The 72089-nt window shown below is 38.2% G+C and overlaps 2 protein-coding genes across 2 annotated transcripts; both read left to right on the top strand.

Annotated features, from left to right (window-relative positions):
- Positions 1–25085: 25085 nt before the first annotated feature.
- Positions 25086–26624, top strand: LOC142052845 (uncharacterized). The gene is given in 3 exon segments (XM_075083599.1): positions 25086–25642; positions 25644–25789; positions 25792–26624. Coding segments are annotated over 3 exon segments (1536 nt in total).
- A 2677-nt stretch (positions 26625–29301) lies between these two features.
- LOC142052801 (endogenous retrovirus group 3 member 1 Env polyprotein-like) lies at positions 29302–30885 on the top strand. Its single transcript, XM_075083458.1, has one exon. The coding sequence runs from the start codon at positions 29302–29304 to the stop codon at positions 30883–30885; it is 1584 nt and encodes a 527-aa protein (XP_074939559.1).
- The last annotated feature ends 41204 nt before the right edge of the window (positions 30886–72089 follow it).

Raw genomic sequence — 72089 nt, 5'->3', positions numbered from 1 at the left:
CTGACTCTAGAGGTTGAGAAACCAAGGCATTTGAACCAGAAATCTCTTGTATTATAGTACCAGTGCCATTTCACTCTGAAGACATGATGTATATTTCTGCTTGTTTCAAGAACTTTGCAATGAGCTCTCCCTTTCTTTAACCTTCTGCAGTTCCACTGACTGTGATATATTACTTTTTATTGCCACCAGTGAGAAAAGTATCATGAACTTTTTTATCACAACCCTAACAGTAAACAAAAGCAAGTTATTAAATGATGGGTCTGATTGTATTTTTTTTCTAGTCCACTCAGGAGAATGCAATGAGATATTTTTGCATGAAAATTTGGTGTGTACGTGTGTACTGATAGTGTAATTTATGGCCTGTCTGAATTCAGCAAAACTTGGCATGCAGAGCACCTTCTTATTTATGTAGAGTTTAAAAGGATGCTGTAAGAAAAAACAGTGTAACAAGGTGATCTCAAGTAAGGGATTAGGCTAATCTCCAAGTGCAAACAAGTAGCTGAAACAGCGTTGGAATAGAGTGAGTGACTATGATGATCTACACAGGTGGGAAGTGGAATAAGATAGGTGGAACTTCAGGTGAGAGATCTTAACAGTTGTTGCCATGGGAAGGTTCTGTGACAATGGGAATGTTTCCTCCCACTCCGTTTCCAGCTCTCCTGCTCTTACCTTCTCTCTGACCATCATAACCAGACAATTCACAAGGGTCTTGGAGAGTTTTGAGCCATTGTGTTCATGGTTAAGCTAGGCGTCAGGGTTTTCAAAAGAGTAGGAGATACAAAAATACCTTGTAATGTACTTGTATTCCTAAATTATCTGTGTAGAATTTATTCAATGTAAAATAAAGGAATAATAAAGCTAATAAAGGAACTACCCATATAGTGTGTAGATACCCTCCTGAAACAACATGAAATATTAAAGGACTGTGACTTGATCATCTCTTTTTACCCTAAGAGCTGTAATCACCTATGAAGTTAACAAAAGGGAATCATGGTTCCTGTGTTTCCTCATGGTTCAAGAAAGATGGGTCAACTCTAATTTTCCAATCATTACATACTCAGCTACATACTTGGATTCAGTGTGGCTGGAGTGTCTTTCACCTGTAAAAATTTTCTTAGCATTTGGAAAACCACTTTTGTGGCTTGAAGCAAACCTTTTACACCTTAAAATAATATGATATATAAACCGTTAGTGTTTTCTCTGTCACAGTCCAAGTAATTTCAATATAAGAAAAAAGTCTTGCAGAGAGTATACCAAATGTTTATAACCTTCTCCCATTAAAATGCTTCTTTCATTAGTGTTTCATTAAGAGCATTAAACTATTCTATAGGGTGGCAAAATACATGTCTCTAGCCATTTTTCCTGGAGATGTCACAGCTGAGCTTTCTCAAGATTCAGTTATTTACTTTTATTTTCCTCCTTCTTTACTCTACTGGTAAAGTATATCCTGTATTAGATTTTCCTAGACCATTAACATTTTAGGGAATTTTACAAGGCATTATTTATAACATTACTTTTTAAAAAAATAAAAACAATGAAAAAGCAAAGATTTTACATGTGGATATAGTTTAATTCTTTGGCGGACACAGCTTTGACTGCTGGAGTTAGGTACAGCATGCTAAAAATAACTATGAATCAACTCCAGCAATCAAGGCTGTGTCCATTAAAAAATTAAAGCATGTATGCACTTATAAAGTAAAAAAAAATAATAGCAGAATAAACATGGTTTTCTTTTTTTCCCCATTTCAGGTAACTGAAGCATTTAAAATGTGTAATCCTAAATATTTCCTAACAAACACAGATAATTATTTTCTGCATAAAATTAACTTAAGGGAAATCTCAAAATCTCCTTAAAAACCTTATTTATAAATCAAATGAAAAAACAGTACTATTTACTGGGATATTGTTGCATCTTCATGTCTCAATGTGATAACATTTCCTTTTACACCATTTCTTGTCTCCAGTTCCAGTCTACTTTCATACCAAGGAATAGAAATGAATAGGGTTAGGAATAGTTTCATATTAAAGCAGAAATTAAGCTTCTACCACTTATCACTCTTCATATCTCCCTTCACCTAATATGCAGTCTAGTCACTATTAATTCCTATATTAAACATGGAAAAAATACTGACATAAATGCACACTGTTAATATAAACATCTATGTACAGAAATGTATACTAATTTAGTTTTATTAAAGATACATTATTGTCATCTGACTTGAAAACCAGCATTATTCTAATGAGTATTTAACAGTCGAAGACAGAAATTGTAAAACCACTAGCACAAAACATTAACGATTTGTGATATTATTGAAAGTAATCTATTCTATTCTACTTTTAATTTTTATAAGAGTTCTTATAAATATATAACAGAGCCTTGAACTTGACCCATGATTCTGCAATCAGAATAAATCAGAAATATTCTGTCTGGGCATAATCAAAATATATCTTTGAAAACACATATCAGTCAAGAAATTATGACAGTGACTTTTTTCTAGATTTCCTGTTTAACAGAAATCAAAAATAGATAATAGAATTTGAAGTCACATTAAAGTCACAAGTGTTCATAAACAAACTTTGTAAGTGCCCACACCAGTAAATTAAAACATGTCTACTCCTTACCACTGACAGAAACGAGCAACAAGCATCCTGGATCTACAGCTTCTCAGTAGGCTCTGTGCTACCTCCTTCCTGGGAAATACTGACCCTGAGAGCAGTGGCCTGATTTCCCAGGTCTGAGGCAGTGCAAGCTTGCTCCATCCAGTAGCAAGCTATGGCTGTTTTCAGACATTGTATTCCACCTTGAAAATATTTTGGGACAATTTATGAACATAAACACAACTTCAGCATTCTGGTCTGCATAGATAGATCTTAAATGGGTGTATGAATTTACTCTACAAGAAAACTTTCAGGAGATCCCAGATACCTAGTTAGGACTAATGAAATAAATTCTACAGATTTCTTTAAATATTGTCTACCTTTGCCTTTTTTATTGCTTTATAATTGTCACTACTGGTACTTGGAAAAATTTTGCTAAAATGTGAAGACTGAATTTATCTAACTATCCTGTGCTGACTAGAGAAATGTAATAATTGTAGGTCTTGATCTCCATAGGAATGGTGATATTAACATGTGTAAATTTAACTTAAAGTTAAAGGGGCAGCATGTTTGTGTTTTTTATGCTTAGTCTGTTTACACCACAGTGGTTGGATCATTTTGTCACACTTGAGTTACAGACACTGGATAAGAGTGAGTGAAATCGTTCTGCAAAAAAATCATATAACATATACAGAGTGATAAGTTTTGTTATAGTGTCCTATGTATTATTACTCTGAGCATTAGCAGCATTCACTTAACCACTACTGACCAAATTAGCTCAACTCTGGAGGGATTCCTTAAACTAAATAGAGGATTTCGGTATGTGGATTGAAATAATAATAAAGGCAGCGTATAGAGCAAAGCCAAACCCTCAATTGCAATGTTATACAGTTATTTTTGAAAAAGGCCAGTAGGATTTCATGGTAAGAATTATAGTCATCTTGATTTATTTGGCTTACTTTACCATAAGAATCTCTAGACAGTAGACCTCAGTTTTCAGAGTATAGGGCAGTTAAGAATAACAGCTTGAAGATTTTGTGCTTCTTTCTGTCTGCTAAAGAGAATGCTGAGCCTAGTTTCTATGCCAACATATGATTGAACTGCATACTGTGCAGCGGCTGATTTATTAACGGATATTTTTCTGAGAGAGGGGTCATGTAAATTTGTGTCTCAATATATTGTAGGATAAGGATTTATCTAGTACATCTGCAATGTTAAGTTTTAGAATTAAATGTTAAATTTTCAATGATAGGAACTCTTGTATATTTCAAAGGTTTTCAACCAAATACAAATTTGCATACTTTACAAAGTATGTAACTGATTTATGTATGTCTGTAATTTACTTTGGTATGTAATTGATATATGCAAAGTTTGATGGAGCAGCTAATCCTGGAAACCATTTCCAGGTATATGAATAAGAAGAAAATCATCAGGAATAGTCAACATGAATTCACCAAGGGGAAGTCATGCTTGACCAACTTGATAAATTTCTATGATTAAATGACTGGCTTGATAGATGAGGGGTGAGCAGTGGATATTGTCTACCCAGAGTTCAGTAAGGCCTTTGGCACTGTCTCTGATACTATCCTCATTGAGAAGCTGCTGAAGCATGGACCAGCTGAGCAGACAGTGAGGTGGACTGAAAACTGACTGAATGGCCAGGCCCAGAGGGTGGTGGTCAGTGGCACAAAGTCTGGCTGGAGGTGAGTGACTAGTGGGGTACCCCAGCCATCAGTACTGGGTTCAGTCATGTTGAACATCTTCATTAATGATCTGGACGATGGGGAAGAGTGTACCCTCAGCAAGTTTGCAGAAGACGCAAAAAGGAGGAATGGCTGATAAGCCAGAGGATCATGCTACCATCCAATGGGACCTTGAGAGGCTGAAGAAATGGGCTGACAGTTCAACAAGGGGATGTGCCAAATCCTGCACCTAAGGAGAAACAATCCCATGCATGAGTATATCCTGGGGACTGGAAAGCAGCTTGGCAGAAAAAGTGTCCTGATGTACACCAAGTTGTACATGAGTCAGCAATGTGCCATTGCTGCAAAGAAGGCTAATGGTATCCTGGGCTGTAATAGGCAACTCAAGGGAAGTGATTCCTCCCCTCTACACAGCACTGGTAAAGCCACACCTGGAGCTCCCCAGGGCAAGAGAGACATGGAGCTACTGGAGACAGTCCAGCAAAGGGCCACAAAGATGACTAAGGGTCTAGAGTATATGTCCTATGAGGAAAGGCTGAAAGCTGGAAATGTTTAGCCTGGAGAAAGATGACTCAAGGGAAATCTTGTCAATGTGTATAAATACCTGAAGGGAGGGTGCAAAGAAGATAGAGCCAGCCTCTTTTCAGTGGTGACTAGTGACAGGACCAGAGGCATTGCTGTGCTGGTTTTGGTTGAGAAGGGGTTAATTCTCCTCACTGTGGGGGTCGGCTACCTTTCCAGCTTCCCGCGCTCTGCTGCGTGGCGGGGGGGGGCTGGGAGGGGCAGGGCCATGGTGGGGGCGGCTGACCCGACTGGCCAATGGCAGGTTCATTCCATACCATGTGACACCATGACCAATATATTGAGGGGGGGCAGTGGCAGCGCGGGGGCGGCGCGGTGTCGGGTTGGCGGGCGGCGAGCGGCTGCGGCGTGTGCGGTTTGTTCCGGCGGTTTGTTCCCCCTCTCCCCTCCCTTCCCCCCTCCCCCGGGGCTTTGCGCCTCTTGTTGTTCTCCTTTACATTGCATTTCTACTGTTGTTTCTTTTAATTTTAATTATTAAACTGTTCTTATCCCAACCCACGAGCGTTACCCTTCTGATTCTCTCCCCCATCTACCGGTGGGGGAGCGAGCGAGCGACTGTGTGGGGCTGAGCTGCCGCTAAACCACGGCAATGGCACACAACCTGAAACTTAGTAGGGTCCATCTGAACATCAGGAAACACTTTTTTACTATGAGTGACCAAGCACTGGCACAGATGTTGTGGAGTCTCCATCCTTGGAGATATTGAAAAGCCATCCGGACATGGTTTTGGGCAGCTGGCTCTAGAAGGCCCTACCCGAGCAAGTGGTTTGGACCAGATGATCTCCAGAGGTCCCTTCTAACCTCAACCGTCCTGTGATTCTATGACTTTCATACTGTAGGCCCAATTAGTGAAGTATGCATTTTTACAGAAAATTTATGGTATCTCTTCAGTCTCAAAAAGAGGAAGATGTAGATAAAAATCACTATTGTTCATTATCAAAATTAACATGTTAACTATTGTTATGCTATAAACCTCTTCACGGCAAATTTAGGATGTTTACTTAAATTAATTACAAGCATCTACAGTTTAAAACTGAGCAGTGGCTTGCTAGAATGGAGACTAGTGATTTCTGTGGAGTACTGAAGTGTGCAGGCTTTTTGAAAATTTTAGTAACTTACTTCTTTCAGTGTCATACCATTCTGAAGGTAAGAATTATTTTTTTTAAGACATACATGCTGTAGAACAGTGTTGTGGTTCAGCCTCAGCTGGCAACTAACCACCATGCAGCCTCTCGCTCACTCCCCCCACCCATGTGGGATGGGGGAGAGAATCGGAAGAGCAAAAGCAAAAGACAAAAAACTTGTGGGTTGAGATAAGAACAGTTTAATAATTAAAATAAAATAATTATTATAATAATGATTATAATAATAATAATGATGATAATATAATAAAAAGGAAAAGGGGAAAAAGCTAGAACACAAAAAATACAACCGCTCACCACCCACCGACTGACGCTGCCGGCCCCTGAGCCACGATTGCTGCCTCCCTCCCCCAGCCAGCTCCTCCCAGGTAACATACTGGGCATGATGTTACATGATATGGAATATCCCTTTGGCCAGTTTGAATCCACTCTCTTCGCTGTGTCCCCTCCCCTCCCGGCTTCTTGTGCACCTGGCAGAGCATGGGAAGCTAGAAAAGTCCTTGACTGGTACAAGCACTACCCAGCAACAACTAAAACACCAGTGTGTTATCAACATTATTTTCATGCTAAGTCCAAAACACAGCCCTATGCCAGCTACGGTGAAGAAAATTAACTCTATCCCAGCTAAAACCATGGCAAACAGTGAACAAATAGGGACAATTTTAAAACATTCATCTTATGAGGAGTCTGATTATACTCAATGATCTAGAACTGTTCCTTTTTATAAGCACACTGTTAAGCCAAATATTGTAAATATTAGTTTAAAGCTTTCTTCTTCCTGACATGGACTAAGACTTACAGCTGGGATGCATCATACCTGACATCTATAATATCCAAGCAGTTCTGCCTAAATGTAGCTATCTAAAATTAGTTTAGGTTTTATGAATGTCTGGCTTGGCCTTTATAACTTAGCCTCCACAACTTTGCCTCTTAGAAATGAGTGAAGATTTTATCTGCCAGATGTAAGTATTCTTGAGTAGCCTAAAGCAGGGCAAATAGCAAAATGTGCCTCTGTTGAAACATCTGAATCCAGCCCTTGTGATTTGATTCATATGCCCATACAAAGTCATCCAGTGCCATTTCTGTAACGTCTCTGACTATGGTCCATGCTCCTTTGTCCCCAGCTACTGCTCTGGATGACCACATCTATCATCTTCTGTCTTTCCTGACAGATATCCTGGATACTCTATGCATCTCAGATGGCAATAGGCACTTAAGCATGAGCAAATTATTTTAGTTCCAGCAGTAAAAATTCTTGGATCTTAGTTCAGTTACTTAAACATAAACACTGAGGTACCATCTGAGATAACCTACACAAGGCCATAGCCTTCCATTGACAGCTGTAGCCCAAAGGATGCCTTAGGGTATCCAGTGGAATATAAAATGGAATGGGATATGTGTGGATAGGTAAATATACTGAGTCCTATATGGTTAAACATAGGCTTCTGTCTACTATGTATCTAAACTACCATTGCAGTTAATGGAGATCTTATCAGTACAGTTAAAGAGAACTAGAGAGCTGGTTCAGTTCACCTTAGTAGAAGAGGCATATTTAGTTTGCAGAGCAGCACTCAAAACTCTGTTCACTATATTTATTCCACTTACTAGGAGTATGAATGTTTTGGTAACTGATCAAAAGTCTAAACTCAAACACTGGTGAGATGATGTATCCAATGTCTTTATATATATTGCATTATTTTATGCTCAATTTGTTAATACAGTTGGGCAGTGCTCAGTCTACATTGATGGTTTAAATAATTTATAAAATCAAATAATAATTTATATGAAGATAAAATATTTCTGACTTGTGACTTCCTGCTAGCTTACCATTACTTGAATAATGAATTATTAATAACAAAAGAGAAAATGAGTATTGGAAAATTGCTGGAATATGATGTAATTGAAGCAGAAGAATGAGTAAAATTTTACCTCATATAGGCCAGCATTTTACAAATATTTTCAGATATTTCACTTATGGTCCAATTCTGAAAAAAAAAGCTCAAGCTGCTATTTTAATTTGTGATAATTATGAACAAAATTTGAAAACACACCATTGATTTTAGCATGCAAAAATTTATATCTAATGAGAAAACACATGTAAGGTTTTACTAATATTTTTCAAAAAGTTTTTAAGGACAGGAAATACTTTAAATTATTTAAAGTTACTTCGTGAAAATACTATATCACAAATAAGAATAAGTAGTGCTTAAAAGAAACCTCTTTATGTGATTTTAGAACACATTTAATTTTCTCAAACACTGCAGGAATATAGTAGTTGCAGCCTTAAAATGAATAAAGTTACATATTTTATACACACACACCCCCAACCCAGAACAGAATATTTAATTGGTTATTTATGGTTATGTTTTACATAACCAGCAAAACAAATATCAATTATTAGAAATAATTTTAACACATCATATTTTTTCTCACATCATATTATAAAGGATACATTTTACTAATCCAAACCTGAAACTTTTCATAAAATCATAAAATCTCAAATTTGTTAGACTGAAGTGGTCATGTGGAGAATGTCTGTCCATCTACCTGCTCTAAGAAGGGCCAACATAGATCAGGCTGCTCATAGCTGCGCCCAGCTGAGTTGTGAGCATCTTCAAGGATGGAGGTTTCACAACTTCTCCAGCAGCCTCTCATACTGCTTGACCACCCTCATAGTAAAAATATGTAAAAAGATCTAACTGGAACTTCCCATATTGCAACGTGGGTGTCCATAGCCTCTTGTCCTATCACTGTGCACCTTCATGAGAAATCTCACCTGTAAGATGAGCCTGTCTCCCCTACACTCTACCACTGGGTAGCTGCAGCACAATTAGATCTCTCCTTAGCTTAGACCCAACTCTCAGCATCTCCTTGCACATCACGTAACCCAGGACCTGAGCATCCTGGTGGCCCTTGGCTGGATTTGCTCCAGCAGGCTACAGAATCACAGAATGGCAGGGGTTGGCAGGGACCTCACGAGATCATCTTGTCCAACCCCCCTGCCTCAGCAGCTACACCAAGAGTAGGGGGCACAGGACCGCTTCCAGGAGGGTTTTCAATGTCTCCAGGGAAGGAGACTCCACAACCTCCCTGGGCAGCCTGTTCCACTGCTCTGGCACCCTCACAGGAAAGAAGTTTCTTCTCACATTTAAGTGGAACTTCACATGTTCCAATTTGTGCCTATTGCTTCTTGTCCTGTTGTTTGGCTCTAATGAAAAGAGTCCATCCCATCCGCTTGACTCCCACCCTTGAGATATCTGTAAGAATTGATGAGATCCCTCCTCAGTCTTCTCCAGGTGAAACAAACCCAAGTCTCTCAGCCTTTCCTCCTAAGGGAGATGCTCCAGTCCCCTGATCATCTTCATAGCTCTCTGCTGGACTTGCTCAAGCAGTTCCCTGTCCTTCTTAAACTGGGGGGCCCAAAACTGAACACAGTAGTCCAAATGTAGTCTCACCAGGGCAGAGTAGAGGGGGAGGATAACCTCTCTCGATCTGCTGGCCACACTTCTTTTAATGCACCCCAGGATACGGATGGCCTTGTTGGCCACAAGGGCACATTGCTGGCTCAGGGTCAGCCAGCTGCCCACCAGCACTCCCAGGTCCTTCTCAACAGAGCTGCTTTCCGGTAGGTCAGCCCCCAGCCTGTACTGGTGCATGGCGTTGTTCCTCCCCAAGGGCAGGACCTTACACTTGCTCCTGTTGAATTTCATGAGGTTCCCCTTTGGCCCAGCTCTCCAGCCTGTCCAGGTCTTGTTTGATGGCAGCACAGCCTTCTGGTGTATCAGTTACTCCTCCCAGCTTGGCATCATCAGCAAACTTGCTGAGGTTACACTCTGTCCCTTTGTCCAGGTCATTGACGAATATGTTGAACAGGACTGGATCCAGCACTCAATCCCTGGGGAACACCAGTAGTGACAGGCCTCCAGCCAGACTCTGCCCCATTGATCATGACCCTCTGAGTTCTGTTGTTGAGCCAGTTCTCAATCCACCTTATCATCGTCCACTCATCCACCCTACACTTCCTTAGCCTGTCTGTGAGGATGTTATGGGTGATGGTGTCAAGTGCCTTGCTGAAGTTGAGAAAAACAACAACCACTGCTCTCCGTTCATTTACCCAGCCAGTCACACCATCAGGGAAGACTATCAGGTTGGTCAAGCATGATCTCCCCTTGGTGAATCCATGTTGACTACCTCTGATAACCTTCTTTTCCTCTATATACCTGGAGATGACCTCCAGGATGAACTGCCCCATCACCTTTCTGGGGATGGAGGTGACTTTTTGTCTCTTCTCTGGGGGCTGGCAATCCCAAGGGACAGTCTTAGCAGTAAAGACCGACACAAAGAAGGCATTCAGTAACTCCTCATTCTCTGCATCCTGTGTCACCAGGGCCCCTACTTCTATCATCAGTGGACCCACTGCTGCACCAATCTTGAGCTTGAAGGAAATAGTCCTTAAATATTGACCAGCTTTCTTGGACTCCCCTGCCTTCTAGAGCCCTAGTCCATGGGATTCCTCCAAGCAGGTCTATGAAGAGGCCAAAGGTGGCTCTCTTGAAGTCCAAGGCTGTAACACAACTTGTTGCCCTGCTTCTACCACAGAGGACCCTGAACTCCATCTCATGGTCGCTGCAGGCAAGGCTATCCCCAACTCTCACATCCTCAACCAGCCCTTCCTTTTTTGTTAGTATAAGGTTGAGCAGCACATCTTGTCTCAGTGGCTCTTCCACCACATGCATCAAAAAATTATTCTTGATGCTCTGCAGGAACCTTCTGGATCATGCATACCTTGCCATGTTTCTTTTCCAGCAAATATCAGGGTGGTTTAAGTCCCCCATGAGGACCAGGATCTGCGACTGTGAGGCTACTTCCAGCTGTCTGTAGAAGGCTTCATCAGCTACCTGTTCTTGATCAGGTAGCCTGTAGCAAACACCCACAACAGTGTTGCCCATATTTGCCTGTCCTTTAGTTAAAAAGATCAGTATTCTTTTTGTACTGGGGAGCTCAAAATTAGTCTCCCAAGTACCAAATGGAGGGGAGCAATCACTTCCCTGGATGTGCTGGCATTATGCTGGCTGGTACAGCCCGGGATACCCAGGCTGACATTCTCCCCTATAAATTCACACTGCAGATTCATGTCTACCTTGTCCACCGGAATCCCAGGTCCTTTTCTACAAAGAACAACACAGGTAATTATCAGCCAGCTTGACTTCATAGCACTAATTACCACTCTTTATACTCTGCAATCTATCCAATTTTTCATCATCACTACAGTCCTTTCCAAACCTTATATCACTAATTGATTTTAAGGATAGTGTGGGATAAAATCTTATTATGATTTTGCACCATTAACAAAAATACTATTAACTTCAGCAGGACTATCTGTATTATTAGGTACTGTTCATTATAAGCAACAAATAGAACTTAAATCTTCCAGTTTTATTGGAGCTCTATGCAGGGTTATACAGATATTCACAAAGGTGTGTGAGTAGTAAGACTGAGAGGAAAAGGGCAAAAGTTGCATTCACATCTTTATGATTGTCTACCACAGTGCTCTTCACAGCAATTTTGATGACTGAAGTCATGGCAGGTTCATCTTACTTCAACCTGAAGTTGCTGAGAATCATGATAACAACATAAGTGTCCTTCCAGCAGTGAGACTGAGCTATGTATATTACGCTTATATACCTCATTGCACTGCATCTGTGCTAGGGCTACAGCAAGAAGTAAAAATATTCCCTGCTGTCTTTATGCATTTGTAAGGTCTGGATAATGCTGTCTTCTGAATACCTTTGCACTACTTGAATAATATAAATCACTGTAGCAACCATTAGGGGAATCCCTCAAGGACACATTATAATGCTTTTTCTTTGGCTGAATCTTTCCTGTCATTATTCCAGGGAAAGAGAAGGAAATGGATCCCCTGACAACTGAATAGTATCAGATGGTAATACATAGAACAGCAGTCTCAGCATACACTGTAGATAAGCTCACTGCTCAAGCAATCTGAGGATTACAATGTGGTTTTGTATCCCCATCCCTATACTGAGTGCTCTTAAGCTATGGAAAAGTATGTGGAAATTTGCCATGTATGAGAAGAATAAATGAGCCCTAAATACAGCCTTTTTTCCCTTTGATGAATATGTAGCTCCGTTTGATGAATATGTAGCTCCCTTTGATGCTGATGGCAATTACTTGCATACATGAAGAAGAGACTATTCCCATACCTAGGAAGATTTTAGCTAAGCGTTGTGAATAACCATTATGGATGCAGAAGAGACTAGAAATCTGAATCTAAGAACAGAATAACATTGAGTTGCCAACAAATTTATATGTGACTTTATAGTTAAAGGGATTTCTTCTTCAAGGTTTAGTTCCCCTTCCCTTCCCCTTCCCTTCCCCTTCCCTTCCCCTTCCCTTCCCTTCCCTTCCCTTCCCTTCCCTTCCCTTCCCTTCCCTTCCCTTCCCTTACCTTACCTTACCTTCCCTTACCTTCCCTTACCTTACCTTACCTTACCTTACCTTACCTTACCTTACCTTACCTTACCTTACATGATATTCTGTTGTGTTAATAAATGCAGGACAGGATGGAAATTACAATGGAAACATATCTTTTTACTGCACACAAAACAAAAGAAGCCAGCAATCACAGTTCATTAAATACTGATGTAGGTGATATTTTCAGACCTAGTATATCACTTTGCTACTAATGACAGAGTGAAAAAATCTTCTGTAGAAAGAAGTTTCCGTTATCATAAGTTTCCACTTAAAGGTCTGCTTTGCTGACAATGAAGAAAATATATGGGAAAGCTAGGAGGACTGTAAGTTAGAAATACAGCATTAATTTTGTTACTATATTGACATATACATATTTTTTAAAGTGAATTTATACATGCAAGTAGGAAACTGTATATTTTTAAAATATGTTCCTGATTTATTTGGTTAATATAGTCATTGTACTTTATCAAAGTTATATATTTATAGGCCCATAAAATGTGCATAATTTTTATTTTACTAAGGAAACTGTGAAACAAATATTATGGCACTAGGAAAATTTAGTGCGCTTTGCACACATCCAGCATTACATAAGCAGTAAGATTGTGTAAACTCAGAAGAGCGTACCTTTTCCCCTTACTAACACTATGAAATTACTATACTTAGGATGCAAGACTGCAGTCACTCACCTGTCTGTCCAATCCTATTCCCAAAATATTGACACAGTAAGAGGAGCTAAAGTAATTGTCAAGTTATGAGAATCAGCATTTGAATTGCTATAAAACTGTTCTCCTCTTACTCAGGAATTTATCATGGAATTTGTTATAAACTTTGAAATATGAAGACTTGTCTTGACAAGTTAGATGTGATTGTCTTTTGCACTACACAACATTCATTTAACAGTGTTCTTGTGGAAGGCAGGAACATCACCCCAAGAATTGTGGTGAATGGAGTTAAATCCAGTTGACAGCCAGTCACAAGTGGTGTTCCCCACCTCTCAGTACTGGGGCCAATTCTATGTAATATCTTTATCAGTAATCTGGAAAAGGGGCTTGAAGGCACACTCAGTAAGTTTGCAGATGACACCAAGCTGGGTGGGAGTGTCTATCTGCTCAAGGGTAGGAAGGCTCTGCAGAGGGATCTGGACAGGCTGGATCAATGGAGTGAGGCCAATTGTATGAGATTCAATAAGGCCAAGTGCTGGGTTCTGCACCTTGGTCACAAAAAAACCATACAATGCTACAGGCTTGGGGAAGAGTGGCTGGAGAGCTGCCTGGTGGAAAAGAACCTTGGGGTTTCAGTCAATAGCCAGCTGAACATGAGCCAGCAGTGTGCCCAGGTGGCCAAGAAGGCCAATAGCATCCTGACTTGTATCAGGACTAGTGTGGCCAGCAGGAGTAGGGAAATGATCGTGCCCCTGTACTTGGCACTGGTGAGGCAGCACCTGGAATATTGTGTTCAGTTTTGCACCCCTCACTACAAGAAAGTCATTGAAGTGCTTAAGCGTGTCTAGAGAAGGGCAACGAAGCTGGTGAAGGGTCTTACGAAGAGTGACTGAGGGAACTGAGGTTGTTTAGCCTGGAGTAGAGGAAGCTGAGAGGAGACCTTGTCGCTCCCTACAGCTACCTGAAAGAAGGTTGCAGTGCGGTGGGGATAGGTCTCTTCTCCCAAGTAACAAGTGATAGGGCAGGAGAAAATGTTCTCAAGTTGCACCTGGGGAGGATTAGATTGGATATTAGGAAATATTTCTTCACTGAAACGGTTGTCAAGCATTGGAACAGGCTGCCCAGTGAAGTGGTGAAGGCCCCATCCCTGGAGGTATTTAAAAGATGTTTGAATATGGTGCTTAGGGACATGGTTTAGCAATGGACTTTGCAGTGTTAGGTGAACGGTTGGACTTTTCCAACCTAAATGGTGCTATGATTTTAACTGTGTGTCAGTTGCTTCAGTCACAAGAAATAATTGAATATGGACAAGTGGTGTAGCTAGAACTTTGTTACACAAAAGGAAGAATAACAGGAGGAAGAAAATATTATTTGAAGGGAGAAAGGCAGGAAGGCAGGAAGGCAGGAAAGGAGGGAGAGAAGGAATGAGGGAGGGAGGGAGGGGGCAAGAGGAGGAGGGGGGAAATAAAGGCCTTTACAATTGCTTGAAGCTATAAGATTATAGGTTGTTGGTGTAGGTTGTGGATCCTTGGTGACAAGTGATACTTTACAGAACAAGATCCTTGGGATTCCCACTAATACTATGTTAAAACTTTATCATACAACAGTGTTAAGTCAACGAACATTGAGTTTAGAAAGACATTCATTTTTCAAATAACTCATAATAAACCAAAAGGAATCATCACATTTAAATACAATTATGGTTCAGAATTTCTGCATTTATTTCAAAACTTACTGTTAGGATCTGAAATGTGTTCACATCACAATTATAGATACCTAAATTAATAATCTCATTCAGATAGCTTGCTGTGCTAAGCTTCTGCTGTAATCAGTGAAGAAAGAGATCAGTCTTCTGAACTGATCTCTCAGTGACTAATTTAGGCTATTGTTACTTTGAGGTCTAAACTGCATATTGAAAACACTCATCCATTTCTGTTTAAGGTACAAATTTCATGAACTCATAGCTTGACTTAACTTTCAAACACACAGGCATAGAGTGCTTCTCAAATCATATTAAGAGTTCCTGAATTTGTAGTACGTCCCAGGATCCAGACTCCAGAGTGGAAACATATTTCCCAATATTTGAGGAGTCATCCTTATCTAGGGAGACTGCTTTATGGTTAACTATAAAGTGACTAAGAATAGCGGTCAATGCTTGGCTATCATTAAATGGCATCATTCTTTTACTTTCATTGGAGGTTTCTCAGCTGAGCATGTGATAGTAAGAAGCTAATAAGAACACTGAAATATAATGTGGTAATTCAGTGACTTTGGTATTGTAGTAATAAAATAAACAACACAGATGATTCTTCAGGTAGAGGAGAAAGAAAATTTTCCTTCATGCCATTTTACTAGAAACATGTTTCTATAAAATCAGTTTTTAATCTGCTTTACTGCATACCTATATGATACTTAAGTGACTTGGTTTTGAAAAATAATTCATATTAATCCCATGGAATCTAAGAGGTTTTATCGCAACATCGGAAGTGTTTCTTCAAAACAAACTGTAATCCAATTTTATCACAAATAACACTAAAATCTGAATAAAAAAATCATTAATTATTCCAAAATTCAATTCCAGTTAAGATATCTCCTAATTATTTTACTAAAACCACCCATATACTTCCTCCTGGGGAAAAAAAAACCCCAACAAACCAACAAAAAAAACCCACACCCAAACCGAACAAACCTGTCTATTTTGTTGCAATAAAAGAAGTCCTTGCAAGACTCCCATTTGACACGGACAAAGACTGCTGCAGAACACAATATTGTGATAGAGATATTAATTCTTGTTGGAGCAAGCAATCATTTCTCCGTGGTGCAGCATAACACCCTGCATGTTTTTACGATTCAGTCCCTGTAACACTATATCCCTGTTAGCATGATTAATCAGCTCAAACAGAATACAGCTTGGATTTAACTATCCCGCTGCTTGCTGCAGAGCTGAATCAGTCAGGGCCAGTTAAGGAAGTCTGCACTTCCCTCTGTTGCACAGCATGGGCATGACCTGTAACTCTCTGTTTTGATGATATAATATTATTTCCAAGCCACTGTCTAATTACCTTTCACACACACCATTTATTTTTTCGCAGCGGAGGGCATTGCAATGTAAGAATTGGTCAGGAACCTTGCAGTGTCATAGTTTTTCAGTAAGAAATGCCTGCTTGTTAAAGAACAAAAAAGCCCCTCGTATTATTTCGAGGACATATCCTTTAATATTTTTTCTTCAAGTAAACTGCTGAAAAAGAAAGCTAAAAGTTCTCAACATATAATTTTGGAAACCATTGAATGAAAGGTTACTGCTTCCTGCCTAGGTATAACGCATTTCCTATTGCTCCAGGTCACCAACTGAAATCTCAATATTTTTGATGATAATAGTTTTTAATCTCAACAACCTTTCCAAACAAGCAACAGAAGTAGGTAGACGGACCTTTGCGGTCTTTTTCATTGCATACCCCTGGATGATCATCCATTTCATCTTCAAATAGGCATACAAGATAAGGCACGTGTATCAGCCTCTGTAGGTGCTGAGACTGACCAGGTCAGACTTACACATCAGCTGACTAAATAACAGGGCTTTATTCAGACTAGACATCTGGGGGTAATGTCAGATGATGTGGTATATACTGCTGAGTCCCCTTGTGCCATTTTAGATATGTGTGTGGGAGATTCACAATTCCTGCGGAGGTCTGCCAGGTCTGTAAATCTGATGACCTAGGGCTCTTGACATAAAAACAGAAATCCACAAATAACTTGATCCCCAATGTCTAAGCATGAGCTGAGCAGCTTTCTGTGTTCTGTTTATGGCCTTGCTCAGGACTGCAATTCAGATGCTTAAATATCTACATCAAATGGCATCCAGGATGCTTTGGGTTATTCAGGGCCGACATATGACACAAGACCTATGGAAAACCTGTGGTCTTTTGGAATAAGTTGTGTGTCAGGCAAGATATTCTTGATCCTGTCAAATGTCATTACCCCTCTTACAAACAGGCATCTGAATAAAGCCTGTAACAGGATTTTAGACAACTGGTTTACATGTAACTTTCCCATATTTTGTTTTTTGTGGACTTGGAGCTGAAAGTCACCCTCAATTTCTAGAAAGTGAGAAAAATTTCTAGAAAGTGAGAATACATAAATGCTATCCGTGCCATGCTCTAACTCCATCTTCATTTAATTTCTGCTGACTGGAATACTTCTTCCAGGCTTTTCAGCTAATATGGGCATCAAATCAGAGTGAGTTTCTGTAAATAGGGTCAATTATTAATATAAGTCATATTAAATACTAAAATTCAGATAAATATTTCAACTGTTTTCCTTTATTATTCCAATTACTGTCTTTATTTTAATCTTTATTTTAATATTTTATTTTAATTCTAATTTATTTTAATATTTCAATTTAGAGCCAACATGGTTTCAGCTGTAAAGTTCTACTTCTGAAATAATCTAAAACATTGTAATCTTTATGCAAGACCTGGTTTAGCACAAGCAAAGAAAATTAATTTTAATGTTTGTAAATATCTGAATGACTTTCACACCTAATGTTAATATTGAAAAGAGGAAGCCCAAACAAAATACTATTTGAAAATTTGACTCCAACACAGGACCATTTGAGGATTTCTGAAGTTCTAGGACTAGGGGAGATTACGAGTGGATTTGTCCTGGTTTCAGCTGGGGTAGAGTTAAATTTCTTCATAGTAGCTAGTATGGGGCTATGTTTTGGATTTGTGCTGGAAACAGTGGTGATAATGCAGAGATGTTTTAGCTGTTGCTAAGTAGCGCTTACACTGGTCAAAGGTTTTTTCAGTTCCCTGTGCTCTGCCGGGAGCACAAGAAGCCGGGAGGGGGCACAGCCGGGACAGCTGACCCCAACTGGCGAAAGGGATATCCCACACCATATGACGTCATGCTCAGTATATAAAGCTGGGTGAAGAAGGAGGAAGGGGGGTTCGTTTGGAGTGATGGCGTTTGTCTTCCCAAGTAACCGTTACGTGTGATGGAGCCCTGTTTTCCTGGACATGGCTGAGCACCTGCCTGCCCATGGGAAGTGGTGAATGAATTCCTTGTTTTGCTTTGCTTCCGCACGCAGCTTTTCCTTTACCTATTAAACTGTCTTTATCTCAACCCAAGAGCTGCCTCATTTTTACTCTTCTGATTCTCTCCCCCATCCCACCATGGGGTAGTGAGAGAGTGGCTGCGTGGTGCTTGGTTGCTGACTTGGGCTAAACCATGACAGGTTATCTAAATTCTGTGAAGATTTTCATCTATTCTGTTACAAAGATACACACTGATGTAAGTTTCTGTGACAGGGGACCTGGAGATATTTGAATATTTATGTGTCACCTACATGCACTTGTTCAATTTAAATTGAATAATTTTATTACAACATTGTTAACATATTAGCTTGTTCTGTGTCCCCATACACTGCGCTCTAATCCACTCTGACAAAACAAATGGGACATCAAAATAACCACCAAAGGTGGAATGTAATGCTTCTAGGAAATGACAGGAGTGATTATTCATCAGAGTTTTGAGAAACTTCACTTCTGCTGCTTTCCCTCTACTTCCAGCTACAGCAGCTGGTGATCATACCTGTGTAAGCCTGAACACACTATCATCTTCACTCTTTTCTTCAGCCTTTAGGTCACTTTGGCTTGTAAGGTCTAACAAGTTCCAGGGGCAGTACAGAATGGCTGGTAGAAGTCATTACAAATAACTTTTCAAGTTTACAAGGTAAATGTTAACATGTCTTTTTTTATTCTTTTTAAAAGAAATATAACAAACTTTCCTTCCCATCTTTTCAGGATGCCTACTTCCTTTTCTTTTTTAGAGCAAATCAATAGTGGATTTTTTTTTATTTTCTTAGAATTTTTTATGGTGAATATGGATCTTATTACACATTTATTTATTTTCCTAGTTTTGGATTACTGTTACTGTCTTTTTTAATCTGGTAGGTTTCTATTCTTACTCTCTTTCAGACTATAGTAATGTGCTAGTTGATGTATATGTTCAGTATTACTACTATGAAGAAGACTTTAAAAGAAATTAATTTTATACTTCCTTATTGTATTGGGTATAGGTTTCAAGGTGCTGGCAGCAGGGATGTTGCAAGAGTGGTCTCTGTGAGAAGAGGCCATGGGCTGTCCCATGCTGGACACAGCTAGTTCCAGCCAACTCCAACAGACCTACCATAGGGCACAGCTGAGCCCCTCAGCCAAGATGATGCTGCTTCTGTAGATACAAAAAAGTCAGACAGGCAGAGGAGGACGGGAAAAAAATTACTGTGGAACAACACACGGAACACCAAGGTCAGTGAACATAGATGGGGAGGAGGTGCTCTCGGCACAGGAGCAGGTATTTCCCTGCAGCTGGTGGAGGACCATGCCAGAGCAGATATCCACACTGAAGCCCATGGAGGACCCCACGCCAGAGCAGACAGATATTTACTGAAGGAACTGCAGACTGTGGAGACCCTATGCTGGCTGGAGCAGGTTTATTCTGAAGGAATGCGGCCCATGGAGACAACCTGCTATGGAGCAGGAGAAAAATGTAAGAAGGATGGAGTGGCAGAGACAAAGTGCTATGACCTGACTACAGCCCCCTATTCCTCCCATCCTGTGAGGGGTAGAGATCTGGGAATGAAAGAATGAAGTTGACCCTGGGAAAAGGGGAGGAGGAGAGACCTTTTTTAATCTTTTTGTCTTTTTTTCTCAACATCCTACTCTATTTTTAATTGGCAATATATTAGATTAGTTTTCTCCAAAGTTTCTCCAATCTGAGTGTTTTGCCCACGATCATAATTCATGGGTGATCTACCTGTCTTTATCCTGACCCATGAGCTTTTTCATCTTATTTTCTTGCTTTGTCTTGTTGAGGAGGGGGTGTGAGAGAGTGGCTAGGTGGGAATTTGGGCTTTAGCCAAGGTCAACTCTTCACATTTATACATATGATGACAAATATCATCATTATAAACTGTGAGTTTCAGTATCTCTCATTGGATACAGATAGCTTTGTACATATTTTGTGCTATTAGTCATTTACAGAGAGAATACAATAACTGTGGAAGGACTATGGTATCTGATGTGTTCCACCAATTATTGTTATTAATGGCCCTTAGAGAAAAACAGCAGGAGTATTATTTGTTTATTTATTTGTGGTTTTAATTTTTGTTAGTTTCCAGAACTGAATTTGCACAAGCATAGCCACATTAAAAGCAAACTGTGAAATGGGGAAAAAAGTAAATAAATAATTATGCAAATAATATGCTTACAATTTCCAAACTTCAGGCAGACTCTTTAGTGGAGTCTTGGAAAACTGACCTCTCAGAAGTAAGGACTTGGGGAATCCTGCCCTGATTGACATAGCAAGTCAGTCAGGAATGCCCCGAAGAACAGAAATAGTCTCTGAAGTTTTAGTAGTACAACACTCATGAAATCCTAATCATATTCTGGAGGCAAAGAACAAACTCTGACCCTGTTTATCTTACTAAAGGATATTATAGATCTATTTGTTAAGACCTGGAGATCTCAACAAGAAGAAGAATGATATCACCAAATAATTTGGGCACTGTTGAGACATCCTTAGACAGTTAATTTGATCCTGAAGAATATAAGAATAACAATAAGCCAGGAATAAAATTCTAAACAAAACCAGAATTTCTTTTTTACATCAGCCTTTAAGCATAAAAATACATTTTTATCCCAAATATTTATAATGCTTGTGCTAGTGAAAATTTTGGTTTGAACAGTATAATTCAAACAAATGAAACATTTTCATGAGCTGAAAGAGCTATTTTCCTTGCCAAAAGAATATGTGACTGACCTAACATTCCCTTCATCACAAAAGGATGCTAAAATCTGGAGTTACAAGATGTGACTGTGCTCAGTGTGACAGATTGTGAAACACATCCATGTTGAGCACAATATTCTGAAAATGTGATTTCTTTGTAGCTACACTTCACCATAGGATTCCCTTAAATATTAGTCCTCTAGTACTGCACAAAATTCACGATCAGCTCAGCTGCAGGCTGGTTCTGATTAGACAGCACCAAGCAGTTGTCACCTCTCTTTTCTCAGTCGTTGTCCTTTGAACATAAAAGTGGAACATAATTTTATGATAAATTGGGAGACTGCTGAAATCTAGGAAAGTAAATTTTCATTTAAAGGGGAAAAAAAGAATGACAATACACATGAAGCAGCTTTATTATGTATTATGTACATATATGTATGTATTATGAATTAAACCAAAGTAAACACTAAAAAGGAGAAGAAACAGTTAATGTTTCGATCTGACAATTGCACTTCTCCTGGCAGCAAAATAAAAGTCTCACTTCATTAAAAAGCACATGGTAATACTCCCTCATGTACTTTTAATAGGCCTCGCGCTATCACAGCTAATCTCATGTATGTAAAAAGATTTGAAATAAAACCTCAAAATCTTATTGACTTCTTATGACCCAGAACCCCTTCCGGAAACCCAGCCTTTTACCTCCAAATTCCTGGTCTCCTTACTATTTATTTTTCATTCAATGAAATTAAATTCATTTCAATGTAACTTCATTGCAGTTAATTATTAAGTCCTTAAGTCCTCGACTGTATTTTTTGAAATTATATTTATTTATCCTACCTTGTAAACATAAAATATGATCTGAATAAAATATAAAAAGGAATGGAATAAAGAAAAATAAGTATTTGTATCAAATTTGTATTTCAGTCGGAAATACAGAAATAAAAACTATTCAGAAATAGTTTAAGCATGATAAAATTACTCAAGATCCCAGAGAGGCACAAAACCAGACATAAGTTTGGCCCATGTTTTCTTTAGGATATTTTGGTTCTGTTAATTATTTTTGTTTGTTCATTTACTTTAGATGGTATTAAACAAAACACCCAGATAATTTATGCTAAAAATCTTTGTTTTCTGCAAATAGGACTGGAGTACAACATGTAATGTTCTGCCTAAGGTTAGAATGCATTTTTTCCCTGGATTTAGCTTTATATAAAAGAAATACAATAAGAATTTAAAGCATCAAAACACTTGTGTGCACAACTAGCATACTATATAGTTTAAGAGAGAGTTATGAAAACCCAACGATAAAAGACAAAAAATAATCATGTACATATCTCAGTACTGAAACAGAAGTTGCCATGGCAGTTTGTTACCTCATCATAAAACAGATAAGGGCAGTGTTAGAAGATACATGTACTTTCTCCTTTCTTTTTTTCTTTTCATTTGAGGAGGAATTCCCTCCTCTGCTATACTCTAAAAAAAATAAAAATATTAAAAAAAGAAGAAAAGAAGTTTCATTTTGCCCTTTTATAAACACCAATATTCTTCAGTTTGCTGTGGCACTTTTTGAAAATTCAATTAATTTCAAAAAATGAAATCTTTCCTTCTGACTGAAAATAACAGTTCACAAAACTTCTGCTTTTGGTTAATTTACTATGCTTTTTATATATTTTTCTAGGTATAATCTAGAAGTAATTTATTACATTTAGAAAATTTTACGGAAACAGAGAAATCTATTATCATCAGTGTAGACAGTCTCAGTAACACTGAGGATCCTTTCCAGGGACCTCCTGACTGACACATGCCAGGCCCAAAAAGTCTCCTCAGATGCCTTATTAGTGTGGTGAGCACTAATGGTCAGTCTAAAGCTCCTTAAATCTTAGCTCTCTTTTGTTTATGTTAGCCAATAATTAAATACTTTATATTTAATAAATATATTTGTGTATGTCCTCCTTGCAGAGTCTCTTTGCATCCTTCTAGAGAGATGATCAAAAAACCAAACCCAAATCAGATCCTTGAACAATGCAACTAAGATCTCTGGCTGTCTGTCATACATGCCTGTTATATGTTTTCTATACATCCTCTTGTAGCCATAAGTAACATGAAGAGCATCTCCAGATGAGAGTTAAAAGTCAGGGCTTCAAGAGATATTCTCTGAAATGCCCTGCATTTCATGTTCACTATATATATAGTAATCTCATAATATGCTTTTATATGCCTTAAGGTAGAGCAAATACAAAGTTGTCTTCAACTGTGTTTGCTTTTTCTCTATCTACTATGATAGATCAGGAAGTATCGAACAAGAAAATTTTTTCTTGATATAAATATATTACAATTTAGATGTATCTCCCCTTTAAAACAGAGTAATTGAGTGATCTCATGGTTTTTGTTTTAAAATATCTGCATGTAATATCTACCTGTACAGGCTTAGCTTTTCCTTTCCTATGTTCTTTTTAACACATGTGCAGTGCTCTTTAACACTAGCATGTGAATTTAAGGTCAGTTAATCCCAAATTCATTATCACTATGATGTTATTTATTTTCATCAAGTTTAACTATGAGAAACTAATAAACTATATGTCTTGTTCTTCTCTGAATGCTTGAACAAAGTGTCACGTTTTTTTCTATGGTTTTGTATTAAATTCTTTTCTGGTCTATAAAGATGTATTGATATTGAAACATCACATCAACCTCTATTTGCATGGGGATTAGCATTCAGTAAAAGACATGTTTAAGGAGACTAAGTACTAAGTCAATACTTTATGTTTACTGTCCAGCTAGGACATGGCTGTACCTGACTACACTCAGAAGAGATTCTGCGTAGTAACAGTCAATACTTCCTTAGAGAAGTGACAAAAAAGAAAAGCTTGATTAAGCATCAAATATATGAATAACACAAAGCCTCTGGGGAGAAGTTTCAGCCTGTGTGGTGGTCCCACAGGCCTTAAAAAAATATCTCACCCCCTGTGCAGAAGTTCATTTAGAGAAAGAAATATCTAGACAAGAACTGTTTTGCAGCAACTGATACTACACAAGCACCCCAACAGCTTATTAGCTTATTGAACCAAGTGGATCAGAACTAAAGTATGTGTACTTTTAAGAGTTGTCTTCTTTTGTTGCTAGACAACTGTCTCAGCATGGTCATCTCTACATAATCTTCATATTATAATTTTGACATTAACAATTGTTCAACATATGATCTCAGGCTATCTGGGATCATATAACCAGGAGAACTGCCCTTCCCCTCCAAGGGTTAGAGCCCCAACAAAAAATTGCAGAGGCAGTGGAATGTTCCCAGCTGAACTGCATCGGCTAATCTTAGGAGGAAACGGGTGACGTCAGTTTAGAGAGTTGCTTCCTTACAATAATATTATCAGAATATTTTTGATATGCAGAACAAAGGGGAAAGGAATGACTGAATTGAATTTCTTCTAAATTTTATAACCATGTACTTTCCTAATTCAGTTGCTTAGAAAACATCTCTTTTTTGTTCAATAGCTCATAATTATTTAATTTCTTTGTATAGTTTGCCCCCAAATGGTACATTAGTGCCTCTGTAAATTAACAATTCCCTGAGTGTAGCTTTAGTGGAAAAGTATTCTTCCTTGTAAAGGAAGGACTTTCTGATGATGAATCATAAAATTTACTGTATTAGATCAGTGGGCTGGTCTAGCTTTTTTCTATTAGTGCTTCTATTATTGAAGGTCAAAGTTTATTTAGGAAGATATATAAAAGTTCTAATATCATTATAGATTTATTATAGACTATAGTACAGACCATTCTACCACATGGTCTATCCCCATCTCCAACCCTCTCCAAATATGACTTCCCTGTGAGATGGTGTAAGGGACAGGATTCTCAGAGAACAGAAAGTGCACAACTAAGGTGTGGCCTCCTGAGGGTGAAAAGGGGAGAAGTGTATAACATCAAGGTGTGACCCTCTCAGGACCATACAGCCCCTTTGTGTTATGTAAAATAGCCTCTTAGAAAGCTATAGCTCCTTTGTGCTAAGCACAATTAAGGTGTGACCTCCTGAGGGCGAAAAGGGTAAAAGGGGAGAGTGGCATTAAGGTGTGACCCTCTCAGGACTGTACAGCCCCTTTGTGTTAGGTAAAATGGCCACTCAGAAGGCAGTTGACGCTCACGATTATGTCTCCTCACCAGCCGAAGGGATAGACAAGCTATATGATCTTTTGGAGGCACACCAATCTCGCCTCTCACCTCAGGGACAAGATTGGGCGAAAAAACATTGGTTTCAACCGCAGAGTGTAGTAGACAGGATAAGGGTACTGCAGAAGGAAGCTAGGGTTAGATCTGGGAAAGGAAAAGCAGTAATTTGCGTAGCACTTGGAGCGAGTCTGGCAGCAGGGGTGGAAGATAGGAAGCAGAGGCCTTGTCAAGCCGATGTCACAATAGACTCACTGCATATGGTCATAAAGTCACTGCAGGAACAATTGGAAGAAAACAAGCGATTATTGCAGGAGGAGAGAAATCAAAATATTATACTGAAGGAAGAATTGAGGGATCAACTTTTGAGGGAAGTAGATACACTGGCGGAGGTAGAGGTGAAACTTTCAGAGAAAGGGATATGGCAAATTTATCCTCAGGGAGGCTTGCAGGAGGCAAGGGAAACTGTAGAAAGCCTCCCTCACATGTATCCACTGGTTAAAACAGTACTTGTATGAGGACAATAACAACGACCATCCTCAAGTTCTCACCAAAGAAGTCCCATTTACAGCAACTGAACTAGCAAAGTTGAAAAAAGACTTTGCAAGAACTCCAAAGGAATCAGAGACAGAATATGTGTGGAGAGTGTCCCTGTCGGGGGGGATGGAATTTTGTTGTCGGAGAAAGAAGCAGAAGGATATTGGGGTCCGGGTGTGTTCTTAACTACAGGTAATCGCTGAGGCCCATGGTCATTAACCCAGAGGGCTGTGTATTGGGCCGGAGGGCTGAACCCTTTGGAGAGGGGAGATCCCCTTGCCATAACAGGTATGGTGGATCTGTTAGTGGAAAATATGCAGAAAGCGGCCTGTCTCCAAATGATGTATGATCGGGAGCTCAAACCCAACCAGAGTTCCCCGATGACGATGCCTGTAGATCCAGAGAGGATGACTCCCCTGATCCGGGGACTCCCTGACTCCCTGAAACCCATTGGGATCCAATTACAGGGGAAAATTCAAAATACTTCTGAAGGAGAAAGAACTACAGCCACTCTGGAAGGGATAATAACCCCTAACCATGGGCGGTTGGGAAGGAAAGTGTGGATGTGGGGGGAGGTAGCGCAGGAATTAATTAATTTTGGGAGAAAATATGGCCCTGTTGGTGGATCATTCCAAAAAACCAAAACAAGGGTTGTACAGTCTGCAGAGCAAGTTAAAAGTCAGCCGCTGTCAATTGGTAAGGGCCAGGATTTGAGGCCACTCCACAACAATCATCCAGGGAGAGAGAGACCCCTAAGTCAACAGGGGTTATGGCATCTAGGGCTTCAGAAGGGCATTCCTCGAGACCTGATGGATGAACTCCCGACCCAAAAATTGGAAAAACTTGTACAGAAATGGTCAGGGAAGAAAGCCACTCTCGGATTAGTTCCTGATGCTCCACCCCTGATAGATCTTGAGGGGGAACTGACTAGGGAAAAGGCGGAAAACTAGACCCTCTGTTCCCCGAAGGTGAGGAGGCGAGCGGAGGATGGATGTTTGTGAGACAACTCACTGTGAATGTAAGAGGGGATTTATTAATCACAGTAGCTGTAGGACTGAGGAAAAGACCGGTAATTTTTCTAATTTATACAGGGCACAAATCACCGCACTGATGCAGACCGAAGCAGAACGGTGCGGGATCTCTATCACATCTAGAAATCTAATTATCTTAAATGCACTGGGAAAAACACAGTCAATGCCTATGACTTCAGTGACGCTATGGTTACCAGGAGAGGAAGCCCCCATCAATACCATGGTAACCATAGGACCTTTTCAGACAAACCTTTTAGGCATAGATGTGTTGAAGGGAAAGCAGTGGTGTGACACCCAGGGGAACTCATGGTCTTTTGTAATCCCCCAGATCAGGCAATTAAATGAAAAATCTTGGGCAGAGGTGTGCCTATTGCAAATGGCACCTGCCCTTCCCCCCTCCAAGATTACCAATGTGAAACCCTATCCGTTGCCACTAGGAGCCAGGGAAGGGATAGCCCCAGTAATTGAGGATCTCAAACAGCGGGGAATTTTAGTGTTTACCCACTCCCCGTACAATTCACCAGTGTGGCCAGTACGCAACCCTAATGGAAAATGGCGACTGACCATTGACTATCAGCGACTGAATGCAAACACTGGCCCCCTGACTGCGGCTGTACCCAACATAGCCGAATTAATTGCAACCATTCAAGAACAGGTCCACCCTATCTTAGCAACCATTGACATGAAGGACATGTTTTTTATGGTTCCACTCCAGGAGTGTGATTGAGATCAATTTGCTTTTACCTGGGAAGGACACCAGTATACTTTTACCCGTTTGCCTCAGGGATATAAAGAGACACCTACCTTGGCCCACCATGCCCTAGCACAGGAATTGGCAGTAATCCCATCAGAAAGAGAGGTCAAAGTCTATCAGTATATTGATGACATACTAATAGGAGGACATACCATAGCTCTGGTGCAGACTATGCATGACAGAATTATTAATCATCTGGGAGGAATGGGCTTTCAAATACCCAAAGAAAAAATACAAGCCCCTGCCAGTGAAGTTAAGTTTCTGGGCATCTGGTGGAAAGGAGGGTCAGTCTGTATTCCTTGGGACACCCTCTCAGCGTTAGATCAGGTAAAAATTCTGGAAAGTAAAAAGGAGCTGCAACACACCTTGGGATTATTGGTCTTTTGGAGAAAACATATCCCTAACTTTGCAATAATTGCACGTCCCTTATATGACTTGTTGTGAAAGAGGGCGATTTGGAAATGGAGTCCAGCTCACAATGAGGCATTGCAGCTTTTGGTGTTTGAAGCAAGCACCCATCAAACTTTGGGCCCTATCCACCCCACCGACCCAGTTCAATTTGAATGGGGGTTCGCACACTCGGGATTGTCAATTCATTTTTGGCAGAAAGGACCAGAAGGTCCCATTCAACCGATTGGGTTTTATTCTAGGAGCTTTAAGGATGCTGAAAAGCAGTACTCCAGTTGGGAAAAGGGTTTGTTTGTAGTGAGCTTAGCTCTTAGAGAAGCGGAGCGAACCATACACCAACAGCCTATAGTTTTAAGGGGACCATTTAAGGTAATTAAGCCTGTGTTAGCAGGGACCCCTCCCCCTGATGGGGTGGCCCAAAGGGATACTGTGAGGAAATGGTATGCTAAAATCGAACATTATCGTTGTGTTTTTACAGTCACTGAAGGTACCCCAAAGGTGTTAAACATACAGGAAGAAGTGGCAAACCTTCTGGAGGAGGATACCCCTCCTCCTTCTGTAGTTAAGATTGCCCCGCCATTTTCCGAGGAGCTGTGAAACGTATGGTTCACAGACGCCTCCACCAAACGAGAGGGCAAACAGTGGAAGTATCAGGCTGTAGCTATTAATGTGGATACTAAGAGGGAAATAATTACTGAAGGTGAGGGCAGTGCCCAAGTGGGAGAGTTAGTGGCAGTATGGAGTGTGTTTAATAGCGTGGGAAAAACAGGGACTCCGGTGTATATCTACGCTGACTCATTTGCAGTATTCAAAGGGTGCACAGAATGGCTCCTTTTTTGGGAACAGAACAACTGGGAGGTCAATCGGGTGCCAGTGTGGCAAAAGGAGAGGTGGCAAGAAATCTTAAATGTTGCCAAACATGGGGATTTTGCAATAACTAATGGGCTCTTAAAACGATTTCTGAAACCTCATAAGCCGCATTGGGAGGAGTGTCTCTGGGATGCAGTTACCCGGGTCAGTGATCACTGGGGAATAAATGGATGCCCCCGATGAAATGCCTTTTGTTCTAAACCCCCAGTTTTAATTCCAAAGTCTCAAGCTCTTGGTGTTCAAGGGAACCAATCTTCTCTCCTTGACAGACAGTGTTGGTAGAAATGCCAATCATTGGGGCCGTCCCCCTCATACTTGCTGAATCCCTTAATAAATATGCCTGGAAGGCTGAAGATGCCTGGAGGAAAGAGTACAAAATTAACACTCATTTTAACCATGTAGATGAAGCCCAAACTGGGCAAGTTGACATTTTGTTTCATTTCACAGGAGACCTCCGCGGGAACACAACTGAATATGGGAAGATTAACATTTGATTGTGACTATTTGTATTTTTGTAATTGTTTTTATAACATTTGTAAGCTGAGGCTGGATTTGTAGAGCAAGATGTTAATTTTGTTGTTTTGGTGTATTGTATGGGTCGCGATCCCTGGAACAATCAGTTATCCCCTCAGAGACTTTAGGGATGAAGGCAATGATATAAAGAATTCTTTTATGCAACTGGCTGAACAAATAGCAAGTGTTTATAACCTCACAGAATGCTGGATATGTGGAGGACCGTTTGGTCTATCAAGTTGGCCCTGGGTAGCCATACCTTTGCTACCAAAATTGTTGGTGAGTAAATATAGCGAAACAAAAGGGAATAAAACATGGCAGAGCTCACATGATTCGCCATGGCACATAAAATATCCAGAGAAAGGTAAATACTGTTTGGCTAAAACACAAAAGGATGGCATCTTTGTGGGTAACAGCACAAGTGAATGGACATATCAGAACATAAGCATAACCATTTCAGTGGGAGAGGGGCCACATGAAAAGGATGAACTCGTATATATCTATGCCTGGGTGAATGAAGAGGGATACCAGAACACTTTTTCCAGATTCTGGTCTCTCATGTCTAATACCAGCCAAGGCAACACTGTAGGCCATGATTGTAGTTGGGACCAGGAAGCAGGAGCTTACAACTGTAAATATTGTAATAGAATAGATTGGCCCCGTTGGAGGACAACGTGGGAAGAACTTTGTTCAGACATACCATGTTGTGAAAACTCCACAAAGGAATCGCTATATTGTGGTGTTGAAAGTGACCCATTTGGTTTAGAACCTACCCTTTATTTTGACCCTTCACCCCATGTGGAACATTGGAAAGGACCCTTTGCTAATGGATCAGTGGCCCTTGAGGGACACTATCGGATATGTGGAAACCATGCATATAAAGCACTACCAGCAAACTGGTCTGGAATATGTTGCATTGGGGTGATCCATCCCTTGTTTTTCTTACTCTCAGAAACAGACGGAGACCATTTAGGCATTCAAATATATGATGATTTGAAACGGGAAAAACAATCCAAAGTTATTGATACCTCCCTCACTGATGGGAGTGGCCAGTCCTGGGGTAAAGGCGTGTGGACCCCCCAACGTATCTTACAATATTATGGACCTGCAACTTGGAACCCCAATGAATGGATTAGTGGTGCTCGAGAACCCATTTATAACCTAAATCGCATTATCCGGCTGCAAGCCATATTAGAAATTATCACCAATCAAACAGCTGAGGCCCTCGACCTATTGGCAGATCAAGCAACCCAAATGCAAATTGCAATTTATCAACATCGCATGGTTCTTGACTACCTACTAGCCGAAGAAGGCGGAGTCTGTGGGAAATTGAATGATTCTAATTGCTATTTAAAAATCTATGACAATGGCAAAGTCATTAAACAAATTACTGCCGGAATACGGAAATTAGCCTATGTTCCCACCCAAACCTCGAAAGGCTGGAATGGTGATATGTTCTCCTGGCTTCCAGGAGGTCCTTGGATCAAACAAATCTTATTTTACTCATTGTGTGGTCTAGCAATGTTACTGTTTTTGCCATGTGTCACCCCATGTTTCATTCAGTTAATCCAACGTGTTGTCACAAATATGCAGTTTGTACCCATTGTATCACCTGATGGAGTTAAACACATTTGAGCTGTACGTCAATTGGTGTCATCCACAGTCCAATTTGTATAAACTGTTTGTACCCCCAGCCTATTTTATTTGGAAACTGAATTCTTACTGATGTTAGGCATTGGCCTTGTTTAGAGTTGATACTGTTATAATATTTTGGCTTGCATAGCTAGCATCTTTGTTACTGCTCTCTCTCTCTCTCTCTCTCTCTCTTTCTCTTTTCTGTCTTTCTCTCATTTTCTATTCTTTCTCTCATTACCATCTTTCTATATCTGCCACCAATGTTGAGCCATGGGGTGTTGTAAGGGACTAGAAACTTGTCTCAACATTGTCGGCAGAATGGCTTGACTACCAAGGCTTCACCACGATGGCAACTGAGGAAGTTCTACCCAACAGGAACATATATATCTATATCTTGTTGTCTCAGAGCACATAGGCCCAGTCCTCTGCACATGCGCCTGGCCCCAGGGTCATCTTACAACATATGGGAGGGGGCTTGGACCCCCTGGAACCCTCTGGAACCATCAAGCACCCTCTAGTGACAATACTGTGCATGCGCCCCACTGCCGAGTGGGAGGTGTGCCCATGCAAACCGGCTCATTGACTATGCAACGGGACAATGCTATAAAAGGTGGAACCAGTGGAGACCAGTTGAAACGTTCCCCCACCAGACTGAAGATACATCGGACTGACGGGACGCCGCAGATCCGTGGTGGTAGCTATTGTAACTTTTTGTCTATCTTTTCCCTTTTTTTTCCTCTTTCTTTCTTTTTCTCTTGCGTACTTGTTGGTGGCCAAATAAAGTGACTTGGCACTTGACTCCGTTTTGAGTCTTAATTCTGTTCCCAAGAATACAACAAACCTGGTCATGATAACACATCCAGTTGAACATCACTCAGAAGTTAAGCCCAGCCGCCCCTCGCCACACAGAATTATCTGAGGTTGGTTAGAAAGCAAGGGGGCTCAACTTCTGCCAAATTGTGCAACCCAACAGTGGATTGTGACAGATGGGGCAGTCTCTGTCTCCTTTACATTATGCATATTCTTCTGCTGCTTTTTATATAAATTCCCTTTAGTTGATACAATGATTTAAAGGAATGATAAATCAGGCATAATACCTGATTTTTTGCTATTTCTTCCTGAAAGCATCTGTAAATACTCTGTAAATCACCTGGCTGCAAAATTCTCAAGATATTCCAGAGGTACAAATATTTTGATTACAATATATAACACATATATGAGTATGGACATTACATTAATTACAAATTGCAAGGCTACATTTACATAGTAAGGACATCATGAATTATGACTTAATATAAGTAAAAATGTCAGCCAATGGTCTGTTACTGCTAACAATTTTATTTAAAATGCAAAAAGAATTTAGGCAAAATATATCTTTAGCCCCCATTTTATGCCTCTCTGCATCACATCCTCATGTCTTGCTGAACCTTATAAATGACCCACATGCCTAACAATTTTCCCAAGATTTACCAAAAGCTTGTTGATCATCTTTTGCCTCTCTACTTCTAACTTAATATTCTCACAACTATTTTCTATTTGTCAGACTATTTATAGCAGGTAAAATCACAAAGGTTATCCAATTCAGGAGCTTTCTCTCCACAGACAAGTCCATGAAGTCTCATAGTACATCATTTACAAATTATACCATTACACTGGTGTATAAATTCACTGCAGATAATGCTTTCAAAACCTTTCTGGAGTGTCAGTGAAAGGCATAATGTACATCCAAACACTTATGTATCATTAATATTCTCTGAAAAATAATCCCATGTGTGGAACAGGAAATAGGAAGGAAGGATTCACTTTAGTTGACAGGTCCCCAGAACTAGCAGTCTGAAATGGTAGAAAACCTGAAAGTTGGCAAAACTGATGTGGATGCTATCAGCTTGTTTCATGGCCAAAGCTCTGCTGATTGTCAGCAGAATTCTATAGCTACCTCATGTGTGTTGCACACACTTTTCTGCATGAGTGTTATCCATTCAAGGATGGAAAACAAATTATCTGTTCCTTCCTTAAGACACACTCAGATACTAAGTGTGGCATAGCCTGGTTTTCACGTCATTGGTTTTCTGGTGCTTCAGATGCTGGCGCTCCAAGCACTTAACTACAAGGTTATTTTCTGTTTCATAAGTGTTTTAGCTTTTTTAGGTTGTGGTTGAATGGATATTGACCTCTGAAAGTAAAAAAAGAGAGCCAAAGAATGTTTTTACAGGATATATCAGGTGACCTTTATCTGTTAAGACTAGAAGAGAAAACCATTATTCAAAATACTGTCAGGGATTTTTTCTATTCAAAAACTAATTAAAAATTACTGTTATTAATATCTGAGTTAACTACTATTCCCAGGCCAAATTTCTTGCAGATGCACGTGCAATGCATTGTAATAGACAGGAAAAAAATAGATATTTTTAACCTTCAGTGACCTCTCAGGAATAAAATCAAAGGATGGTAAACAAAAGAGAAGGGCAGAAAAAATATGGTTAATCTCATAATGATGAAAAAGTGACATTGGAACTCCCTTCTATTTTAAATATTGCCTTTCTAAGGAACAGGAACATTTGGTGGGAAATCATGAGACAATAATAATATAAAATGGGAATTTGAACAAAATATTATAATTAATATATATATGCAAGACATTATTTTTAATGTCATAAAGAAATTTAGAAAACAGTAGACTTTGTACCAGTTTAAAATAGAAATCTAAATAATCTGATTGAGAATGTCAGACCTAAAGACAAATAGCAGTGCTCAAGAAGAAAGACAACCAGTTGAAGAGAATTTTAGTTAGTTAAATTTACAATACAAGAAGAAAATCCATACAGTTCCTTTTAAACAAAATAGAAATTTTCAGGGGACCAATATATTCAATTTGGTGTTAACATAAAAATAAGCAACATATAATGGCACATATTAAGGAATTAAAGTATTTATTAGCTTATTCTCCAGAGATGGTAAGTTACTGAAACATAAAACAGTTGAACCAAAGACTTTTATCCCATTCGTTTGAATCAAGACATTATCTCTTCAAGTGAATAAATGAAGGAATGAAAAATTCTCTTTCTGTATGTCATTTGCAGACCAGAGGCTGAGAGATCAGTACCTATTAAAAAACACTACTGTTAACAAAAGTACTCTTATAAACACTAAAAAAACCAAACAAAAACCAAACCAAAACCCCCCCACAAACACCTGCTTTTCAGTATGATTGTCCATGTCTGCCCACTCGTTGTGAAGATCAAAGTCTAAATGTTTTGCTTTCAGAATTTACTGCCTAGACATTTTGTAGTTTTTCTTGAGGCCCATCCTTAACACTACTGTTAGGGCCATGATAGAGCTGGATTAAACTCAGGGCTATTTTAATAGAAAAAGTAAATCGTTGCTCAATTGAAACTGTATTGGAAGTCAAAAAGCAAGATTATTGAATAAATTTTTGCTGTGTTAGAAGCAGATCCTTATCTGTAAAGCAGATCCTTATCTGAGGGATAAGGAGAATCTCCAGAGTTTATTAGATGTGGGACGAAACATAGTGACAAAGAATGAGGAAAAGGCTGAGGTACTTGAGAATACCCTTTTTGCCTCAGTCTTTAATAGTAAGACCAGTTGTTCTCTGGGTAACCAGCACCCTGAGCTAGAGCACATGGACAGGGAACAGAATGGAGCCCCCATAATGCAAGGTGAAATGGTTATAGAATCATAGAATCATTATGGTTGGAAAGTACCTCTAGGATCATCAAGTCCAACCATCAACGCAATACCTCCATGCCTCTTAAACCATGTCCTGAAGTGCCATGTCTACACTTTTTTTGAACACCTGCAGGGATGGGCACTCCACCACCCCTCTGGGCAGCCTGTTCTGATGCCTGACCACTCTTTCAGTAAAGATATTTTTCCTAATATCCAATCTAAACCTCCCCTCATGCAACTTGAAGCCATTTCCTCTTGTTCTATCGCTAGCAACTTGGGAGAAGAGACCAACACCCACCTCAATACAACCTCCTTTCAGGTAGCTGTAGAGAGTGATAAGGTCTCCCCTCAGCCTCCTCTGCTCCAGGCTAAACAACCTCAGTTCCCTCAATCTCTCCTCATAAGACTTGTTCTCCAGACCCTTCACCAGCTTCATTGCTCTTCTTTGGACACGCTCCAGCACCTCAATGTCCTTGTAGTGAGGGGTCCAAAACTGAACACAGTACTCGAGATGCGGCCTCACCAGTGCCGAGTACAGGGGCACGATCACCTCCCTGCTCCTGCTGGCCACACTAGTCCTGATACAAGCCTGGAGGCTGTTGGCCTTCTTGGCCACCTGGGCACACTGCTGGCTCATGTTCAGCCACCTGTCAACCAACACACTCAGGGCCTTCTCAGCTGGGCAGCTCTCCAGCCTCTCTTCCCCAAGCCTGTAGCGTTGCATGGGGTTGTTGTGCCACAAGTGCAGGACCCGGCACTTGGCCTTGTTGAACCTCATACAATTGGCCTCACTCCAGCAATCCAGCTGCAGTAAACAGTTCTGGCAGATACAAGGAGTGCTTTCATCTTGTTAATGTCCTAATGAAATATACCAGACATCTGGTGTCAGTTCTTTGACCAGCATCTCATGGTGGAAGATTTTGTTCCTTTTACATTTGTGAATTAAGGCCATTAAAACTTGCTTTTATGTGTTCATGTTCTAAAGGAAGTTTTAGTTAAATTCCAGATACACTGACAAATAATTTTTAAAATCTATCATGTTAGCAGCAGACTACAAGGTAAGGTTGTGGAGGAAGAGGGGTGAGAAAACCACTACTCATGAAAACACAACATTGACCACTTGATCTCAAATAAGAGAGAACAAATATTTGGAGATTAAGTTAAATAAAATATAATCTTTCTTTATCAAAGACAGATCAGGACAAGACAACAGAAATATTTTTATTAGATAGCTACTTTCCTACAAAGAAGAACCATGGAAAATTTTAGAACTTATATGAACTCTTGTGGGTTGACTCCAGCCAGCGGCTAAGCACCCACACAGTCACTAATTCACTCTCCCTCCTCCCTCAGTGGGAAGGGGGAGAGAATAATAAAAGTGAAAAAAGAGAATATGCCCACAGGGAAAGGAAAGCAAAGCAAAGCAAGGCAAAGCAGAGCAAGGCCAAGGGACCCAAATTACATTGCAGATTCAGTGTAATAAAAATGTATGGAATGTGTGCTCTGTCACATTAAAGGACTAAAATACCTCACTCAATTTAATCTAACAAAATGGATTTTTGTCCATAAATGTAACATCAAAGTAAACACAAGGGAGGGCAAAAAACTTTTCACTGATTTCCTATCCCTTGGTTAGCTATGCTAGAAAAGTATCACTGGAACATGTATAAAATCTAATAATAGTTTATCTATAGCCCATATATCTATTAGGTTCTGGGACAATTTTTCAGAACGATGACTGAGATAAAAAAGAAAAAAAAAAAAAAAAAGAAAAAATCTAACTACTTTTAAGAACAGTTATGTGAATTACAACAAAGACTACATAACGAGTTAGTTTCAACAGCTGGGGAATAATAAACAATTGGAAAGATTTTTCCAGAGCCCTATTCTCAGCTATTACAAATAAACATATGTTAGGTAACATGTGTTAACTAACATGTGTAAATTGCTGTGTAAATCAAAAGAATTACTTGCAGTGCCTACATCAACAATTTCTGCTGATAATAGCTTCTCTGTTGTAATGAAAAGAAGGCTGAATCATTTTTCTTCCACAATCAGCATTATTTTCTGCTCATACAGGTTGAAACAGTGATCATTTCCTCCTGTCTAGCATCTCACTGTGCTATCACTAAATGTTTCACTTTATAACACAATTTATTTATTTTTTATCTGAAAGCAGCAACTACAGTGTACACATTACTTAATATAACACCCAATTTATTGGATTGGTTTTTTTTGTCTGCAAGCATAAATTCTTTCAATGGCACATATAGCATAGCCATATAGAACTGTCACATTGTAAACCAACACCTTATATAAATCAGCTTATTTTGCATTATTTTTACCTGAGTTTGTGTTCCTGAGTTCAGAGAGATAATTTTCTCATTGTGCTGATATAATTGTACCATTCACTGTTATAAATTAATATACTGCATTTAATTTAGTTTACAATTAAAAAGTTATGAAGATGTATTTTTGTTTAAAAAAGAAAAGAAGGCAAAACAAAGCAAACAAACAAGGCACTAAGTATTAAGATACAAAAGAGAGTGGTTATAAATTTTGATTAAACCTCCTTGTCATTCCCCTGTAAAATATCTCAATTTTCAACTTCCTGAATATATTTTGTACAGTCTCATGTAAAATATAAGGAGAATTCTGCTATTACTATTCATTCATGCCAAATACTTTGAGTCTTTAGAAAAAAATTAGATGGACAATACTAGCAGCTTTTCAGGTCTTGATCATTTCAGTTCTGGGATTGCTTTTTATAATAAGGAATGTCTCCAAAACCAAATTTGTGGCTATTCAAGCTGAAATTACTCATGCAGCTATGGAGAAGTACCAAGTAACATCTAGAGAGCAATACATTTTTCAAGCAGTACTCAGAAAAAATTAACCTTGTTTTGCATATATCTCCCGTTACCATATTTGTATTATTTACTTTACAATTACTCCTGCTTTAAATTCATATATTTGAACTACTTGTGCTATTGAGAGCCATGAAGACAAAATATTCTTTTCAGGAAACCTGTGATATTCATGGGGCTAATAATGAGAAAGTTAATTGATATTTTCTTTGCATTTTTGTTTAATATTTATAAAGTACATATAAATAAAATATTTCATTTTTAGGCAGTACTGAAAATAATATGAGCAAGTCAAGATAACTGATCTCTTTGAGTGGTGTGAATTAGCTCAGTAGCTTGAATGAAGTCAGATACCAATTTACATGAGCAGGGAGTCTGGAGACCAAGCAAGAATTATTTTGTTGTTCTTTTAAGAGAAATGAGGAAGAACCTGTTGTTCTCACAAGAAAAATTCAGGTAAAGTGAATAACATTGGAGTAACAAGTTTCTTGATCTACTTAGATATGTTTGCAAAACCAATGTAAATTATTAATGATCTAATATTTTCTTGGAATGAATTGGCAAATTTTTTTTTGACACAAACAGAATAGAGCAACTGACTCTCCTACATTTGATTCTGGCAAGAGGGAAGAACTCAGCTGTGTCAAGGGCAAGGTGTGTGGCTGTAATCATAGAATAAGAGAGTTCTTCATTCTCAGAAAGATAAAGAAGCATCACAGACACATAGTAGCAGCAGATTTGAAAAGCACAATTATCAGTAGAAACAACTAAACAAAGAATCTGTATGAAACCCTATGGGGAAAAAAATCTAAAGAAAAGGGTGTTTGAGTAAACAATGTATTTTAAAATGATAATTATTACTGAGGGCACAAGTGCAGATTAGCGAAGCTGAAAAGAAAGCAGAAAAGTGCAGAAAAAGAAAAACAGCTAACTCATGAGCTCTTAATTGACCTGGAACTTGACAGAGAGATATATAAAATGTGAAAATGAGTAAAATTATTGGAGGTTACTTCATAAGAACTTCTATAACTTGCAAATGTAAAGCAAGAAGGGATAAGACACAAAGAGTTACAGTGGGAGGAACATGAGACAGTAAAAGAAAAACATTATCTAAGTACAATTTTATGAGTGGAAGACATAACCGGTCATTTAACAGGTACTAAATGCTAAAAATAGCCACATGAAGTTTTCGATGTTATTTAGCATTAGTATTAATTGTAAAAATAAAAAGACTACAAAAGAAGAAAAGCTCATGATTTTCTAAGTAACAAAATTAATGTTGTTGACATTTTTACATGTGCTTAAACTAGAATGAGTAAAAGAATCAGTTTAAAAAAACTACTGTGTAGATGTCTTCTGTTTAGTAAGCTTAATCATGTTCATTCCTGTGTAGCAAGAAATCTGTCTAAAACAAATTAGAGCCATTTGATTTCTAAGTGCAAGGAACCATAGAAGTCAGGTGGGATTATTGAACATAGGTAAAGCATGAAAATACTGTCCAACTTTAAATGAAGATGAAGCAGGACCAAAAGAAATGTAGAGCAGACATTTGAATTTCAATGCATGGGATCAGGATACAGATTCCTCAGTAGATTATGTTTTTAACCAAATGTTAAATAATCATGCCAAGAAAAAAAATTCATTAAAATAAGCTAATTTAATTACCTTATTTACTAAGATAATGTACTAATTTAAAACATTTATGGTTGAATATGGTATTTTCATATGCAATATAGGGAAAGACAGGCTACACAAAATTATGGAAGGGGTAGTGGAGACCTCATTAAAATGTTCCCAAAAGGTGTTTACAAAAGTCCACATTATAATGGGAAGGTTTTATTCAGTGGGTGCCTTTGGGAGCTCTTTTGGATTTTTTGTTGTTTAACATTTTCTTTAATAACTTAATGCACTACAGAGTATCCTTATTCAAAGCTGGAGAAAATAGCCTGGGAAAAAAGTAGGAGAAAGGGAAAGGAGAAAGTGAGGACTACAGGTTCTTCAGAAAATATTAGCATTAAAATTATCTGCTCAGCTGTGTGAAAGGTCTAAATAAATTTCATAAATCTTAATAAGGATTGATGGAGAGCCTGGAGTTGCAGTTGACAGCAAAAATACCTTGTGGGGGAAAGACTGGCTTAGCATCAGCATCACATAAGAAGTTCTTGTGCCTATATTGAAGTGTAGGCTGAATATCAGTTATCAATAACAATCTTCCTAAAAAAGGAAGAAAGAAAAAAAAAAGGGGCCTAGATGGGAATAGGTTTTTAAGACTGTCAAAGTAATCTTCTATTCTGCTAAAAAAAGATATAAAGTGGAGTACTTACCTAATCTTCTGAACAACACTTCAACAAAGGTACAGATCAACTAAAAAAGTGTGAAGTAGTTCAGCAAATGTGATTAGAAATCAAGAAGCAAGATCTGCTAAACAGAAAGTGTTTGTGTGACTTACTTTTGAAAACAGAAGGCTGAGGAGAGAAATTAATGTCTTCAAATATGATAAAGCTTGTCAGAAAATAAAGCAACAATTTGTTGGCTGTGTTCTTTTAAAACAAGACAAGAAACAATGAACTTAAACTGCAGGAAGAGATTGTAGATAAAATTATGTAGTACATTGGTTAAGAAGGCTTCACTACGTGTATTGTAGGTCTCTAAAGATTTATATATTGTTGATCTAACTTCAGAACATGGAAACGAGTGAGTTTCTGATGTGCTTCCACTCCAGTTGCCTATAACGTGATAATGATATGCAGTTACAAACACAGAAGGAAAAATATTCTTATTTAAAAATCAATAAGTATTTTGTCCCAGTAATAATTTATGTCAAATCAAAATCAGAAAGCATGAAGTCCTGACTAAGGTTGGGTGGTTAGAAGTCTAGGGAGAGCCTGAACTAACTTTTCTATTATCCTGGATTGAGTATTAATACACAAGTGAATAGAGAAGTTACTTTATTCTCTTTAGACTTCTAATCCATGTACCTTTATCCTTTGCCATATGATTTTTACAATAAAAACTGGTCTTCTGTAAAGACAAATTTAATTTTTCTCTTCTAAATAAGAAATATTTTGGAATAAGGATTTTTCTTTTAATTTAGAAAATATCAACACATATTAAAAGTCCCTTGAAATATAATTTCAGCGTATTCACTTCACAGCATCCAATCAGATTAAGAACCTAAGCTCCAATTAAGTTCCAACCTTAAAATTCATGGAACCATAAGTTATATGTCTTTCAAGAAACCAGAAAATTCCCACAATATGTTCAAAAATTGAATATAATTAGATGAAATCATGTCCATTATTTTGTGTCAGAAAGCAGCATTACATGATTAGGTGTTCATCAGTTCACCTTGCTTCTAAATGCATGTACTATGTGGAGCTAAGTTTATTCTACTACTTAGAAAAATTGCTTTAGTCCTGAAAGATTTGGACCAAAGTGTTCATTAGCTTACTTCATCATTCAAGTGTCATTCGAGATATCTCTTTTTTGCTTAAATTTTGTTAAATCTTTTCAATAGTAAATATGTAGTTAATTTCATTTGTAGGAAGTACTTATTTATTCTTTTTCAGATCTACATCCAAACCCCTGAGAGCCTTCCTGACCTTCCTCCATCTCCATCTCCCTCCTCCTAATTTCCAAATGTTATTTCCAAATGTATGGATTTTTGGTTTTGTCTTCTTTATTTTCTAATCACCAAATTATTTAATATTGCAAGCAAAATACTGTCATCTTACACAGCATAGATATGTATACTTACACCTTAACAAAGAAGACAAATGTGTTTCTTTGGTGACCATTTAAATTTAGACTGGTATGAGACTTCAGCTCTTTATGGTAAAAGAATATCGGAGGATGATTTAATCCTTTGCCTAAATATGATAATTACACAAAATAAGTCAGAAAATAAAGGTATTTATATGAAGGCTTATATAAATTTCTTTGAGCATTGTACTGTCAAATGCTATTTAACCATATAAAAAATACATTCACATATAGACACATGTACATATATATACATATATATACATATATAATGTTTCCATGTATTTTGATCCTATGCTTGTTTTTCCCTGAATACCTGACCTACGTATTCCCCATTATTATTTTCTGCATTATTGTTTTCCTATGTATGAATTGGATTTGGTTTTCTTATTTGTCGTGGTTTAGCGGCAGCTCAGCCCCACACAGTAACTCGCTCACTCCCCCACCGGTAGATGGGGGAGAGAATCAGAAGGGTAACGCTCGTGGGTTGGGATAAGAACAGTTTAATAATTAAAATTAAAAGAAACAACAATAGAAATGCAATGTAAAGGAGAACAACGAGAGGAGCAAAGCCCCGGGGGAGGGGGAAGGGAGGGGAGGGAAGAGGGGGAACGAACCGCCGGAACAAACCGCATGCGCCGCAGCCGCTCGCCGCCCGCCGACCCGACGCCGCGCCGCCTCCCCGCTGCCACTGCCCCCCCCCCCCCCCCCCCCAATATACTGGTCATGGTGTCACATGGTATGGAATGAACCTGCCATTGGCCAGTCGGGTCAGCCGCCCCCACCATGGCCCTGCCCCTCCCAGCCCCCCCTGCCACGCGGCAGAGCGCGGGAAGCTGGAAAGGTAGCTGACCCCCACAGTGAGGAGAATTAACCCCTTCTCAGCCAAAACCAGCACATTATTCTACCTCTTTATCTTTAGCAGCTCAATGAAACTGTACTTGGGGGGCTAACGCAAGCTTCTGGCCAACAGAACCTGGTTCTTATGGATGACTTTAACTACCCAGACATCTGCTGGCAGTACAATACGGCAGCTCGCATGTCATCCACCAAGTTCCTGGAATGCATAGAGGACTGTTTCCTGATACAAATGTTAGATGCGCCAACCAGAAATGAGGTGCTGCTGGACTTGCTATTCACAAACCGAGAAAGCCTGCTTTGTAATGTCTCAGTTAGTGATAGCCTTGGCTGCAGTGACCACAATATTTTGGAGTTTGGGATCCTGTTGAGTGTGCTGAAGGTCAGTAATAAGACAAGCATTCTAGACTTTAGAGGAGCAAATGTCAGATCATTCAGATCTCAGGTGGAGGGATTTGATGGGAAGCTTCCATGGAAGACGAAGGAGCTAGTGAGTGCTGGTAGTTCTTCAAGAACTCTCTATTGGAAGCACAAAACCAGTTTATCTCTTATAAGGAAAGGGAAGTAAGTGGAGCCAGGGTCCCCCCTTGGCTCAACTATGACCTCTTGGATCTACTGAAATCCAAAAGGGAAGCACACCAGAGATGGAGAAGTGGAGGATTATCAGTTGAGAGCTACAAGGGCATTGCCAGAGTGTGCAGAGACACAGTCAGAAAAGCAAAAGCCCAATTTGAATTGAAACTGGCTGTAGACATTAAAAATAACAAGAAAGGGTTCTTCAGGTATGTCAACCATAAGCAGAAAAAGAAGGAAAACATAGGCCCACTGTTAAACAGAAAAGGAGAGTCAATCACCAATGATGCTGAAAAGGCAGAGGTTTGCAACACTTTCTCACCTCAGTCTTTACCAACACTGTAGGGTCCCAGGCTTTGGGAACAAAATTGCCAATTAAAACAAACACTGACCCACCATCGGTGAAGGAAGAGTTAGTATATGAACTACTACAGGAGCTTGACCCCCACAAATCAATGGGCCCTGACACCATCCACCCAAGGGTGTTGAGAGACCTGGGTGACATCATCGGAAGGCCGTCTCCATAATCTTTGAGAAGTCATGGAGAACGGGGGATGTCCCAGAGGACTGGAGGAAGGCAAATGTTACCTCTATTACAAGAAGCGCTCGAGGGAGGGTCCGGGTAACTATAGGCCCATCAGCCTTACTTCAGTCCCTGGGAAAGTTATGGAATGAATCCTCCTGGGGGCCATCACGAGACAAATGAAGCATGTGATTGGGAAAAGCCAACATGGCTTCACTAAGGGCAGATCGTGCTTGACAAACCTGGTGGCCTTCTATGACAAAGTGACTTGCCTGGTTGACATGGTGTGGGCAGTGGACATTGTCTACCTGGACTTCTCCAAGGCCTTGGATACAGTGCCCCATGGCCTCCTCCTGGAGCAAATGATGTGTTATGGCCTAGACAAGTGGTCTGTGCAGTGGGTGGGGAACTGGCTGACAGGCCGCACCCAAAGGGTGGTGGTAAATAGCTCTTTTCCAAGTGGCAACCTGTCACAAGTGGAGTCCCCCAGGGATCGATATTGAGCCCCATGTTATTCAATATCTTCATAAGTGATCTGGATAACAGCATCAAGTGCAGCCTGATGAAGTTTGTGGATGACACCAAATTGAGTGGGGAAGTAGACACTCCGGAACGGAGATCCACTCTGCAGGGAGATCTGGATAGGCTGGAAGAGTGGGCCAGCAAGAACCTTATGAAGGTCAGCAAGGACAAGTGTAAGGTCTTGCACTTGGGAAAACATAATCTAGGAGTGCAGCACAGACTGGGATCCACCTGGCTGGAGAGCAGCTCTGTGGAAAGTTACGTGGGGGTCCTGGTGGACAGGAAGCTCAACATGAGAAAAACTGTGCTGCTGCGGCCAGAAGGGCCAATAGGGTCCTGGGTTGCATCAAAAAGGGCATCACCAGCAGACATAAAGCTGTCATTATTCCACCCTACTCGGTGCTTGTTAGGCCACAGCTGGAGGATTGTGTACAGTTCTTGTCCCCTCTATACAAAAGGGATGTGGACAGGCTGGAAGGGGTCCAGAGAAGGGCCACCAAGACAATCAGAGGACAGGGAAGCCTGCCATATGAGGATAGGCTGGGAGAGCTGGGTTTGTTCAGCCTTGAGAAAAAGAGGCTTAGAGGGGATCTCATCACCATGTACCAGTACTTAAGGGGTAGCTACAAAGAAGATGGAGACTCCCTTTTTACAAGGAGTCCCATGGAGAGGACAAGGGGCAATGGACACAAGTTGCTCTTGGGGAGATTCCGATTGGACTCCAGAGGGAAAATTTTCGTATTGAGGACAGTCACCATTGGAATAATCTCCCCAGGGAAGTGGTTGACTTGGCCACGTTGGACACCTTTAAGAGTTGTCTGGAGGGGGTGCTGGGCCACCTTGTCTAGACTGTGCTCTTCCTAGAAAGGTTGGACTAGATGATCCCTGATGTCCCTTCCAATCTGTGGTTCTGTGACTCTGTGATTAAAGAACTACTACAAATACTCTGTAACTGCATATGGTGTAAGTAAAAAATATTCAGTGTTTTTTTTAAATTTTGTAGCCAATACTAAACAACTCTTTTCTGTATCCATATTTCCTTAAAATGCCTCTATCATGGAATGAAATCTTCTATCATGATATATTTTCTTAGCAAAACTTCTCCCTTTATGCTGCATATGTTTCGATTTTTTTCATTTTCCTTAGCATGAAAAAATTACTTCTTTGCTGACAGCAAATGACATACATCATGCATAGATTATGAGCAGGGTTTTTTCCAATTTTCCGGAATTCATTTTATGTTTTACATTTTTAGCAGGAGTTGTGGCATGTTTCAATCTGCCCCTGATCCAGATTAGGGTGACAGAGGCAACAACATGTTGGGGATACTCAATCTAGATGCTGGGAGTATATCTGTCTTTCCTAGCACTGCAGTTATCTGGACCAATGCTGAAGCCACACTTGAGCAACCTAGCACATCCAGCTTCTCTACAGAGTACATCTTGTATTTTTGCTTCCATGTTTTCACTGTGAGAACATAAGCAAAATTTTACATCTACTTTTCTCCAGAGAATGTCAGCACAGACATAAGAATTAAGATAATTAATTTAAACAGATACTTTCTATTAGTTTACCCCAAACTCTTTCATGTCAAGTACTCTGACATGGTAAATTTACTCATAGAACAGAACCCGGCGATCAAAATTTAAATAAAAATTTAATTAGCATGCAGAGCCTCAGTTAAGGTCAGCGTGACATGCTGAGTTTTAACTTTTAATCTAAAATGTCTCAGAGCTTTTGTGTATTTCAGATTTGTATCTATGCCATAGCTGGAAGTTCCCTATCAATATCTGAAGATGAAATTTCAGGTATGCTCTATGCAAGATTCTTTGGCTGTTATACAGAGCAGTAGTGTTCCAGCATCCAAAAGGAGATGAATCACCGTTTCTGAGGGAATAGAAGATATTTTACTTTTCATGTAAATCTCTTTCTTTCCTGTTTTTTAACAGTTAAATCCTAAGAAAATATCTTGATTTCAGACTTTACAAATTCTAAATGTGTTTGCTTCTACTATGTTGTGTCCCTGAATCTCAATAAAAATTTTGCTCAAGCAGCTAGTATGCCTAGGAGGACTTTCAAGTCACTGGAGTATGTGGTTTTATTCATCATATAGCTGAGGAAGGCTCTAAGTTAAGACGAATATGACAGGAGTCATGGGAAAGAATGGACTTCAACAGAGGTGAAGAAGTGACTGGAGTAACTTCAACTCCACTCACCTTAGGATTGCAGCCTCTCACGAGAAAACTCTAGTGATGCTGAAGATGACTGCATGAAACCCAGCATGAAGCAACATGGGTTGATTCCGAATTCCCATTCTTCATGAATGTGACCCTAAGCCTTCATAACGTGTCGTTCCTTTTCCCAATGCTACAAATAAACAAGGAAAGGAAACATAAAATCCTTTATAATACTGCAATTTTAACTTTGTAAGCACACTGTAAAATATAACTCTTTTTCACTCTCAGTCCCAAAATGCTATGAGTCAGTAGTTTCTATGTGATTATTCTAGCCATATTATATTGCATTATATTATACTATATTACATTATGTTTTATTACATAATACTAATGAATAGGTTTTTCTTTGCTGTTTCTAAACGTGTCTAATTCAACATTAAACCCCAGAGATTAGGAAATCACAAAATAATAAATGTGTACTTTTCTGTGGTTTCTCAAGTTTTATTTCAATATGTTTATGGTAGCAGTTATTGCCCTATGCATGCATTCATTTCATTTTTATGTCATACTTTTCATGACAAACAAATTATTAGCAGTCGAAACTCCAGAGGCTTGGAGATTACGTTTATTAAAGGGGAAGGGGGCAGAGACTTTGTTGGAGCTTGTTGCTTTTGTTTTAAAATGTCATCTGCTGTTTTTAAGTTACAGTTGCACAAATGCACTACAGTGTATGCTCCCTGGTCAAACAAATTGAAAGGAATCAGGTTGCCATAGAAACAACAGGGCAAGCCTGTGATATTGTTAGAAGAAAGCAATGGTTGCAAAATCAGCAGTGGTTGAATCACAAAAACAGATGAAATGCTGAAGAATCCCTTCACTTGAGAAGGGACAAGTGTTTAAGGATCAGTCAGTGAGCTGCTCATCAGAGATTCATGCTGTGGCAAATAGGTCCCTTCAGACTTTTTTACAAAGCTTCCAAGCACAGGCCAAGATTTATTTGTAAAGTACACAAAGGTCTAGACTAAAAAGAATGAAATGCATTCCAAAGTGTTGAGTCTGCGTGGTGGAGCCAGTTAATCAACGTGGAAAAGAAAGCTCACAATCCCCTGAGTCGTGACAGAAAACATTTAAGAACAGGGCATAAAAAGAGAGAAAAAGAACAGTAAGACCGATGAAATGGAACAGCAGAATAAAATTGAATATTCTTGTAGGAAATGCTTAGAGAATAAAATGAAGCAAGCCTGCTGGCCAAATATTTAATAGCATTCCCACTTCAAGAAGATATTGGGTAGAAATAATGGAGACGTCTTCTCCATACGAGTATGTCCTAAGGAGAGTAATGAGGAGTCAGGTAAAATACAGCCTAACAAAGCAAAGCAACTGAAGGAAAATGGAAGGGGAAAGAGGAAGGGGAAAAGGGAAAAGTATGAATTAATTTTTCTATAGCCAATAGTCTTTAAAAGGGAGCATCATTAGAATTATTAACTATTTCTCATTCTTTTTTCTAAGTACAAGTTCATCTGCTTTCAGCATAGACTGTGCTAATATTTATTATTCAAGACAGAAGAGGGTTCAGCACAATGTAGAAGGCTTGAGTCTGTGTTCAGTAAAGTATTACTAATGACTATCAAAATAGACTTTAGAAAATATGTCTATTTTATTTGACTTTACACATGAGCCCTTAGATCTTGGATATACTGCTGAGAGCTGCATGTAAGTTTGTTTACAGGTCAGTATATAACCATTAAAGTTTCTTCCATGTTTGAATCTGACTAATTTTTTAAGCATAAACTTACTACCTTGGGGCTGTCACCCAACAAACAATTGTTCTGTGGTGTCAGAAGCTGTACAGATGTGCCAGGCTCTGCATGTGCTAAGATGTGCGCACTCACAGTGGTAGTCTGACATTCTCACATGTCATTCTTTTTGGCTTTGATGTACCCAGAGTCCAAAGCGTTTTCAGAGGTTCCTTGGATGAGATGATGTGATTACTCTTGACATGAAAATGTTTTGTATGTGTTATTTTTGAAAGGGATTACTATTACTTATAAAAGAAGAAATAAACTGCTGTAATGAAGATGAAGTTTTGCATTGACTAGTTGACTATACTGCTAAAACTTCTTTGCATTTTCCCAAGTTTTTGCTTTAAAACATTTAGCCAAATTCTTAATTCCCTTTTAATGTTATCAGAATTGCTATTTAGATGCTAGAAGACACGTGAAAGAAAAGATTTAGCCTCTATTCAAAAAATGTCACTTATTATCTCCCCAAATTTGGAAAGGAATCTAGCTTGGCAATGAATTGTGAATTCACCTGAATTTTTTTAAGCTTCCAGAATACCTTTAAAGACTTCTGACTTCTGTAAAATATTTTCTATCAACACTATTTCAGAAATTTAAAAGTGTTTTCCAACTGCATCTGATAAACAATAAAAGTGATAAGAAGCAGCGTAGTCTGGCACAACTACCAAGATCAAAGCAGTGCAAAGTCATTTCATTGAAATGGATTCTTTATGTTAGTCAATAAATTATCTTCTTTTAGCATTAAAATTGTATCATAATATTTTAAATAGTCAAATTGTGTTTCTCAGGTGTCAAGCATCATTTGTACTGTATATTTAACTTTTCATTTTATCATTGACAAAACATCCTTCATGAATTTAAGATGTGGGACAATTATAGATCTGGAATTTTTTTCTATTATTAATGTCAGTAACTTTGTTTCTACATTAGATCACAACACTGAGAATAGTTCAGAGAATAGTTCAGAACAGAGACTGCTTTGTTCTGTCACTGAACTAGGTGGTAGCTTCCTTGGATCTAAATCAGTGAGAAATGTCCCAAATGCCTCCTTCCCTGGAGACATTCAAAACCTACCTGGACGCGTTCCTGTGCCCCCTGCTCTAGGTGTGCCTGCTCAAGCAGGGGGGTTGGACAAGGTGATCTCCAGAGGTCCCTTCCAACCCCTACTGTTCTGAGATTCTGTGATTCTGTGTGAAATGACTGAGACAGCAAAAAACGTTTGCTGAAGAAAGCTGTTTCAGACTGAAGATCTTCAGTCTGAAGAAGGAAGTTTTGGAGGCAATGCAATGATTTTCTGGCTCGTGAATATACCTAAGCAAACCTTCCATCTTAAAGCTTCTGATTTCAAGTAGAAGCTTCCATTCTTCTAGGAAAAACAAAATATCTGTAGGCAAGACCTCTACATTGATTTACTATGCTGCTCACTTCTACTTAGATATTTTTTTTCCCTATGCAGTTAACTGTTTCCTGTTAAATGTAAAAGGAAGGAAACACTAGAGGAGGAGGAAGCAGAGAAGGTGACATGGAGAAAGATTCATATGGGATAAATATGTTCTGTATTTCAATGCATTAGAATCAAGTACATGCTGGCCTGCCCCTTTCAGACAGTATTTTAGAGTCATGTTTTCATGTTATAAGGAAGCAATCTAATCTCTTATGCAGCACTCACCAGAAACTTCCAGCCAGGGATGTGTACATTGGAGCCTTAACCTCTGGTGTTTCTGGACAGCTGTGAAGAGGTAGAAAATGCTTGGAGAACAGGTGACTTTCCCATTTCAGGGCATGCATGTAAAGTAAAGGGGTAATATTGAAAAAAAAAAACAAACAAACAACAAAACCCACAAAAACCTTCTTGATTGTTGGGGTATCTCAGTGGCAGAATTATTAGGGATTTTGCTTCTGTCTAATGTACTGATGTCAGTAGGTAGAAGTGCTGTTCAATTATCTATGACAAGTACAGAAAAATGAACAGCCATAAATAAAATGCTAAAAGTAGAGAAGAACTGGGGAGGAAAACTTCTGCCTAAACGAGCCGTTGCTTTCAAATATTGTGAGTGAAAAAAATGTCAGGAGGGATAAAATTCAGCCAGAATACAGATTTTGCAAAGCGCTACTAATCATTGTCAAGTCCTTTTTCAAAGCAGAAGTCACTTCCCACATGTTGGCACCATTGAGGAAAGGACAGAAACCATAGATAATAGACTTAAGACACTTAAGCTCAAAGTATATTGAGCAAAACTATGTGACCTTTGTAATCAATTATTGGAGACGTGTCAATGGGATGACTTAGATAAGTGATTATAATTCTATAATGACTGTGCTGACATATCAAGGTAGTTGATATGAATTTGGTTCCACATGGTTCTGCTGAAGACTAGCAGTGAGCCTCCTATGTAGATGTGTATCATTACACTAAGTCCCTTTTTTCTTGCTTCATATATGACATGGGACACAGAAGTGTTTCCTACCCCCTGAGTCTGACTGTGAACACTGATTGTCCTAGATGTCATTTGGGGAGACAAGATTTTTTGTGAAGACTACCCCTTTTCTGGGGATGAAAACACAGGCCCATGAGCTGAAACTCCGCAGAACTTACTTGCTTCATAGTTTTGGCATAACATCTGAAAGACAGAAAATCAGTAATTTTACATATTTGGCTTACTAAATATATCCTGTCTGAGTACCAATCTCTGAATAAGAGACATAGTCTGTTCAACACTGAACTAATGCATATCTCTGTTTACTAAGTCTCAGGTACCTGCTTCATTTTAATTCTTGTTACTATAAAGCTGATTAAACTATTTTATTTAGAATAAAACTAAGCATATATCTGTAGCTTGAAATTTAGAGATTTAGGTGCGGTAATCCCAAAGAAAATCTGACAGAGACATACACATGTGTATTTAGTACCTTTTTATTGTCAACTGTATTTTATTTTCATTGTCAACAATTACTACTTTTTATTGTCAATAAATCTGTTTAGAGGTATAGCCCTTTATATGCATCATTCTGGGTTCATAGATGTCTGAAAATTTGGACAAGGACAAGAACAAACTTTTGAGGCCAGGAACAAGTCACTACATTATTCTAGGTATAACTATTGCAACATTTCTTAGCCTGCTCTGACTTTTAAAAAGACTGAATTCATAAAACACATTCAGTGTTGAATATTCAATGATGAATCATTAAATGATAGCATTATTTCTTGATGTTAAATGTCATAAATAATTCAGATAATATGGGTAGTGCTTTCATGTAAATGTAAGATGCATTGACAGTATGCTCTAACGAGATAACACCAATGATGGGGTAGATCCTTAGGCCTTATACCCTGAGTAATAATCCATTCCTTTGTAGTCCTATTCATTTCAATGGGATAACAGACAGAATTAAACTCTTCTCAGTGTAAATGAAACTACTAGTATAAAAGTTTACACAAGTCTGATGCAATGTCTACAGAAGTTGATGAGAATGAACATGATCTCAATTAATGAAATTTTTGAGACTTGCTACTACCTAATTACTTTCTACCTAAGAAACAGAAATTGCAGTGGTAAAAACACAAGAAAAAGGTTCACATTTGTTGGCACACCAATAAAATAATAATAGATTTGTAGCTATAGAATCCATTTTATAAGCACACACTTATTTACTAGAATAAGTATTTTTGCTAATAGGCGTATGCTTTTATATCAATATTACAACTTTCAGGACTAATTTGTTAAATGTCTTCAGGCTGCAAACTTTCAAGATTTCTTAGTGAAAGAATTTTGGGATGCAATGAATTTATGCACGTTTTACAATAACAGATATAGTGATCATATAACATTAATAGTGAAGTGATAGTAGTAATATAGAAAACCCTATTGTAAAATTATGGGTTTTTTTTTTTCTGTCACCCGAAGAAGCTGAAACAATAGTTTTTAGCTTTTGAGTGGGAAAACAAAAATGAAGGAAAAAAGCACATAAGATCTATATGGCCAGAAACTTTTCTCCGCTATGATTTCTACTTCAGAAGAAGCATTCCTTTAAATTATGTCTTCAGTGAGGTCCTTAGCTATATTTTCAAAGTTTCAGAAATAAAAATGTTATTATGCAATAAAACAAGTGAAATAATTTAAAGCAGAATGCAATAACTTACTATATTTTTAATACAGAGTCTTAAATGAAAGCATCTGTTTCCACTTCAGTTAAATTTAAATGTTTAGAATTAATTTGTTAAAAGTACGTAGAACTTTAAGTGTCTCATCATCAAGAATTTGATTACTATGCTTTATAGCACTGATAATAAAAGACACACTTGTGATTCCTGAGGAGATCTAATTTAATATTACAATTTCTCATTAAAATACCTTCATTTAGTATACAATTTTAAAAGTGTTCCTAAAAATTTCCATGTTGGATTATTTATTTGTAATTTTGTACTATTATTTAATAATTCATCTTGATAATACTAGTACTATTCCCTCGCTATTTTCAGCTTCTGCTCAGGCAGACTATGAAGTTGTGTGGCCTATGCATCAGATACTTATACGTAAAATGGAAGATTCATTTTAAGCATTGAATATTTTTATATAAATATATATTAGATAAGGATCCAGTTATGTAATTTCAGCAGTATGGAAACTTTAAGTCATTCACTGAGATTGAAACAATGAAAACTTTAAGTATTGAAAAATGAAAAAATAGGTGTCATGGTTTTGGCTGGGATAGAGGTAATTTTCTTCATAGTAGCTAGTGCGGGGCTATGCTTTGGATTTGTGCTAAAACCAGTGTTGATAACATGGAGAATTTTTACTTGTTTTTAAGCAGTGCTTCCAGTTTTTCAGCCTCCCACGCTCTGCCAGGTGCAAAAGAAGCCGGGAGGGGAGGGGGCACAACCAAGAGAGCTGATCCAAACTGGCCAAAGGGATATTCCATACCATATGACGTCATGCCCAGTATATTAACTGGGGGGAGTTGGCTGGGGGAAGCAGCAATTGTGTCTCAGGGACTGGCAGGTGAATGGTTGCACCACTTGTATTTTTTTCCCTGGCTTTTACCTCTCTCTCTTTTATTTTCCTTTTCATTTTATTACTGTTACTGTTGCTATTTTTTTTTAAGTATTAAACTGTTCTTATCTCAACCCATGAGTTTTCGTACTTTTGCTCTTCTGATTCTCCCCCCCATCCAACTGGGGTGAGGGGAGTGAGGGAGCGGCTGTGTGGTGCTCGTTGCTGATGGGGGCTGAACTATGACAATGGGTTATTGAAATGCATGCTTTCACACCACAGGCCAAGTGACATATTATGTCATAGATCTCATAGCTGTAGATTGCATATCATTGCACACAAATTACAACCAGGTTTAAGAGTAGATTACAAGACCAGGCACAAGCAATAGTGGTAAATGTCCCTTTAATGATAATACAGCAGTTCCTAAATAGACAGTACAAAGTTTTGGAGTGATCATTTCTGCCCACCTATAAAACAATCTGCCAAACTTCATACTGAAGAAAAGGTGAAACTGCACAGCTCAGCAGGGTTAGCTGCAGTCTTATATACCTGAGGCAGCTGCATCTACGTTGTTAATTTACAGCCAACTTCACTGCTATTCTACATCAGCAAAATCAGATAGATACCCCTGTATGAAGTTAACTGGTCTTTCCACAGAAGACACCTGTTTCTCTAATAATCTGTTCATTTCTGGATCATATTTTTTCTAGCTAGTTTGTTTATCTGTAGGCTACTGAAATTATCAGTCTTTTAAGACATGTTGCAAGGTATGGACTGACGTTTTTTCCAAATATAGTTCAATACAGTCTTAATACATTTTTTGGCTACATTCTTACTTTAGCATTTCCAAATTTCTCAGGAGGCCTTGAAACTCAGGTTATGTAGCAGTAGTAAAAAAGAAAAGAAACATACATATTTTAATATATATTTTAATATGTATGTGTACATATATATATGAAGTTGTGTATATATATATAATGTCCTTCTAATTACTAGTTATTAACACTTTAATACCTAATAACAACAATGTTAATGGTAGTTTACAAACTGTTTGCTTAAACCTACTTGATTCTCTTCAGGCTACAACAATGCTCTTGAACACCCTTTGAATAGTGTTTCAGGTTTAAACATGCTAGAATCTAGTATTTATTTTCACACCTACCATACTCTTACTAGTCCACATGTTATGGAACTTTATACAATGCTAAGGAATTTAACATTGCACCCAAGCTATATAGAAACGAAACCTAATATGATGTCTGTCAGGCCTGAGCAGCTTTCAACCATTTTGTACCAGACCAATATTTCAATACCCTTCTCTGATACCCAGTTAGGGCTTTGAAATACCTTGATCTTCTCAGCAATTCACTTAACGTAGCACCTGGAAGAGCTTCATTAGTGGAAATAAAGAGGTGACAAGTTGTAGATTGTGAAAAAGACAGAAGGAATCTAAATCTTACTATAATACAAGATTTTGAAATCGAGGACAGAGGGAAGGTAAGAAACAACAGTGATCAATTATTTACAAAAGTTCCTTAACCCCATTTAGTACTGTATTTGCATATATATTCCTCTGACTGCATCCTGGCCTGTCCATTGCATTAGGCTGCTTTGTAGTTTTCGCAGCAAATGTAGGACTCTGGGATGGATCTGACACTTTGACTCATCCCAGAGAAATCTTACCTTTGAGAAAACCTGGGGAAAAAAAGGCATTCGTCCCAGGATAGAAGAAACACAGAAAAGAGAATTTTAGGCACTGCCTTGAGGCAAAAAGTTTACACTTCTAAGATAATAGCCACTGTTCCAGGCTCTCTGTGCATAAAGGCAGCAGTTACCTTTCTGTCATTAATATTCAGAAAGCTACATTCATGAAGATTATTGTAAAATACCTTCACTATTTTTAACAAAGCATCTGATTTTGGATTACAGTTTGATACAAAGAACACATCTGAAAACAAAGAATTTCAATCATATTCACTGCACTAAATTTAGGATAAACAAAATAGAGTATTTAATGCCCACTCCTTTAAAAAAAAATAATCTAAACTATTTGAATCTCCAGTGACCAGACTATTTTTCTTAGTAATACATAAGATGATAGTTCATCTTACAAGTTACTTGTCTTGAGTTATAGCTTTCCCAGAAGTGAGGTAGGTATTTAAAACTTTGGGACTAATCCTATTTCCTCTATCAGAAGACCACTTTGTGGAGATAGGTCTGCAAGACACGACACAGGTGAACAATGTAATCACAGTAAAATATGACTTTTTATATTCAAGTCTCTGGCCTTTTACAGATTCTTTGAAGGTTTATATAATTCTCCATTGCTTAGCTTCAAAACTGTCGGTCCCCTCTGTGTGACTCTGCTGGAAAAAAAAAACAACAAAACAAGTGCCTTAGAAAAGTTGGTAGATAAACACTACTCTGTTCTACCCTGCTGGTTTTAATGATACTAAAGACATTCTTTTCAAGCCTAAAACCTTTTTGGAGTCTCAGCAGTAAACCGGCCCACTCTTTTTACAGCTGATATGTTTCTGAAATTGCATCATTTTATTTCCTATATTCATTTTTTATTCCTTTCATTTCTTGGCAAAAGGACCCATTAATATGTTTCAGAGTTGTTATATTTAGAGAACCTAAAGCCTTTGCTGCTGCATTTAACCTGCAATCGCTGCTACCTTTCTGCCTGGAAGGAAGGAAATGGTTGTTGGTTCTATGCTGCATTTGGATCTAAACAAACACTATGTAGGAGTTTAATCGAAGACTGAAGCTTTTATGTCAATAGTCTGTGCATGGATAGCTTACCATGTTTACTACATACATTCTATGTTGACATTTATGCTTCAAGCAAACTCCAGCAATAATAATTTGTCTTCGGATTATATCGCAGGCTCTGTGAGTGTTGGATCATCTGAACTAAAACTATTCCTTTGGTTTTGCTTGCATGCATAGCTTCCGCTTTATAACTGCACAAATTATTTTTCTCAGACCCAGAATTCCTACGTAAATGCTGCAATAAGTCAAAATTCAGCTCCATTAGCATTTGCCTTTGTAAAAGCATCATTTCCAGTCAACTCATTCAATACAATATCCACTGAAATGCTATTTAAAAAGGTGCACAAACACAGCCAAGTAAATTGCAAATTTTATTCCAGGAAATGTTTGCCTAACTTTTTTTTGTGTGCCTTCAGAGCCTCACTTCTTCTCACAAAGACCAAATTTCTCTTTTCCCAAAGGTACAAAAATATCAGTGGTGCTCAGGGATTGACTTACACTGACTTCTGGAAGTCTGCTTTCTCTCACCCATTCCACAGCACTCCTGAACCCCATTCTTACACATAGAATTATTCTTTCTTATTTTTGTTGTGTTCTCTTTTATCATCCAGTGAAACTCTGCAGGAGTTAGTACAGCTTTAGTTCATCATGCAGTGATATTTAGTCTTTAATCTTTTGAAGGATTTGATTTGCCCAATAGACAAATCAGTGACATTGTTTTAAATACACAGCTTTACCAGGGAACTGAAGAGACTTTAATCTTCCTTTTACAACTGCCTTCTGTGTTTCTGGTCCAGTTTGGTCTTTGTCTTCACAGATGATGTGGGAATGGGATCATTTATCTAGGATTTTGGGATTCTGCCTACCTCTGTTGGGACAGGAACTCCAGCTGTCTGCCTGCTGCCCAGAAAACCCAGACAAACAGCCAGTACACAAGCGCAGCTCCTGTTCAGTGGCTCTGAGCTATCCAGAACACACACTGCACACACTGTCCATCTGCTCCCTCATTCCATGGTCTGATTTGCAGTGGACACAAGCGTAGGCAGTGGGTGCTACAGCTTTTTTCCAGGATAAATACAAGGGCCACATTATTGTGCACAGTATAGTCCTGGACTTACTGTAGGTGGATTCATGCAAATCAGCAGCCTCTCCTCTTACTTTTGGGCTGTTCAAGAAAAAATTATGTCTATATGCCATAGGTTGATCATTTTGTCAAAGTGCTTGTGATCCTTTTTGTCTTTAATTTGTTCTTCTTTACAACATTGTAAAGGGCTATAAAAACATTGCCTTTACACAGGTAGAGAACAGTGTTCCAGATAAGAAGTGAGTGGGATTTAGACAAAATTCAGACAAATCAGAAATTCTGTTCCTCTAAATATGACCAGCTGCTGTCTCTTTTGCAAGGATCCTGAACTTAATTATGTCTTTCTTAAAGTTGTTTGCTTTCTGTCCCTGGGAATATGCAGATTTGTCTCAGACTTCACAGGGCTGAGAACTTATCAAATATTCCTAAACACAAAAAGGATTTAGAAATTATTCATTAGAAAGTAGTGAACAGGTTATCAAGGTATGTATAAAGTAAAACTGTAGTGTAATACAATAGCAGTAAGAACAGTTATCATGTATTTAGCTGCAGCCTTGTTGTCTGCTCAATGTAATTTAAAATTATCCCTCTCCCTTCCCTGAAGGAATGCTTTATCCCCCTCATTCCATACACATAGGCTATACTGAGTAGAGGGACACTCTGCCCCTCTTGTTGAAACCTGTTTCTCTTGGCAAAAAGTATTCTTGTGGGTGAAAGAATAAGTAGAGAAAGAAAGCAAACACAAGCCTCACCATGGTTCCCTAGACTAGGAATTTTCACACTTCTTCAGACCACATGAGCTGAGTTTGGTATACCATGTTGCTTAGAGTCTTTCTGCATTTCATATACATCAGTACATTCAAAATAAGGTCTGGGAGACGGAAATGGGTTCCAGGCCTCCTTCCTTCAACACAAGTACTCTCACTACTAAGCTACAGTCTAATTCTTCCAGTGTTTATCTTTTTGAGTATTGACATTTTAATTATTTACACAAATGTTAAAACATTTATGGGATATGCTGAGAATGTCAAACTCATCCGATACAAAAATTACAATGTACTTGTGTTGGCTATCTTTTTTGTTTGTTTGTTTGTTTTTTCTCCTGATGTCATGGTTTTAGCTGGGATAAAGTTAATTTTCTTCACTGCAGCTGGCACAGTGCTGTGCTTTGGACTTAGTATGAAAACTATGCTGATAACACACCGATGTTTTCATTGTTGCTGGGTAGTGCTTGTACTAGTCACGGATTTTTCCAGCCTCCCATGCTCTGCCAGGTGCACAAGAAGCCGGGAGGGGAGGGGGCACAGCTGAGAGAATGGATTCAAACTGGCGAAAAGGATATTCCATATCATGTAACGTCATGCCCAATATGTTAGCTGGGAGGAGCTGGCCGGGGGAGGGAGGCAGCAATTGTGGCTCAGGGACCAGCAGCGTCGGTCGGCGGGTGGTGAGTGGTTGTAACGTTTGTGTTTCTGTTTTTTTTCCCTTTTTCCCCTTTTATTATATTATCATAATTTTAATTATTATCATAATCATAATTATTATAATTATTATTTTATTTTAATTATTAAACTATTCTTATCTGTGTTGGTTTTGGCTGAGAAGGGGTTAATTCTCTTCACTGTGGTGCCTGTGGTGGTCAGGGACCTTTCCAGCTTCCTGCGCTCTGCCACGTGGTGGGGGGGGCTGGGAGGGGCGGGACCATGATGGGGGCGGCTGACCCCGACTGGCCAATGGCAGGTTCATTCCATACCACGTGACACCGTGACCAGTATATTGAGGGGGGGCAATTTGCAGCTGGGAGGAGGTGCAGCATTGGGTTGGTGAGCGGCTGTGTCTCTTGTGGTTTAATCCCCCCCACCCCTCCCCGTGTTTCATGGCCTTTCATTGTTTTCCTTTCCATTGCATTTTTGTTGTTGTTTTTAAATTTAATTATTAAACTGTTCTTACCTCAACCCACGAATGTTACCCTTCTGATTCTCTCCCCCATCCCACCGGTGGGGGAGTGAGCGAGCAACTGTGTGGGGCTGAGCTGCCGCTAAACCATGACATTATCTCAACCCACAAGTCTTTTTTCTTCTGCGTTTGCTCTTCCGATTCTCCCCCCCATCCCACACAGGTGGGGGGAGCGAGCGAGCGGCTGTGTGGTGTTTAGTTGCCGACTGGGGCTGAACCACGACATCTGAGAATGAGGAATGCGTATGAGTCCTTACAGATGCCTTCATACTTTAAGCCAGTGTTTTAATTACTGTATAGAAGGAGCATTTCCTCCTCCTACAGTGCCAAAAGTACAAGAGTAGATATAGACATCTAACTGCAGGAGAGCTCTGAACTGGGAGTTCTGAGAAGTCTTCCAGCTAGTCTTGAAACATAGTAGTTGTGAACTGCACTAGGAAAATGCTAGTTATGTTTTTGTCTTCTCTTTTCTAACTTGCTTTTTGTGCGTGTGCATTTAAGAACAGTATAAAGGTCAGCATCAACAAAAGCTGGAGCAGCTGCCTGACTGCTGGAGGTTGCCCCACCCAGCTTTGACTGGAAGCCTGCCACAACTCCATCGTGAAATCTGTTTTTGGCTTCCCAGATGTGTCATGAAATTGAATTGAAGGAGACTTCTTAGATGTTGTTGTTTGAGTAGAACAATATAATCTTGAGAAGAAAGATAGGGCCTTTGACTACAAAGGAAAAGATACTATGTATTTAAATATGCATGCGTGTGTGTGTGTGTATTATTTTCACAGTGTCAGAGAAACCAGAGAAACCCTAACATTTCTCGGGAAAAGGCATACTATTATATATTACATATAGTACATTGTCTATAATGCATATGAGATATAAGATATAATGAGATATAAGATATAATGTATTATATAATAATAAACTTACTGTATCTATTATTATATTATTATATGTATGTACATATAAATAATCAATTACAACGCAACCCTTTAATAATTTTTTTAAGAGTTGCAGTACTGTAAGAAAGTAAAAGACAAAAATTTTACCCTTGTAATACCCCAAACTACTTGGATACAGCAGGATGCTTTAATACTTCGTCAATGTTTTGCAAGAATAAACCTTTCTTTTCAACTTAGTAAACAGTAGTCTTAGAAAAAAACATATCTTTTAAAAATTTTTTTAGGTACGGCTACTTCCATACCTCAGAGAATCAGCTGGAAAATTGCTGTGTCCCTAAAAAAATAAAGAACCCCGACAAGCAGGGTTTAATATGCTACACAGATTTCCTGAGAAAAAAACTCTCCTCTGTTGAGATAATAATTGTATTGATGCATTTACAGGGTTTTTGGCTGCTCCCTGGAAAATTGTCTTGTTTTATCAAAATCTATAAGCTTAAACATTTTTTTGTGGCTCTGCTATTTTACTTGCATTTTTTAATATAATTGGGAAGATAGTGGTTCCTTGCATAATTTATTTAAGTCTTAATAGAAAACTACATTGTGAGCACTGAGATTTTGGAACTAATATTAAACTAAGGCAACTGCCCGAGGACAGGAATGGATTATAACTCTTAGTATAATTTAATTGAAAAAAAAACCAAACAGGGCACAATGAAACAGAATAGTTTTAGTTGCATCGCTTCAGATCTCATTGGCTAAATAAAAGGAAGTTAACTTGAATTAATTGATCAGAATTCATTATAAAAGATACATAGGTAAGTCAGATTTTTTGACCTCTTCATTTTGTAGTTCTTTATATAATATCAATGAACCTAGTCAGTCTGACACCTGAGGGGAGGCATAATATATGACAGAATGCAAGCACTGATAGATTTCCAAAAAGTACATAATGTTTTAGGTATCTACCAACACATTAAGGAGTTAGTGGTTATATGGTTTATAGAGATGCAAACAGAAAAAGCTAAATAATGAACCCTGTCTTTATTCTGTTAGAATAGTTAATTATTTAACAAAAAGAATAACCAAGAAACTTAATTTTAGAAACTCAGGTAGTCTAATTATGACATCCAAAGATTTGAGAGATTATAGATGGCTTCCCATTCAAAGCACAAAACACAAAGCTACTAATTACTTGACTTCAGATTCACCATGAGAACAGTACATGTAATCTTTTGTATGACATGCAATTCACAGAGATGGAAGAAAATAGTTATGTAAAGAAAAATTAAAGTTCACATTTTATACTGCAATAAAAACAATTTCAAAATTGACTATCTGATTAAACCAAACAGGTAGAGAGTTTAAAAATTACATTTTTAAGGTTCCATGTATTTGGGCTCACTGGTAGGAACATAATAACCTCTTTGTAGTTAATACGTGGTGACTAAAAAGTACGTAACAGGAAAATCTAGAGAACAATTATAAATAAGTGGTAGTTCAGTGATAAACAGACACTGCTTTGTGTTAATTTTGATGCAACAAGGCAATAAAATAACTTTTATAATATTTTAAGATACAAAAATCCACACCCAAATTATGAAAATATGTAATAAATAATAAAAGAAATCTTGCAAGCAAAACACTTTTTTTCCCCCAAAACTTTGTTGCAAGAAATATATTCTGATATTTTCCCTTACTCAGTGTTTTGAGGTTTGAGAAAATGAGCAAGAAATAACAAAAGACAGAATAATTTATTAGGGACATCTACCTATCTACGACTTTTTCACATAATTTTTTAAAAATTACTTGAGCACGCAAATAATTTGAGACATCTCAAAGGGTGGACTCTAGACCAACTGAGCCAGCACTGTGCTGCCTTTAAAGCAAGCAGCAACAAATCAGAGGAAACAAAGATAGGAAGCCCTCCAGCAATTCCTATCTCATTCTTCACTATGGTGAGTAAAGCAGTCTAGGCACTTTAAAATAACCGGACTTTAACTGTTAAACAACGGACTCATTAGCATAACTTTCAGTGCCCAAGCCTAATTTTTGACCTGAAGTTAGATGCTTAAATGTCAACTGTTCACCCAAAATTCCTATCAGACAATGGGCAGAAAGACACACCAGGTAATGGTGATCCATCTGCTCCTAGGACTGGCACCTGAAACAGGTCAAGTTAACTATTCAGCTCAGCCCATGCCTAGGTGTCTAATCTTCAGATGTAAAGGAGGGTATATCAGCTGATTCTTGTCTTTGATTTCTAATATAATGGCAATTTCAAAAAAAAATAAATTTGTAGCAAAATGTCCGATTGGTACCAAGGAAATGAAAAGCCTGAGAGGAAACCAAAATGAATACAGGAAGGGGAACCTTGATGGAACTGCCAGGTTGCACCTATATAACATGGGGTTCATAATCATATAGCTTAATTTTAAAAACCCTTTGAGAACTACACAGAAGGTGACAGATTGAACAGTTAAATGTGTAAATTTGAAAATCTTCAGTTTTAAACTAAATGATATAATACAAAAAAAAAGGACAGCTACATCCCTGAGATAAAAAATAGTAGTTATAGAAAATGACATTGTAAACATTAAACTAGGCAAACAAAAGGAGTGTTTAAATTGATAAGCAGTTTATCAAGATGAGTTTGAAAGGTATGAATGTAAAATGAAATGAAAAAAAAAGGTACTTTGCTTAGAAGTAGTGTGACAATGACAGATTGAATAATGGAATAAAATGAACAGTAGACTTTTTTAAAAAAACATTATCACAAGTTTTCTAAACCTAATATTGATGATACTATCATACAAGAAGCCACAAGCTACCCCTCATTTCATAGAAAAAGAATACTTGGGATATGAGCACACTCACGGTTGAGGTAGTTTCCACTCTAGTAAACTACACAGGAAAGAAATGCAATTTCAATATCAGAAGATAGCCCTTGCTTATAGCCTGAATAATTTTAAAAGGAATTACGAGTTTGCCTTTCAGAGATTGTTATTTTTTCTGGAAACGTGGCCTTATTACAGTTCTCATTACCACAGAAGCAAGAGATATATCTGCCTCCTTTGCTGGCCGGGCCTGATGATAATATGAATGACTAGAATTTGCCACCTAGATGCTGCTTTGAAACATTAAATATTATTTCTCCTCAGTCTCTCCTTAAACTCTGTCATGTTGTTATTTAAGACATTAAATCCTGTAAGCTGGATGTAGGGGAGAGGAGAGAGGAAAGTGTCAGTAAACTTTTAGAATTTTGTCTTCCTTGTGCGGGCTGTGCAATGTGCATGGCGGGGCAGCTGGGGGCTGTCTGGTTTGGGTTTAGTTTCAGAAACTCTATGACGAGAATTAGCAAGCAGCTTTGGGACATGAGGATGACAGTTCACATGACACTTTCAAAAAAGTCTGATGGATATGTGCACAACGAGTGAGAAGTTTTAGGATTAATGAGGTAAATGTGATTGATGAAGAAGAGGTGAAATTAAGGAAAGTTGTAAGTTTTCTTGGAACGCATATGCTTTTCAATACTGAATGTTGCCAAATACTGTAAATAAGAAGACAAGCACAAGGAGTAGAATTACTGTAATGGTGTGAAAGCTAGACAAGAAATGGACATTAATTTCTTTCAGGGCTTGAATGTCAAGAAGATGTGTAGCATAAAAGTTACAATTGTGTATTTTTATAGTATTATCTTTTTTCTTTTATGGTATCAGCTTTTTTCTCTTATGGTATCTACTGATATTTTGAGAAATGCTAATTTATATGATTTAGTAAATTCAGTACAATCGGGGCTTTATATTTTGTTATTTCTTTTTAGCAATAAACTTAAATTAACATGGAATTATACTTTAGATATTCTCAGTTTTCTATTTTCCCCCTATGAATGTTAATTTTAAAAATGGCATTATTTTTGCATTTTGGCATTATTTTTGAAATTTTTTCAAAATCATTTAGCCTTTTCTGAGTTCTAGCAACATGCCTTGTACATCAGTATATTTAAGAATAATATACATCTCCAAAACCTTCCAGGTTTGAAATAATTCCATAATGATTTTATGTGCCATTTCAAATTTATAATGTTTTTAAACGAAAACTTATAATTTGCTTAGAAATGGAACTAACAAAGTTCTGACTGTTTGAAAATCATAGATTGAGTCTTTTGCATACCAAACTAATGACGCAAACACATACTTTATCATGACCCTACCTGTAAAAATATTACCTTATTTAAATTTTCACAAAAGAAGGTCTGTGTTTGAATTTGAAAATTTGAAATTAATTTGTGATTATTTTTTCTAGAAAGCCTATATGTAAATATTCTTAAATACAATTTGAGGATATTCTGACATAAACAAAGAAATATCTCTAATTTCTCTAATTAAAAGTTTAATTTTATTTTATTTTGAGTCCCAAAGAAAATTTCCACTCATGCCTTTTACAAACATTCAATTCTGTCTTATTCTTTCCGCATTCACTACAAAGCCTGTGATCCATATAATATTTCATTCTGCCTACTTCATACAGCTCAGAAAATGGTAGAATCTAGTTCTTAATGACTTAGGAACTACTGTCCTACTACATGGGAAACCCATGTTAGCGTGGGCCTGCAGAACTGGCTGCTTCATCAGTTGTTTCCCAACTATCCATGTGGTACACAGGGTGATTCATTCTAAATTATTTCACATAGACCTGCCTACCATTCCCTGAGAATACATATTTGGAGAAAGAGAATGCAGTGTTGAGGTGATAGGAAAAAAACTCAGCCAAAATATCCTGCCCCTGAATCCCCCCCCAAGTTGTTCTCTGAAGAATAACAGGGTACACTGAAGGGTAATCTGAAATCAGACTAATTTAAGGTAGTTTGTTTCCACCACACAGAATCACTGGTGAGTTCTTATGTGTTCTAAAGTGGGTTTTTTTGGTTCATTCCTTGCTCATGAATGGCATTGCCTCAGGTTCTTTGCACTTTGGAGATGCAGTGAAGGGATGCAAATAACCACTGTAGGTCACGATCTTGAGTTAACACAATCTTGAATTAACACAACCTTGAATTAACACTGTAGATCACAAGCTTGAAATAACTCATTAATATTTCACTTTAATCGTATTTTTACATTATCCTTAAATACTGTATTTATAATATTTCACAATTTGCAAAGTCAGAAGTGTAGTTGGTGCTGATTGACTGTGAAAGCAGTCTGTAATATGCTTTCTGTTAGATATAGAGTGTTTACTGCTAACAGTAAACCAAACCAAAGCCAATATATCACAGAAGCGCATGGATCAGCCATAGTTCTTATGGGTCTTGGATGCTACAGAACTATTGTTAATATCATCACTAGTACCACAGAGCATTACTACCACAATCTATATGAGCTGCTATGACAGTAGAAGAACAATAATGATGATAAATATTACAGAACTTAAATTTCTGAAAATTTAAAGCCAGATCATTGAAATTTTTGATTTCTGGAAAATTCAACATATTGATATGAGTTCATAAATTAACCCCATGGATCATTTTATTGTTATTGACAGAATTAAGTGAAACCATAGAAATACAGCTTTCAAAATTTAAAAAAAAAAGGTTTTTAAGTAGTCAAAATTAAGATAACAGCTATTAAATATTCTAGGTGGCAAACCAGATTCATCCTTTAGAGCAGGTTTATGAACTTTAACCTTCTTCAGAGATTTGCTAGTGCTTAGAAATTAGCACTGGCGTTCTATATCAAGGCTACATATTTATCTTCCAGGTATGTTCCTAAATTCACAGATTTTCTCATGTTAGTTCTCCTCCCCTACCCTCTCCTCTCCTCCACTCCTTTTTCTTGCTTTTTCTTTTCATGTTTGGGACATTAACAGCTGAATGGTGTCATTTAGTACCTTAACTTTGTATTTACTTGACATAATTAGAAGTTATGTTGTTCTTTCCATATTCATATACAGTTAGGTAACACCCTGAGGCAGTCATGCGGTAGGTCTACAAATGAAAGGATTGCCTCTCTGGTTTTCTATTACCAAATGTCTGCACATCCTGCGATGCAATCTCTCTGAGTAACCAGGAGTTTGAAAACAATGTCTATATTTCAGGAGGCGTTGATATGCAAATCAGCTTTCTTCTAACACCAGATTTCATCCTCAAAGAGAGAAAGAGAGAAAAGAAAACCTGAATGATCAGAGTTTAAACTGTATTCTGGCAGCCTAGAGAGCAGGTCATTGCTCTTACTCTTAGAAAGCATAAGGATGCTTTATAGCTACTCCTTTGATTCATGCATATCTGGAGCACAAATCACAGCTGTACCCAGCAGAGGTTTCTTGTGGAGTTTGTCTGTCTTCTTTGTTAGTCCAAATCTATCATATGTCTCCCTTGAACTGTCCACTTTCAGATGGTTATAGGCAAATCCCTTGAGATTTACACGTCACTGCAGAAGCAGATGTGGCTTGAGCACTAGCCTCTAAGTGAACAACCACTTAAGCAGATGTTCCATATTTTATGAAATTTTTGGTTAGTATTTACAAAATGTGTTACTTTAATACTAGGCTACAGTCTTATTTTCACTGGTAAGATATTCATGGTATGAAAGTTTTTATTTTAAAATCTTTGTCCTCCATGATGCAATGAACTGACACCAAAAAGGTTCTCTTCTTTCCTTCTTTCTTAGCAGAATGCATGTATTTTTAAGTTGCAAGATGCATTTAAGTAGAAATTATGACATAACAGCCACAAGACTCCCCCCACCTCTTATTTTACCTTCACAGTAAGCTTTTCCTGGGTTTTTCTAGGCTTTCACCAAATAACATCAATAGATTTGCACCAGGTAGATGCTTTCTGTGCTCAGTTCTGTAATCTAGGTCCATACAGGCAGTATTCTCTATTCATACAGTAGTTTAAAATTCCTAAAGAACTTCTGGAAAAGAGAGTGGATAAGACAGGAAAGAATATTCATTCTTTCCTGATAAGTTTTACTGCAAAGAACTGTGTCAAAGCTTCTGATATGGCAATCAGAGGACCAGAGGAAAATGCAATGCACATTCAACTTCTTAATCAGTCACCTGTTCTTACTTATGAGCTCTCTGTATTACCTGTATTTTAAATCGTACAAGGCAGTAACTTGGTATGTCTATCCAAAAGTGCCAGGCATACCTGTGTGCAGAATGTTTAGTTATTATGTATCTTGCAAGGCACATGAACCTCATGAGATCTGAGACTAAAACATATCATAAAAGTTAGCAGACTCTTATGGCCATCCCACAGATGCAATATGCAATGCAAAATAAGGCACTTTCAAGGGTAGATCTCAAATATTTAGGAACTAGCAAATTTCCATTATTTTATTCCTGGAAAAGAAGGATAAGAATGTGTGTTATGTATACGGTCATAAGTATATGCGTACATACTAGGTATATCTATCTGTATAAAAATAATGTAAATAATGAGAAGCATTAAAATATATTTGAAAGAAAGAAAAGTTCCTTTATTCCTTCTTTGCATTCTGTATCATGTAGTATGTTCTGGTCCTCAGTTGTAAGTGTACCAAAACTGATTTTGTTTGATCTGCCCATAGGATTCAAATTAATGCTATGATCTCTGTGTGGATTATGAACTTCAATTCAATTCACATTTGCTAAAAGATTATTAAGTCTTCAGTGAAACCAAAGCAAGTTTCAGTAAATCTGTGTCTCCTATGTAGATGTTGTTTCTCAGTTTGAACTGAATCTTGTGGGAGATTTTCTGCTCATTTTAATTCAAAGTTCAGGGTGAACTCATGAGATAGAAATGGCTACATATTGAATAGATCTTTCACACTTTTTTTTTGTAACTGAATTACCTTATTATATCTCTGTTTTAAAATGAAAAGTAAGATCTTAGCATTGGTCATGTTCAATAATTAATCTTAAGTAACTGTAGATTTCTAGAATGCCTCTTTTGACAAAATAGTTTTCTGAATACCAGGTTTTGGTAACAAAGGGGTATAAACATATAATCAACAGTTAGGAGCATAGTACAGAACTAAACTGCCTAAAACATAAATTCAGGGCTTATGACTGCAGGAAGCATGGAATACTGACTTAATCAGAAGGTTGTAAATGTTTTCTACCCATGTTTTTACTTTACCTGCCACCATGCACACTAAAACATTATGATGTTTGTATGTTGGGAAGGTGCTAGAACTCCTTAGTAGCTGCCTACCTCATGAGTACATATATTGATAGTTTAAATCATGCACAACAATAATGTAATATTGTATTACAAACAGAGAATTCTGCTTTCTACATCTTACACTATTTTTTACAGTGTAGCTAATCATCAAAGTCCCAGTTCTATCAGTAATAATGTTGTGAATAAGTGGAATACACCCTTATTATATTCTGGAAAGCATTTAGAACCTGAGGAAACTGAACACAAAGAGAAAAACAAACAAACAGAAAACCTACAAAACCTAAATTCATGATGGTCCCAAAACACTCCCTCCCCTCAAGACCCACATAAAATCAAAGTTCACGAATCTTATGGGCCTTGTTTCTACATGTGTATTTCTTTGTTCTGTTCTCAGATTCCCCTCAGCCCTGTTCTGTCTAAATGACTGAAAATGCATTAACGAAAACTGCCATAAGCCTTCTCTGAAACATTTCTATTTAATACACTGAAGTCTGTTCAGAGTTTGTTCAAGTTCAATGCACCTGTAATTTTCTATTTTTAACAATTTTGCTTCTGTTCCTTCTGTAGTGGTATTAAAATTTGAAGAATAACAATTAAAATATTTTAAATGTTATCAATGTGCTGCAATCCATCATTACTCCTTATCACTGTAACATTTGATTTTTTCTTTAAAAGCAAACCCACAGCAATGAAGTTATTTTTATCTTGAAATGAAAAGAGCAAGAACAGCACCATCACCACTTGTTATTGAATTAAACCAAAAGAAATAAAATCCTCTACAGTAAGAATGTCTGGGATATGAAACTTTCTTAGAAATTTCTTCAAAAATATTTAATCAGTGATGAAATTCTCAGGAGATATGGTTACGTTTTAGATCCTTGCCATGTTTACTGTGAACTTTATGTAGTTCCTAATACAAAATTCCCTATATATATGCAGCTGTGATAAATTCTGTGAGAAGCTGCTAGAAGCTTTCCCCATGTCTGACAGAGCCAGTGCCAGCCAGCTCCAAGATGTACCCACTGCTGGCCAAGGCCAAGCCCTCAGTGATGGTGGTAGCACCTCTGGGATAACACATTTAAGAAAGGGGAACAAAAAAAAACCCTGCACAACTGCAGCCAGGAGAGAGGAGTGAGAATATGTGAGAGGAACAACTCTGAAGACACCAAAGTCCGTGAAAAAGGAGGGGGAGGAGGTGCTTCAGGTGCCAGAGGAGAGATTCCCCTGCAGCCTGTGGTGAATACCATGGCGAGGCAGGCTGTCGCCCTGCTGTGCATGGAGGTTAACAGTGGAGCAGATATCCATCTGCAGCCCATGAAGGACCCCACGCTAGAGCAGGTGGATGTGCCTGAGGGAGGCTGTGACCCCATGGGAAGCCTGTGCTGGAGCAGGCTCCTGGCAGGACCTGTGGACCCATGGAGAGAGGAGCCCACGCTGGAGCAGGTTTGCTGGCAGGACCTGTGACTTCATGGGGGATCCACGATAGAGCAGTCTGTTCCTGAAGAGCTGCACCCTGGGGAAGGGACCCACACTGGAGCAGTTCGTGAAGAACTGCAGCCTGTGGGAAGGACTCACGGAGAAATTAATGGAGAACTGTCTCCCACGGGAGGGACCCCACGCTGGAGCAGGGGAAGAGAGTGAGGAGTCCTCCCGCTGCGGAGGAAGGAGCAGCAGATACAATGTGTGATGAACTGACTGCAACCTCCGTTCCCTGTCCCACTGCACTACTGCAGAGGAGGTGGTAGAGAAAATCAGGAGTATAGTTAAGCCTGGGAAGGCGGGAGGGGTGGGGGAAGATGTTTTAAGACTTAGTTTTATTTCTCATTAACATACTCTGATTTGATTGTTAATAAATTAATTTCCCAAGTTGAGTCTGTTTTGCTTGTGACAGCAACTGCTGAGTGACCTCTCCCTGTCCTTATCCCGACCCATGCAGCCTTTCCTTATATTTTCTCTCCCCTGTCCAGCTGAAAAGGGTGATTGATGGAGTGGCTTTGGTGGGCACCTGGCATCCAACGAGGGTCAACCCACCACAGATATCAGCGCTTACATTTTCAACCATTTATAAACTTGGATATCATTTTCCTTTGATCAAATTTGTAAGAAGAAAAATACTTATTTTATTGAGTAGGTATTTAACTCTGAATTTTCTTGGTCAGTTCTGTATAAGCATAAAACCCCATAAATTCAGATTCTTGACTTGTAACTTTCAATCCTTGTATCACAGAGCTACCCAAATAAGTTCTTTTAAAAAACATTTTCTTTACTTTTTATTTTTGTCTGTTAGTTACTTAACAGAACTTTTTATTTCTTCTTTTTTATTTTGAGTGTTCACCTTTTGGACAAAGCACAGAATTACTACACAGTACTTATGTAACATAATTTATATGTGTCTATTCCCAAAGTAAACCTGACAGGAGTAATTTCTTGGATATTTTATAGTCAAGTTTTAAATGTGACTTAATATTTCCCTTGTAAATTAGTTTTTCAGAATTACTCTCTGGACATGTCTTATAAGAAAGGCTGAAATCTTCCAGCAGTAGGCTGATTCTGTCTCCAAGGAGGTCTTTCCCCTCTGGCAGGCAGATATGTAAATCCAGTTTTGGTCTTGCATTATAGGCATTCAGCATGTCTTACTGAGACAAAATGTGTGGCAGATGCTTCATAATAGAATGTTAAGTACCTGGCTTGGCTTTTAAAATTCATTTTAATACATAAATAATATAATCGTAAAATATTTGTACTCAGTGTTACACTTAATCACTTCCAGCAAAATCAATATTTTCTCTCTGAATTTAATAGGAGCCAGTGAAAATAAGCAGGAAACCTCTAATAAAAAGCAGTGAGTGGCATTTTGCTTACAGCTTTATTCATACCATCTTCAAGCTCACTGCACCCTTAATGACCTCAGGGACTTTATTCACCAGAAACAAAATTCCAGTCCCTCAGCATTAATCTGTGCTCACAGTGTTGGCTAACAGCGCTCCACACCACCTGCCTCCATGCCAGAAAAATTACTTTTTTTAACTGCAAATTGTTATTTCTGAGTGTATCGCATTTTGGTACTTCATATGTCATAATAAGAGTGCTAAGTTGTTAACACAGAGCTGAGGCTATTTCACAGACCTCAGAGATTAGCTGGGAAAAGCCTTTTTAACAGCAACATACCAAGATGTGCCAGTTATCTCTAGAGTGCTCTGAAAGAGTAATTTCAGATATGACTATAATTAGAACATATTTTGCCTCCCTCTGGCTTCTTCTATGTGTATGGTATTTGTGTGTAGACATAGATAACTCTAGTCAATAGATAAAAAGTTCTGTGTATTTGCCATGCATGAATGTTTGATTTTTTGTACAATAATGATTTTAACGTCTTGCTTATTTCTACCTATCAATGTGTCTATTTATCTACCAATTTATAAAATGCATATATTACTTTGTATGTATGGGATGGGTTACCCTAAAAACTCTTATTTCCAAAGAATCAGTAAATGTCTTAGTGCAATGCATATTTATAAACATCTCTGCTTTACTTGCGGAAAAAGAAAACAGATGTTAGGGGTAGGCGCACAGAGTACCATGATCCTTTAGTTCTCAGAACTGGAATGCTTTTGCCTGTTTTTTTTCTGACAGCAAAGACAGTACTGTGATAGTCCAAAAACCCATGGGTATTTGTCATGTGAAGATTTTTCCATTTCCTTCCTCAAGACCCAGCTTGCCTTATCATTATCCTAGGGATGTTATTTTGTCTAAATCTCTCCTTTTCCATTGCTGTTTCTTCTTTAGTCCCTAATATCCTCTTTTTTCTGACAGTTATTCTCCCTCTCATCTCCTCTTTTCATACCTAGTTAGCTTTCAGTGCTGTTTTAACAACCTAAGGATGGTAGTTTGTCAGTTTATAAATTATATCTGAGATTACAGGCTCTTCATGCTCAGTCATGTGACGGGACTAAATTGTGGTTAAATTAAGGTAACTGTTTAGTGGTAGATTTATAACAACACACTCTGATCTGAGTATTTATTATGTCTTCCAAGTTCTGCAAAAATTATTGTATGTTCCTCTTCAAAATTAATAATTGCTGTTGGTTTTGCATGTTGTTTTGGAAACATTAGTCAACAAATTCTAGAAGTTGCCTATTTCATTCAGAGCCAGCCCTAGGGACAGAGCACTTACTGCCATCCCATTATAGCCTGTTCACATAAGAGCTCTTCACTTGTTCCAGTCTTCAGAGAAATCTCATTAGTAACTGCACAAGTTGTCAAATATAATAAATAATTTGATGCAAGAAAGAAATCTCTATAAATACAAAAAGTATTTAATGGCAAGTACTTAGTGTTGTTTAAAAAGGTTTATTTATGTTTTATTTGCTGTCACTTCAGATCATTAATCATTTAAGTGTTAAGGACTATTTCTTTTGGAATACATTACAAATTATACATTAGTAATTTACTGGATAAATATGATTTTAACAGCATTTTTTTTTCCGTTTTCCTACATTTATGTGAACACAGGATATCCACCTTGAATAAACAGCTTTATTTTCCGGCACAGAACTGTCTA

This window comes from Phalacrocorax aristotelis, chromosome 1 (assembly GCF_949628215.1).
Source record: "Phalacrocorax aristotelis chromosome 1, bGulAri2.1, whole genome shotgun sequence".
In the NCBI taxonomy this organism is placed as follows: domain Eukaryota; kingdom Metazoa; phylum Chordata; class Aves; order Suliformes; family Phalacrocoracidae; genus Phalacrocorax; species Phalacrocorax aristotelis.
The sequence above is the reverse complement of the archived record's forward strand: the minus strand, read 5'-3'. Positions and strand labels throughout refer to the sequence as shown.

Excerpts from the sequence above, each read along its gene's own strand:
- LOC142052801 (XM_075083458.1), top strand. The coding sequence starts at position 29,302 with ATGTTAATTTTGTTGTTTTGGTGTATTGTATGGGTCGCGATCCCTGGA.